The 72,089-nt window shown below is 32.1% G+C and overlaps 1 protein-coding gene and 1 long non-coding RNA gene across 2 annotated transcripts in view; both read left to right on the top strand.

The window, feature by feature from the left end:
* Positions 1 to 2,825, top strand: part of LOC146996797 (uncharacterized) — a 5,852-nt gene extending 3,027 nt beyond the window's left edge. The window contains exon 3 of the long non-coding RNA XR_015041471.1: positions 2,688 to 2,825. This is a non-coding gene — a long non-coding RNA (uncharacterized LOC146996797). The remainder of the gene's footprint in view (positions 1 to 2,687) is intronic.
* Positions 2,826 to 16,009: 13,184 nt separating this feature from the next.
* LOC118199877 (uncharacterized) lies at positions 16,010 to 67,796 on the top strand. The gene is made up of 7 exons (XM_085818655.1): positions 16,010 to 16,358; positions 50,744 to 50,873; positions 52,811 to 52,905; positions 57,988 to 58,080; positions 58,237 to 58,299; positions 59,729 to 59,809; positions 64,002 to 67,796. Exons 1-7 carry the CDS (start codon positions 16,227 to 16,229, stop codon positions 64,122 to 64,124), a joined length of 717 nt encoding a protein of 238 aa, XP_085674781.1. The 5' UTR covers positions 16,010 to 16,226; the 3' UTR covers positions 64,125 to 67,796.
* Positions 67,797 to 72,089: the final 4,293 nt, after the last annotated feature.

Raw genomic sequence — 72,089 nt, 5'->3', positions numbered from 1 at the left:
TAAACATTGGTATACATCATTTTTCAATAATCTGTATATTATTTTGTGCATTCCTTTTGCATCCAAGATCTGGCATATGACTTGCTTTTCAAACTGATAATGGTAATCTAATGGTTAAAGTTTACTATGGAACGGGCCAAATTTAATAAATTATTCTTTGATAGAAATTTATTCATGTGTTCAGTGTGTCTCATCTCTTTAAATTGCTAAAGTAAATTTTATGTACTTGCATTTAGGAATTTTGACTGTATCAGAGTAATTTTGTTTCAGTTATTATAACATGCAAGGGAAAAAAATTCATTCATAGCTCCGTATTTAAAATTAGTTAATTAAAGTCCTTAATAAAGAGGGACGTTTTGTTGTTTTTAATGTCGATAGAGTTTAATTAAAAAATATGCCACATTAAGGGTTACCTTTTAACCTAATTTAAAATTTTCATTACTTTAACATGTCCAATAATTGTTATTTTAACTCATATTGTAATAATATCAAAATTCCTTACTTTTTGATAGGTAATCCAAATGTAAAACAAGAAAAGAAAAAATTAAAATGTAGAAGTATATTTATTTCATACCTCTAACAAATAAAAACAACACAAGCACTTTTTACTGTCTATCTGCATAGTGTGGCATGTCCCGTAAGACTGAGATTTGTATGGTCAAATCCATGTTTCAGTTAAAGGAAAATGCATGCACGGTCTTCTGATTTTCCCTTCGATTAAGGATTCTGTATATACTAGCATAAGAAATATATTAGTTAATGCAGTGTTATACGTCAATATTTATAGACAATTATTGTGGCTATGTTTATTATAATTTTGTTCACTGTAATGGCTGGAGTGCCTAAACCATCATGCTGTGTAAACAAAACTCAAATCTTCATCTCTGCATACTGCTCCACTAGTGTTTAAATCACTGAAATGGTTATTATGGTAGAACATCTTTGGTAAAAATTTACTCTACTTTAACCCTTGGCGAATCGTTTCTTTTTTTTATATCAAGATCGTCACCTGAGAGGATCGGCACCAATTTAAAGGTGGCCGCTACACAAAACCAAAATAATAAGTCAAAGACATATACAAACTCTGTGTCCATGTACACATCGACCTATTAAAACAGAGAACTGCACAAACTGGGCATTGTGCACTGCCTTAACTTTGTCCATGTACACATTGATCTATTTTCACTTTAAGAAAATCAAAGTTAAAAATATTATAGTTACCAGAAAAAATTCGCCACTGTCTTAACACACAGACAACAAAAAATACACAAACAGAGAGGAATAAGTTACCAAAAATACATATTTCCTAACATAAAAACATTAAACAAAAAATATTCTAACAAAAATTAACACACAGAGACAAAAAAATAAATGAAACGTCATTTTTTTAACATACTTTTTTTTCACATGCATATGTTTAGGCTTCACACCACCATCCTCCAGGTAAGCAATTCAATTAAATTTTTCGTCTCTTAGTCACCTCAGACATACTCAAATGATGGTACCCACACCAAAATAATAAATAGCATGTTCAAAATACAAGACCATACCACTTCCGTGCAACCAAACACAGCAATTGAAAAGAATAATAAGAACCAAAAACCTGGGACCGTACAAAAGGTTTACTATTAAAAAAAGTAGCCCAAAACTAAATTTATCACAGCACGTTGGCAATATTTGCAGAAATAACTCCTTTTTATTGACAAAAAAAAGTTTCTCCCCCCCCCAAAGGCTACTTTTGCCAACATTATCAACATTAGGGTTACCGAAAAACTTATTTGACGCAATGGGCTTCCACATTTCACAAACAACCAATACCACTTTGCGATTTTTTTTTCAGACAGAAACCAAGGTGTACCATACAGTAAAGATTAGCCACATCTTCATTTACTACTGTTACAAGTACTTCTTTGGTAAATTTCTGCGGTTAAATTCAAAAGTTTAAAATTGCATTAACATGATCAGATTCAGAGTCATAGCTAGGGTTTTCAGCGCTCAGGGACAACTGAAGATTTCGCGCTCCCTACTGCTTGCCAAGGATGGAAAACATTTAATTCTAAAATGTTCTAACATCAGTTTAGCGCCCCTTGGATTCTGCACCCGGGGACAGATGCCCCCCCCCTCTAGCTACACCCCTGATCAGATTTTATTTTCTGCACGTAGCTAACAATTACTTATGTGTTGTCAGATAAATGTTACCAGATGCAGTTAATTATTTTTTACTTGCCAATCTCATGAGACAAGTTTTTTTTGCTCCTGCAAGACTTTACTTTGTGTTGCAAAATAAATTCATTCTCACTCTTTTTGGACTTGCCTACACATTAAATTTAAAATAGTTTTATGAATAGGTAAGATGTGATTATCATAATTTTGTTTCTCTCTTTATCTTGACAACTTTATATGTTGATTCAGTATCCAGGTTACCTACCAGTGGCTGATTGATAAAACTGCTCATATGTTCAACTGGTGGTTTGAGTTTATTTTCTGACATAAAAAAATTTTAAAAGGCATCCCCCATGTTTATTTTACTATAATCGAAAAATCAAATAATTGCTACTCTGTTTATAGGTACTAAATGTTAAAATATTTTAAATGCTTCCTTTAATTTGCATTCTAATAGTCATTTGTTTAAATTTAATTATGAATTATATTCACATATAGTAATTGTGAGTGTTTTTTTATTTTAGGTGCTGTGAAAGGCAATGACAGAGATCCAATTTATCAAGAGTTCTTATATACATAAGAATACATGGATATAAGATTGTTTTTCATGAATTTAAATAAAATGTGATAAATTGGATTAATAAAAACTATTTTGAAAACTGTTTTTCCTCTGTTAATCATAATATAGTGCCATAAATTTCTGAATGTGTTTATTTTTCATCCAAATAAATAGCTTTACAAAAATTTGTCATATTAATAGATATTGCATAATTTAGCATTATTATAAATATTTATTATAGCAGATTTAGCTGAACGACTTTTTTAGTCTCTTTGCAGATGAAGTCACAAAGGTAAGTGGTTAGATATTTTTCTGTATTCCCCATTAAGTAATTTTATCTGGTAAATTACCATTACTTATATACTAAAGGTGAAAGAATAAGCTTTCCTTGAAGATACAAAAACTTGCAGATATTTCAAAAAAATTGGTATACGTAAAAAAGTTCTTAAATTGCCACATATGCGAAATTGAAAATGTTATATATGAAATAGTTCAGAAATATAAATAATTTCACTATTTTTTAACTATAATTCACTGCATTTGTTATATATAATCACAGTTTAAGGTAGCAGTGCTTTTCTCACTGTGATTTCTCATGTATTTTGATTCATAAATCCACGTATTTTGATTTCTCTTTTGAGACCGAATAAAAAATGAACTAAATATTCTCGTTGACATTGAGAGTTGAATAAAAGCTCACCTCAAAATAAAATGAATTAATAAATTTATGGAAAATTTTACATTGCATATATTGAGCAGAAAGAGTAAACTGAATATACTTAATGGAATTAATAATTGGTAGAGTTGATAGCAGAATAAAATGCCTTAATTGCATGGTAAACAGTAGATCTTTTGAAGTTTTTCTATGTTGCGTAAAATGCAGATTTAAATTTTTGATATTGATTGTCATATAAATGGCAATTACTGTTTTATTTTGCTCTGAAATGAATGGTTAGTAATAAAATTCTGGATGAGACAACCTTTAACATGCGCTAGAATTTACAAAGTTTAATTTGGTGCTGATTTCAATGGGTAAATTTCATTTTACTGAATTTTGCGTAAAATAATACCAATGAACCATTGCAAATTATTTTCAGAGCTTTTTTTTTTTTTTAATCTAAAAGGGCTATTAGTTTTGAAATCTGACTTCATATCGTCAGTCGTAAACTTGTTTTGCTTTTCATTCAAGTCTTGCCATTTGGCAAAATTTAACATATTTACCTTTAAAATCTAATATATTATTGACTAACAAGCCAAGCTATTTAAAAGCATTACACACAGTTCTTAACAATGCTTTTTTTAATTTTTAATCTGATTGATTTAAAATGCATTTAATTCATGATATATCTAATTGAAAACATTTTAATATTTCTACATAATTACATGATATATTTCTTCATTTTTCAAATATATAGAAGATATATAACTTTCTGGTGTCAGTATCTTATAAAATGTTTTGCTGTTTCCACTGCCCCATCTGTATTGATAATCTAGGCATTCATAAACTTTTAGCCTCTTTGAGTGACTGCTAAAATCTGAGGCCTTTCAGATTTTTTTTTTAATTGTATGAGCAGAAAGATAGAATTTTAGAAGAGCTTCTTGAGTTACCTTTTGAATCATATAAAGAATTGTTAACATAATGTCAAATTTTTACAACTAAATATTAAATATATAAAAAAGCTTGCCGCATTCTCATGTTACGAAAACATATTTATTTATTCTGAGGCTAGGAATTGATTTATTTTTAAAAATACAATTTATTCCTTTTAACAATTTCCCAACAGTGTCATCAAAACACTATAAATTCCTTACATGTTTTAAAGAAAGATGATTCATTTATGTAAAGATTATTAAATGGGTAATTTTATTCAATTTTTAATACAAATTAACTGAAATTAGAAACTGATTTTGTAAAATAATTTAATTATGAATAATTCAATTTGGGGGCTATTGGATGTTTAAAAATGATCAAAAGATTTTTAATATCTTAAAAATAAAAGCAAAATTTTCAGTTTTAATATTTTGTATTAATAATTCATTTTAATTTCCTTGCTCAGTTTTAATATATTCACAAATTCAGATTTAAAAACAAAATAAGTTGTATACATATTTTCAACATTTCTGATTTTTCCATAGTAACCATAGGAGAACGATTTGAGACTATCTGTGTAAAAAAAAAAGTAGGTTTTAGATCATCACACCTTCACATACTTTCACTGGAATTTTCCTCTGTATATATACTGGGATGTGACCCTCAGCAGTTGAGAGTATGTATTTAAGAGGTTAAAGGGATATTGTAACTAGTGTTTCAAATCCTGATAACATCCCATACGCTGTCGGTGGGACGTAGATAGGATGTCCTAAGGATATGCTGAGATGTGACATTAAGCGCTCAGGAGGATGAGTTTAGGAGGAAATTGGATATTACGGGATGTCCTGAGGATGTAATAAGTAGGACTTTAAATCCTAATAACATCCCATATGCTGTCGATGGGACATAGATAGGATGTTTTTAGGATATAATGGGATGTGCTTAGGAGGTTTGTGGGATGTCCTGAGGATGTAGTAAGTAGGAGTTCATATCCTAATAACATCCCGCACGCTGTCGATGGGACTTGGTTAGGATGTCCTGAGGATATCCCGGGATGTGACATTAAGCACTCGGGAGGAGGTGTTTAGAAGGTTCGCGGGATGTCCTGAGGATGTGCGCATATCCCGCGAGCAACATCCTTGGGATATCCCAAGGATGCTTTTGTGCTATGTGGGGAAGTTCTTATTGGAGCTGATGTCGCAGGTGCTCTGTTAACCGCAAGAATTCAGAAATTAGAAAATGGGTTGACTGCCGTGGAATCACTACTTGGATGGACAATCATGGGAAAGATAAAATATAACATTTCAGAAAGAAACTCCTTGTCCATGTCTTCAACAACAATGTCAATGTTGACTCACAGCAGTGACATAGAAAACTTGTGGAAGCTAGAAGCACTGTGAATTACAGATGCAAAAGAAAATAAAACTAATTCAGAGTTAGAAGAAGCAGTGTGGGATCACTTTCACAAGACTCTGAAGAGAGTGGATGATCGCTATGAAGTCAGTTTACCTTGGATCAATGATAAAGAAGCTTTACCAAGTAACAGAGAAATTGCTGAAAAGCTCATGTCGAAAGATAAATTTGAAACATACAATACAGTGTTCGAAGAATGGCTCGAATCTGGAGTAATAGAAGAAAGTAACAGAAGAAGAGGAACAAGTTAACAATCATTATCTTCCCCACAGACCGGTCTTCAAAGATAACTGTACAACAGCAGTAAGGCCTGTATCTGACGCTTCGTGCAAGCAAAAGGATTTCCTGTTACTTAATGCTTAGCAAAAGGTCAAAATTTAATTGAATTAATACCTAGATTGCTTCTTGAATTTAGGCAAGGAAAAATAGGGATTATCTCAGATATTAAAAGAACTTTTCTTCAAATATCTGTTCAAAGATCTGATCGTGATTTCCTAAGATTCCTAGGGTGGAAAAACTCGGAACAAAAGGAAATACGAAAATTTCGCCATTGCAGAGTAGTCTTCGGACTAAAATGCAGTCCGTTTCTTTTAAAGCAGTGATCAACTCTCATTTAGACCAATGTGAACCTTCTTTGAAGGAAGTGACTACAAAATTGAAAAATTCCTTCTATATTGACAACTGTGTCACTTCAGTGAATTTGAATGAAGAAGCAGAATACTTTATTACAAAATCAACTCAGTTAATGGCAAGTGCTAACTTTGACTTAAGAGGGTAGGAGCAAACAGAACTGAACAGTGGAAAATCTACAATGAGCGAACCATTGAAAGTACTTGGTCTTCTGTGGAATAAATATGAAGATTCTTTGTTTTGTGACATCCCTAATATCAACTTGATCTTTCTCTCAGTGACAAGACGAAACGCACTATCAATTGTAGAAAGAGTTTTTGACCCAATAAGTTTCACATGCCCTTTTACACTCTTTCCAAAGTTATACTTGCAAAAGAGCTGGGAAACTAAATTAAGCTGGGATGCAGAGCTACCTGAAGATATCAAAAGAAAATTCTTGAAGTGGGTCAATTTGTTATCATGTTTGCCGATGCTTCACAGGGATCTTATGCAAAATCAGTACATTTGAGAAGTCAAAATAAAGAAGCCAAAGTGACTTTAGTGCAAGCCAAAGCACGAGTGGCTCCCTTGAAAAAAATAAGTATACCACGACTTGAATTGCTTGCTTGTCTTATTGGGGTGCGATTAGCCTCATTTGTCAAGAAGAACCTTAAGGTCGAAATTTCAAAGGACCAATTCGTCAACAGCACTGTTCTGGATAAATAACGTAGAAGTTTGGAGCACATTTGTGAATAACAGAGTTTCAGAAATTAGAATCCTATCGGACCATGAAAATTGGCATCATGTACCAGGTGCGGAAAACCCAGCCGATATGCCATCAAGAGGATGTTCTGTGAAAAACTCATTGAATCAAGATGATGAGAGGGCCCACCTTGGTTGGCACTGCCGGAAAAAGAATGGCCTCGTTCTATCCCAATCGATAATAAAGAAGAGGTTAATACTGAAAAACGTAAAGCAGTTATAGTTTCGTTAAGCAATGTTAGCGACATGTCTTCACAATTCTTTGGCTATTTTTCAAAGTATAAGAAAATACTTAGAATGATTGGGTGGATACACAGATTAATAGGAAATACCCGAAAGAAGAAAGAGAAGCAGGAGAATTAAAGGTTTATGAATTGACAAGGACTGAGAAATCTATCGTGAAGATTATTCAATATGATTCTTTTTACTCTGATGATATTAAGAAACTGAAGTCAATAAGTGTGTTTAAAGATGACGAATGCATTTTACGTGTCAGGTCTAGGTTGACTGAACGGAAAGAACATGAAAATTTTATTTATCCGATGTTGCTTCCAAAGAATCATAAGATTGTGGAGAAATTGATAATTGATAAACATATATCCATGTCTCATGCAGAAATTCACGTACTGATGTCAACACTTAGAGAGACTTTTTGGATCCTGAGAAGCAGAGCTACGATTCGAAAAGCTTTATATGCATGTGTCAGGTGCAGGAGCCATGGAAGTAAACTATGCGTGCTACTCTACCAGAAAACAGAGTTAGAGAATGCTCGTGTTTTCGAGATTGTCGGCGTTGATTTAGCTGGCCCATTAATTTTGAAGATTAAAAGAAAAGCTTGAATTTTACTTTTCACATGTGCTGTTTTCAGGGCGGTCCATCTGGAACTGATTTTGTCTCTTTCAACTCAAAGATTTTTACTTGGTCTTAGAAGATTTATTGCTCGTAGATGAAGGCCATCGATAATTTATAAGCGATAAGGGAAGCAATTTTGTCAGATCCAATAATCTCTTGAGATCGATTAATTGGAATACCATTGAGATAGAAGCCGCCACAAACAAGATCAATTGGAAGTTCAGTCCACCCGCAGCACCATGGTGGGGTGGCTTTTGGGAACGACTTGTTCAAATGATTAAGAAGCTTTTGCGTCGAGGCCTAGGCCAGTCATGTCTGAATTATGAAGACTTGATGAGTGTGCTGTGCGACTGCGAAGCAACTGTGAATGCCAGACGAGTCACTTATGTGTCAGAGGACTCTGATGATCTCATCTCTTTGACACTGTCCTTGTTTTTAGGTGAAATTCCAGTCTTTGGAGTTCCTGACTTGGATAATCTTGATAAAGTTGATTTCAACAAGAGACTGAGACATTTACAGAATTTACGAGAGCTCTTGAGAAAGGGATTTAGAAATGAATATCTTGGCCTTCTAGCGCAACGTCCATATACAGTGCCGATTTCTCAACAGATAAAAGTCGGGGATATAGTTCTTATAGAATGTGATGACAAACGCAAGGTGTTATGGCCTCTAGCAAAAGTGATTGAACTATACCCCGGAAAAGACGGCAACATTCGAGTAGTTCGTGTCAAAACCATGTCTGGAGAATTAGTTCGACCAATCCAGAGAATATTCCCTCTCGAAATACCTTCATCTGTGGAGTCAGATGAGGCAAATGAAGCTGAAACGAAGGGTGAAGACACTTTAGTCTCAAAATTACCAAAGAATAATTCAGTTGCAGATTTATCAAAGGACATTAAGACTGTTGTGACTAGAAGTGGACGACAAATTAAAATAAGAACTTAGTTTTTTCTTTTGTTTATTATTTAGCCTTAATATTTGTGTGGACAGTATTTTTTTATATTTTGTTTTGATTGATTAAGTATATGTCATCAACCAAAAGGTGGGAGTATTGTTAGAACCCAGCCTCAGTTGTTATTTTCTGTCATAGTTTGTCACTGTAAGAGTGGCAACCATCTGATTTTTGTTGTAGTTTGTTGTAGTTCTACGGATTTTGAAAAATAAATATGACACTTTGGAATTTTATATGTAAAGTTATTTTATTTTAAGTTTATTAGGAGAAAGGAGAACGGGTAGTTCTTGCAAATCTCGAACAAGTACTGTACTTAATGTTAAGTACTTAGTGTTAAGGTACAAATACTGTACTTAGTGTTAAGGTACAAATACTGTACTTAGTGTTAAAGTACAAATACTGTACTTAGTGTTAAGGTACAGTACAAAGTCCGAGATCTATAATCTAGATCCAATTTCCTAGAATCTAGATCCAATTTCATGAATGATCTAAAATCCTGAAAGCCACAAACGCAATTTTTTTTTGTATGCTTTACGCATGCACATTTTATTTTTTTTTCCCATAATAAAACATGCTGAGAATCCCGATTCTTAATTTCACTTAGGCACTAAATAAAATACCTCGTTATTAAAGAAACAATAATTTAAGCATAAGTTTGTGTGATCAATAAGTGGGCTCCGTAGCTCCGTATCTGCGTGGCATACATCTCAAACCGAAACCTCCTACATAGGAACATAGTTGATTTTACACTTACTAGTATTTTATATCCCTGACGCCGACCTGCGAATCATTATTTATTACGGTTTGTTTTTATCACCGCATGTTTATCAATACATGACAACTTGAGTAATGACTCATACATCGATGAACCTTAATATTCCGCTAATATCGCGCAGATCGCGACGTGTCCGGATCAATGACACATACTGGCATATACATAACATGAATGCAGTCATGATAAGTAGGACCTGGAAGGGAGTAACAGTGAGTGGGGAAAAAGGGGGCAAGAAGATCATAAAATCACCCGACATCGCAAATAAGGATGGACTGAAGTGTATGAAAAAGCAGTCAATAAGTGTAGTAAAATTAACTGTCAGTGATTGAAAGTAAGAAAATTTTCTCATAGTACAATGCAAAACAAGTACAATGAAAGACAAAATAGATGCAAAAACAATATGGAAGGAAACTGTGAAAAATGACTAGGTGATAGAAATATCAGACTTTTGATGGTGTGCGGCAAATGGCCTTAGATCATAGTCCTCTTCAAGTATTTTATAGTTGAAGGGATTAAATGAATTTAAGTACTGACATCCAAATGCTTTATCGAAGAATTTTGTGTTTGTCTTGTTAAGATAATTTTCAGTGGTGTTAAGTCTGAGATCTTCATGAAGTGTGAAATTTCTGACATAGTAATGTGCATTAGTGATAATGCGAAAGAAACGATTTTGAAATTTCTGTAATTTCAGGAGATCATTTTTTTGTAGCAGCGGTTCATGCAGGTGAAAGATTCATACTTGAAAGTTTTTAATCAATGGGATAAACTTATTTGCTTTGTTTCTAATCTTGTTAATATGATCATTCCATTTTAATTTAGAATTAAAAGTTTTACCCAAGTACTTGGCAGTCTTCACTAAAGGAAGAGTTTCTTTGAATAGGGTAAGCTGACAAGTAGGATTAGTCCGGGATTTTTTCCTTCTAATGATAAGTAATTGAGATTTCGTCTCATTAATAGCAATTCTCCATAAGGTACACCATCTCTCGATATGAGATAATTGATCTCTTAATTTTTTAATCACATATAGTTAACATTTGTAGATCTAGCCGCGAGAGCCGTATAATCAGCATAACTCCCAAGGAAGTAGTGATGGTCAAGATTTTCCGTGGGGAAATCGGCGCACAGAACAAATAAAGTATAGGGCCAAGGCTAGATCCTTGGGGGACACTGGCTGTAATGGGTCTGATGTCTGAACAGTCATTTTCTTGGGGTGCGATGAATTTCCTGTTGAAGATGAATATTGAATAAGTTTGATAAGTTTATATATGAGACCCTCATGCCAGACGCAGTTGAAAGCTTTCGCCACTTCCAGCATGAGTAAGATAACATTTTCTCTATTATGAAAGGCTGCACCCGAAAATTCAGATAGTCTAATTGTTTCGTGGTAGGCAAAGATTTTCGAAAAACAAACTGCTCGTTAGGTAAAATAGACGACTAAGGGTGCAATCTACGATAAATAATTCTTTCGAAAATTTTACTAAATCCGCTAAGTAAGCTTATGGGGCGATACCTATCAGGCTTAGTTTTATCTGAAAATACAAAAATTAAAATTTTTTTGCAGATTTCCACAAATGCAGCAATGTCTAAACATGGCGGTGATTACAGATTTAAGTTAAATGCGCTAAGAAATATTGACAAGGAAAAATTTAACAAAAATTTCATTTCATATGTTAAAAATAGATATTGTTAATGAAACTCATAAGCCAAACGATTACATTTAGTGCTATTTGAATTAAGAATAACTAATATGTTATTCGCGTAAAACCAGAACCTGTGTCAGAGCTCTTATGGCCGCACCGGGCAGCAGAACTTAGTTAAGACAAAATTTTTGGAATTTGGAGAAGCACCGAGCGGCAAAATTAGGGAAAGATAAAATGTTTATAATTTAGGGATAGCAATGGGCTCCAAAGTTTAGGGGCAGCAAAAATTTTTAACTTAAAGAGGCGCTTTGTAGCAGAATTTAGGACCCACAGACGCTGCATCAGGCGGTGTTCCATTTTATCCATTTTCCATGGGGACTAAACACCGGGGGAACCTGCGACAAGCTGACAACTTGTCTAGGCTAAGATGCACAAGCACCCCGGAGCCTACGATCTAGAAAGCAGAAATCAGGGCACTGCGGGCCATGGCTCTCTAAGGTTTTGCCGCCGAGTTTAGTTTATTTAGTTTAGCTTTTTTGGGGGGGGCTAAATTTTTATACACTTTAGATCATAAATGCTCTTTATTTCATAAATCACGATTTTACATTTTTAATTGTACAATGCTCTTTCTTTCATAAATAATGATTCCATATTTTTTATTGTATAATTTCTGCATTCCATGTTACTAGATTTAAACTGACGATTTAATATCCCGGATAAACCCAAATCCGGAATCTCGTACTGGATGGTCGGATCTCGGACTTTGTACTGTATTATGAGATGAAGGAGTTTTAAGGCACGAATTGCCTGCTTTAGTTATAATTTATTGTTAATTTAGTTATTATTCCTAGCATCAGCAATGACATCGGCATCTCTTGTATAATACTTTTCAGAAAGACGAAGAGGAAAAAAATGGCGAAAACAAAAAGGAAGGGCGAAGAGAAAAATATGTGTGTGGAATGGACATTTAGCTACAATTGGTGTTATTCCAAAAATATTAATTGCGCACTTTCTTACTTAGTAAACAGAAACACTCGAAAAAAATTTCAGTAATACATTTTATTTAAATGTTTTAGTTCTTCCGCCCCCCCGTCTCATTCTGAAGTACTAAAAAGTGGTTGAAGCCTTGACGCTTATTGATAATACAAAAAATAATAAATAAATAAATAAAATTACATTTAAAAATATGAAATGGAAATAAATTGTACTTCTATTTTAAGCCACTACAGACACATTCAGCTGATCAATGCTGTTTACCTTTACAGCTAATATGTTGAAAACTGACAGTAATCAAAAACAATTTGGTAGCAGTCAAAAAATTTGATACTTTCTTTTTATAGCGGCCTCCTAAATTTAATCGCTAATCAATCGAGATGTAACATTTAGCGACGCATTAGAACACTTGGTGAGATATCTCGATTGATTAGATATTCAATCTTGGAGGCAGCTATAATAAGGAAGTACCAAAAATTTTAGTTCTGTCTTTGCGCTCGATGAGTTAACATTAATAATGAGCATTCAAAATAGTTAGTTCTCTCTGTTTTGAATTGTTCAGCTCCGTGCTCTGGACGAGTGCAAACATCAATATTCACATATCAAGAAAATTATTCGAGGCAGATCATTAGGGATTGATACAAAGAGTGAACTTTCACAAGACACAGGTATGTTGGTTTGTCATTTTAATTTAAAGCCTTATTCGATTCATTAGAGAATCGGGGGCTTAATTACTATTGCAGTATAATATACTATTTCAGTGGACAATAGAAACAAAGACCATTCCTTTTCCAGCACATCAAAACAAAATGGTGAAACGGTTAGAGCGTCACTAAGGAGAACAGAGCGAATGCTTCGGCAAAGTATGGAAGAAACTGTAACGGAGTATGTGTAAGTAAGGAAAAAGACGGAAGAGCTAACACTTTCTGAACACTAGCTGTTGCCGGAGAAAAGTTTCCCTGAATCCGAGGAACAGTTGAAATCAAAGTAATAATTAAGTAATTTTGATCCCATGTATTTGATTACATCCTTCCAAAATGTCTGCAGGTACACTTTTCCACAGGAAAAGCCTCGGTCTTGGAACGAAACATTTATCCAATGTCATAAATTCTTTGCTCTTCTTGGAGATATAAGCCTTTGACATGCGGGTGGGGACTTTTCTTTCCATAAAAGTCTAAATTTCCGTCAAAGAGTTTGTTTCTTAAGGAATGAAAGGCATGCGCTCATAAATTAGTATTGATTTTTAATTTAATTTTATTACTAAAATACAATTTTCAAGGGGAAAAGAATTTTCTGCTGAAATTGTAGTTTCAGTTACAGAAGTTACCGAAGGTCTCTTATTTAGAACTGCGGTGCACTCCAAGTAGAATTACGATTTATCGCAAAAATTAAGTATCGCTAAAGCTGCGCAAGTTTTCGCCCCCCCCGATAAGTCTCTACAAGTTATGTGAATAAAGTTCTGAAGCTGAAGAATCTGGTTAAATTTTCTTGGAAGTATATTACCATATCAATAAATATCTGATGTGCACACCACATGACTTTCTTGTACGGCCTATTAAATTATGCACATTTTTTTTTTGCTACATTTCATTTAAACTTATGTGCCCGAATTTCATTAGAGATATATTTCGCATTCAATTAATTCAGTTCTCACTTCGCAGCAAGCAGAAATAGATATAAACTCAAAACATCTTCATTACAAACTGTAAAATACAGAAAAACATAAAACACCGAATACTAAAAATAGTTAAAAAAAAAAAAAAAGTTTTACAATTAAAATTACAGTTTCTACGCAAAAACAAGCAATGCGGGTAGGAAAATAGATTTTCCGGCGCACAAAATTGAAAGTTTCATTTTGGCCGCACTCGGCAAAAAGACAGTAAAATTGGCGCAGAAAGTGACGTAATTCAATATTATACTCAGGGTTTCAAATGTAAACAAATGGCGGCCGGCTTCGTTAGGCTTAGCACCACTTAAACTTTTAAATTGTTGATAATTCTACAACTGTTGCATGCAGATCAAGTTAAAGCATAAATACTTTAACCGAAACATAAGAGCAACATACTTCAATAACTTGTAAAGCAAAAAATCCATAATTTAACAAGCTACAAGAATAAAGAGACTGAGCTCACCAAGTCGGTTAACATGAATAATTAATCATTTATTTGTAATTCAATTTCATTTAAAATTTAATTAACTTTAAATTTGCTTTTTACGAATAGAGAATGTTTGTTAAATTCAAATGTGGATATATATCTATATATATAAGTTTTTAATATATATATATATATATATATATATATATATTTAAAACATATATATTTCAACGTTCTAAGGCTAGCTACTCTTTTTTCAGTTATACGAGATACATACATACATACATACATACGTACAAACATCACTAAAAAATATCTTCGGAATTCATTTTAAACCCATTTTACAATCGATTTTGGAAGAAAGAGTCCTTCTTTATGCCCGTACATACAGATGTCAGGCAAAAACATCGTGTCAAATGGATTCGAGAATGGTCTAAATGGATATTTTCAGTGAAATATGATATCCGAAATTTTTCGGGATTACAATACTGCTTTTACTTCGTACAAGGAAGTAAAAAATTTTACTGATAAATGGTGTTTCATTGATCAATAAATCCAGGAGCCTTCCTAATTAATAAGTTAACCGAAAAGAAAGTTATAATGATTTGAAGCAAAATAAAAGTAGAGATTTGAACTCTATACTGCATTCGAATTTTTAATTTGATTTCACAAGTTATTGTGAATTAAATTTCATTTTGAACATCAAGTACAACAATCATATCTTAAATTAGGAAGAGAAGGGGGAATGAATTCATTTAATTAAATTAGACTACATTACCTATTTGATAACAATTAGGCATAACAATTAATTAAAAATATGATTTGAAATTCAAGTAAAACCCTCTAACGTTAATAAACATCAGAACCTCCTTCCCCGTTATTAAGCTTTTCTCAAAATACATGACATTTACAAATCCTGACAATTAAGCGAATAATAAATCAATATATGATATGTTTAGATATGATTTGGGTAATTTTAGTAATTACGCTTCCTATTTTTATTCCAAATTTTTGCTATCATTTTTACAACCGCTTTTACAAAGTATTAAATTCTTCCTGTTCTCACGTATTCTTTTACTATTTATAGATTTTTATTTAAAAAATTAAGGAATTGCTCAAGATAAGATTAACATATTTCCCCTTTTTCTATCTTATTTTAATTTAACTATGTTCATTCTTTGAGCTCCTGTGAATTAGCTGTTTGAGTATAAATACGAATATACGGGTAAATATATGATTTATTCAGGAAAAAATATTGTTTCTTTTGGCAATACTTTTAATAATAAGAAAGTTTTTTAAAAAGATCTGTAGCAAATTATAACAAACATGTATTTCTGCTTTTAATTTATTTGACACATTTTTTTTTTTTTTTTTTTTCTTTCCTTTTACATTACATTTGAAACACAGCTGAAAAGTCACAGACAAAAACTACAGAAGGTCTAACGCCAGGTTTTTTAAAGTTTATTGCCAATAAAAGTACCGCGGTTGTTAAATGATTGTACGTTTTTGCTCCTTTTGTTTCAAATCTTTCTCTGGAAATGCTGTCGCCCTCTGGCGGCAAATGAGAACTTCATCAACTTTGGATCACGTGACAATTTTCAACTTCTGACGAATGAAACGATGCGTTAAGATGTCGACTGTATGCCCGTAGTGAACCTACGAATCACTCAGTGGGAGTTTAGTCCTAGACGTGACTCGAAACCACAGTTTTCTTGGAAATGATTATTGCATTGATTATACAACCCGGTTTCCGGTTCTGCGTACGTTTTACCTTCTGAGTATATTTCTGTTTTTATATTTGACGAAACATTTGTGTTCGCCATGTCTACTACATTATCCTCGACGCACGATTTACTTAGCAAACGAAGCTGGATGAAACGCCGGCCGTTGCTAAGAAACGCCCTGTTTACAGATCTCCAGAATGGCAGCTATATAGCTTCTATTTACACTCTAGTAAGTTATCATTCGGTGTTGAATTTACATTATAAATTTGGAACTTGTGTCTCTTATTCTTGATTTTAGCTTTCTTTTCGTTTAATGTGTGTTACAGGGGCAGTAATTTTATAATCATTGTTTTAAATTTATATTTCAGTTGAAAATCAAATCATGATGTGTATAATCATTTGTTGATGGTTATATTTCAAAGATCAGCCCAAATAACATCCCTTTCTAAAGTCATTTCCCAAATGGATAATATGCTTTGAATCTACATATTAGTTCTTATGTATAATGATATAATTAAATGTGAAAGTTAAATAATGCCTACCAATACTACTAGGTGAAATAAATCAGTCATAAACAATCAAAGCAGTTTATGTGATTGCATATGATATTGGTGCTAGTCTTCGGGGAAATTTTGAAACGATAATGTGATGATGGTCTATTAGTACTCATTCAGCAACCGGAGTAAGTAACAAGTAAATTTTTGTTAATATGTTTATAATGTGTATAGAAATACATTTCCTGAATGAAATGTAACTTCATTTTACAGAGCAGTACAATTACTTTTCCTTTAGTTAGTTTGATAACACTTATATTTTCATTTTTCTCAGCAAATTGTAGTTCCAAAATTATCCTTTTGACTGTGTTGTTCTTAAAATACTTCACACTGCCAGAAAAAAATAGAATGACAATTATTGTTGAACAAGTATAGGATAATACACTTCGGTACTTTTCCGTTTCGCCGGCGCAAATCTCGCCAAGCAGACTTTATTGGCGACAACATACAGTATACACATAAAAAATATTAAAAAAATATTAGTTCTAAGAATTCTTTTAAAAAAAGAAGGCATAAACATTTTAATATCGCTTAAAGTTTTATAAAAAGCCAATAAATAAAGACAATAAATTTGTAAAAAGACATTAATTTAAGAATTTACTATGCTTTCATGGTTCAACATCCTGATTCGCCGGTTCATATCACGTGACCCCAAGCGATCTCATCTCACGTAAACTACTACAAAAATCTAATGCTCTCAGTAATTATCTACATTCATTTCAAGTTAAATCTTAATTTGGAACACAAGTTTAAATGCAAGAAATATTTCAATTCGTACGAATAGCTTACTCAGAAATTATGTAAAACTGCAGTGCTTTACTTCGCTAATGCATTCTCATTAGAATGGATGAATTTAACCCTTGACTTTACCTTTTCTATATTTTCGGCTTCGGATAAGCGCTGTCATTGCATCCCAATTGACTTAATTACCGAAAATGGCCTTAGACATAAACTGAACTATCTGATAAAAATTCTATGTATTCTATATGCCAGTATTGTAAGAAACAACCAGTCTGATAAGAAAAAGCTGCGACTTGTTTTGTAAATGATGCGTAAAAGGTTACCAGCGAGAATATTCTGTTTGGCATCAGTTGTACCATTATTGGCGACTTTATCGCTTGTGCCGGCAAAACGGAAAAGTACCTATACTTCTTTAAATTTTTTACAGTTACTTATATAAGGAAGGAAGCTCTGTTTTTATTGTGAAGTAACTATTGTAGTTAATAGGATACATCATTTTAATATATTTATTTCAATAAAACTGTAAACTTTTGTCCCAATTTTTGTTCTAAGCAATTAAAAAAACTGGCTACAAAAGTTTCAGAACTCTCTGACTATCCACACTCAAATGAAAAGGTGACAAGTCACTGGCAAGTTTGCGAATTGACAAAAATGTATGTTTGGTTATCTTTGCAGCTGTTCTTTCATAATTGAATAATAACAATAAGCATTTCATAAACTCTACAGTCCATTATGTCTCCCAAAAAATGCACTTTAGGTTATATTGATAAGCAAAATAATGGTTTAATATGAAGCATGTAATTTTATGTATGGTACAAACATGAGTTGGCTATTGCTACATGCATACTCAAAAATATGATTTTACCCTTTGCTGAATGGGGGGGGGGAAGAGCAGATAATCTGAAAATACAAAAAGTTTAATGAATTTTTTCAAACATAATGAAAGTATTTTTCCTTGTTTGCTGATAGTCACAATATGTTGCATGTTTTAGTTGAGCACATTATGGCTATCTGTATCGGAATAACCCAAAATATTATATTTGAACTAATTTATGGCAGTACCAAAGCAAATTGTCTGAAAATGAAAAAAATTTAAATAATTTTATTCTGTAGAAGCTTTAGTTTCTGAATTTTGATTCTGGTATTTTAATCACTGTACAGAATACTATTTCTGTACAGTGTTTAAAGTTGAAGTTTAAATTATTATCTTTATTTTAAATAACCTATTTTCTGGAGTTAGTACATTTATGGGAAACTTCCTGTAAGTTTGGCCAAAACAAGGAGACTTATATCATTTACTTTAATAAGAAAACATTTTTAGTGTTCTCATGCTCAGACAGTAAACTGTAGAATTATATTAAGTTAACGAATAAAACCTAAAATAGCCTTAAGGTATAGTAAAAACAGTAATGATATGATGAATATCAAGCCCGTATGAAATATATTGTTTTTGTACTCTAGTTTCACTTTGCAGAATAGGAAGCATCTTGATGTTCGCTTACTATGCTATTATTCGAGTTTGATGTGGTAAGAAATATAGAAGCATGGAAGATAGAAAATTGATGAAAAGCAACATATATTAAATTGTTTGCTTCCATCAGGATAGACAGATTAGTAACGTGTACAAATTCTTTTTATATGTGATCTGCCTTGATCAAAATATTCATCTAATATGGTTCATGTTAAAGTCTTGAAACAATATACTTCATTGCAGAGACCCAATATTTTTCCACTGTATAGTCTCTTATGTCATTCAGAATGTAAAGTGAACATTTCTTAAATCTGTAGAACCTTTCAAAGTTAGCATTGAGGCAATCATTGCACTGCTAGTTACTTGAAAAATCGGTTAATCTTTGAATTATGGTAACTTGGCGACCAACCCTGCTACAGCAACCTGCTAGTTTTTGTTTGGACGCCATTTTGTTTTCACGAAGTAAAGGCATTTTTTTTTTTTTTTAACTCAAAATTTTTTTCCAACAATCTGCTAGCTGAATTACGCTTATGCTAGAACTTTTATGGAACAAAAATGCTTAATCACGACAAAGATTAGGTGCGAAATTGGGAGAAAGTGCAGAATCGCAAACTGCTTGCTGCGTTTTTAAAAATTGCACATACACGGTATCCATGTACACGTCGACCTATTTTCACTTAAAAAAAATCCCAGAATTGCACAAAAATGGCATTTCGCACACTCTTGACTTTATCCATGTACACTGCTAAAGTCCTAGCTAGTAACCTTTATCGCCTTACCAAAATGTCGCCAAACTACCTGTTACCATATTCCAAAGATTAGCCGAAAAATCTTTTCAGACTTATAGGTTGACATAAAATAAACTCAGTGCTATTTTTTATTTTGGTTAAATCTTAAAAGCAAAAATGATATCTCAGTTTCTTTTATTGAGTGAGTATAAGTGTTGAACCAGGAAAGCAAACTTTCTGAAAGCACAGGATACTTATATTTATCCTTTGTTGTATGTGACTGTTAATTTTTTATATAATATTCATGCATAAAGCATCTAAATGTCAAAAATTAATACATATTTTATTCTGGAATCATTTGATTTGCAATTTATTTCTAATTCCACCCCTAAGTGAAATGAAATTTAATTTAAATCAAAATAATTAAGAATAAATAAGTTCTTTCTAACACTATATCATTTGAACATAAGTTAAACCAGAATGTTAAATTTTCTGAGCATATTGTTTGATTCTATTTTGTATTGATGTGTATCAGAAATGAGAGTTATTTTCTTGTATAGCAGTGTTTCTCAACCTTTTTTTGTCTCGTGCATCCCTTTCACATTGCAAGATAATTGTTTCCCCCTTTCTTTCAAAAAGTAAAAAATACATACACATTTATTTAAATTTAGATTATTTTTTAATATTTTTTATAAAATAAAGAAGAAAAAGTATGAAGAAAATTGATAAATATCAAACTTTGAATAAAACTAGTTTTTTATATTTGTAAACTAAAACTAAATATTTAATAGGTAAATAAAAGGCTGATCTCATTTTCTTCTGAAACTATGAAACTCTTCCCTGGTTGAGAACCCCTGCTGTATAGTATGCTTCCAAAAACCATCAGATTCAAGATAGGTAGTTTTCAAAATTTGTTTTGATTGCTAAATTTAAAATACATGTTTAAAATGAGAAATTTTGCTGCTCTTGTAACCAGTCTGCTTTTCTTTAAAAAAAAAAAAAAAAAAAAAAAAAAAAAAAAATCAGTAATCAGTTAATAAAAAAAAATCGGTTCTTTATGAGCCAAAACTTCTTTTGTGTAAAATTCACAAATTAAAATTTTTCCTTCCCTCCTATGTATAACTTAATTCTGCATGTAAGCATAACTGTGGATAATTTACAGTATTCTTAAATGCAGAATAAACTTTGTAAAAAGAAAGGGAAAGAAATGGTTGATTGTGCTGATTTTTCTAGCAAGAGAATCATATTTTCATTTCCAGGGACTCAATTTGTTTGTATACAACAAAGTTGCTTATAACAAAGAATATAAGAGCTGTCTACTATGAGAAGGGAGTTATTATATGAGTCAGTTTCCTTCAGAATATTTTCAGCCATGTCAAATGGAAATATTTGGTGCTTTTAATGTCTTTTATTTTCATTTAGCAAGCAAATAAAAAATTTAAATTTAGAAACATGATTTAGGAAATATTTGTAAGTTTATTTTTCTAGGCCAATAAATGCTTTAATAACTACCCACTTGTTATAACATGATATTTTTAAATCACGTAAACTGAAAAAAGTGATGTTACATTGCCAAATTTTGTTTCATTTCTTCTTAATTAGTTTTGAGAGCTTGGAATTATATTTTCATGAGCTATTATTAATTATAAGCAGTTATTAAACTGATAGTGCAAAGACCTCTTCTGAGCAATTTGTTTTGGGATATCAGAACTATCATTATCAGAGTGTCCAAAATTTTTGGCTCATAGTTATGGTACATTATGCTATGCTACCATACATTTACATCTCTTGTGTCCCATGGCCAGTATTGCCATTGTACAAAACATGACAGATTTAATTTGTCTCCCATGCAGTTGCACTAATAGCTAATCCTCAGAGTTTTGCCATTCAATAAAGCAAAATATATTTATCTTCAAATTCTATTAGTCTGTACTTGCTTATATTTTTTTTAATTTTATTTATTTATTTATTTTTTGTCATTTGATACATGTTATATTTAAAATATTATCTTTAACAATCTAAATATTATCTTAACCCTCTGAGTAGCACACTTTTTTGGGTCTGCATATAAAGAACTGTATTTAAACAGCATTTATTAATACAGTCAAAAGTCGTTAATTCGGACACCCATAATCCGGAATGATCTATAATCCGGACCTCAAAGCTAAAAACTTTCTGCGCATGCGCCGCGTTGACACATGCGCATAGGCGTTTACGCGTGCGCATAAGACCTATACGACTGCGCATATGTGTGTGCGCAAGTGCAGAATACGTTTTCGCATGCACGTTTTATGTATAACAGACAGTATAAGCTAAAATTATCTAATTATCTATTTCAGTTAATGTTGATGATTGCGTTGTTCCTTAATCTTCGAATTGGATCCAGTTTATTATTTTTTGCAGACTGTAAGAGCAATTTTATAAAAGTAAACTTGAACTTTCGATTATGTCAAATTGAATTTCCGATGCTGGAGCTCCCAAAGGATCTACAAAATGAAAGTATGTTTCGATGTCCATCAAACAAAAAGTGGAATTGCTGCAAAAAATGGATAAAGACATGAAGAAGGTGACAGAGAGGTTAGTGAAAACGAAAAAATTTCGATTGACAAGTTAGTCGGTATTCTCGGCATAGCAATTACGGGACTTGAACAGCAGAACTTTGTAACTGAACAAGAAATTATGTCTGTTTATAGAATTAAAGAGAAAGTATTATCACATAAAACGAAGCAACTTAAACGACTTACATTGAAAGAAATGTTTAATAAAGTAAACAAATAAATATTAAGCCTTTTTTTTTTTTTTTTTTTTTTTTTTTTTTTTTTTTTTTTTTTGTAAATTTTGATACCCTTTAGATCATAATTGTTCTTTATTTCATAAATTATGGTTTCATATTTTTAATTTTAGAATTTCTGCATGCCATCTTACAAGATTTAAACTGATGATCTATAATCCGGAAAAATCGATAATCCGGAATCGCCGAAGTCCTGACGAGTCCGGATTAACGACTTTTGACTGTATTGAGTTTGTATAACTAATTACTTTACTCTGTATTTTCATAAATTTCCATTCATTAAGATAATATTAGAGCATTAAAATAAATAAGAAAATAAAATATTTTAAACAATAAGGTAATTAATATGTATCAGATGATAAAAAAAAATCTCATGGGCAGATAAAGGTGGTCATGACACTCAGAGGGTTAATGAATGATAGTTTATGAAAGCAGAGACTGTGAAATAATTAGTTGTAAATTTAGGTAGCAGAAGCTGTTTAAATGCAGTTTTTCATAAACATATCCAGAAAGGCATTGTCACTCAGAAGGTTAATTGAGTGATTTAGAATCAATAAATGTATTTTTTAATAATTATACTCTGTATTCAATTTTTAACATTATGTAATTTATTTAATTTAAAATGCATGCATTTTTTATAATTTATCCAATAAGTATTTTTATGAACATTTAGTACTATTGTAATTAGTAAAAGGTGTTTCTAATGTCATATGTTATATACCTTGGACAGAAATCTTTTCCTACTTGACTGTCAGGCTTTTTTTTTTTTTTTTTCTGTTTATTCCTACTATTTGTAGACTTAAGATCTTCATTCTAGAAAAATTTATTTTGTAAGAACTTTAGTGGCACAGTGGCTAGCACGTCGCGCAGCAGCACCACAGGTCCGGGGTTCGATCTCTGTGCTGGGCAAGGTTGATTCAGCCTTTCATCCTATGTGGGGGTCAATAAAATGAGTACCAAGTTCGCTTGTGGACTAAACACCAGTGTCCTGCGACAAGCTGACCACTTGTCCAGGGCAAGGTGCACAAGCACCCCGGAGCCCACGGTCTAAAAAAACAGATATCAGGGCACTGCCGGTCGTGCCTCTCTAAGGGCTGTTTGTGCCGCCGAATTTAGTTTAGCTTTTTAAGATTTGAGATTTCTTTTTATTTTTGAAGTGCAGTCTCAGAATTGTGAATCATCCTTTTGGGCTGGAAAGTATTTTAGCACCAAATTCCATGAATGCTGAATGGTTAAAACCATTGAAGAGGTAGTTTGACCTGGGTTCAAATATCAGCAACTGGTAGGCTTATGTGAACATTTTTATGGTTTTCTTGTATGTAATATGAATACAAAAAGAGTCCTCCAGGATGCTATACATGACTTTTATGTTCATCAAAAGAACTGAATTTTTTGTATCTTTTGAATTGTATTATTTTTTAATAACTACATCAACTGGCCTAATCTATATTGGGCTGTTCACAGGAAGCTTTCATGGTCTTTATGTCATTCCCTTACTGTAGAATGATATATGCTATGTTCATTAGATTATAGCAGATATTTTTTATAATGTGGATTTTTATCTTTTTATTTTGTAACTGAAGAAGTCTGGAATATTTTAGAGATTTCTAAAACTCTAGAAGTTTGTGATCGATGCTTACATATTAAACGATAATTATGTCATCTCCATTATTAACTTACCAGTAAATACTGTATATCTAAATATAAACTGAGAGGTAAGATTTTGCTGCAAAAATTCTGCCAAAACTGACAGAGAATCTGTGAATTAGTCAAATTTTTGCCCTTTAAATCTAACTATATTTATCATCAAAAATTGCACATAATTTAACTACAGCTGAGAGATTTATCAAACAAAAGTAAGTGCCAATTCACTTTCAGCTTCCATAAAAAAAATTTATATGTATATATATATATTTGTACAAACTATAGAAGGAAAAGGTATTCTGATATCAGTATCTTCTGTTTTTCAGTTCTACCAACTTTTGAGTAGTGCATCATTTACCATTTTGCCAACAGTATAGCAAATTTTATTTTGTAATTCTACATATATAATATGTAATTTTGTAATTCTACATGATAATTTATATAGCGCAGTTTTGCTCTAACACTTGTCTCATGCAATTTAAAAATTGTTCATTATAAGAATAATTAATGAATATAATAAAATTATAAGATTCAGAATGTTAAGCAGCTTCAGGGATTAGTAGAGTCAAAGATAGATTTTCAAATCATTTAGAAAGCAGAGCGCAAAAAGTATATTAAATATCATGCACTGCGCTGCTAATTGCTCTCTTTTTTTCAGCAGTAAAGCTGATGGCTTCAGTTGTTCAATTCAGAAGTCGCCTTATTGTTATATTTCTTGAAATAATGTATAGGCAAAGGAAAGAAGACTGTTCATGAGAATGCTATTCAAATTTATTCACTGGTGTGGAAATTCAAGCATTATGGATATATAAACATATCCGAGTTTTCTCATTTAGGATCCTTTTACAGGATCCATCAGTGATTTTGTTCACTAATGTACCTGCGTTTTGGCCCTATATTCAATCCTGTATGAGCACTTAATACTAGAACAGTCATTTAAAGCCCATCTGTGCTGGTGGAGAGGATAGGAGAAGAGATTGTTTAGTTAGTAGAATGTTGAGTACTTAAAGAAATTGCATGAGGTTTCAGGCATTCCAAGTTCATGCAAGATTACTTAATGTTCAATAGTCATGTTCAGGAGATTGTTTGATTAAACTTGTGCTACTTTATTGATCTCCCATTACCCTATTCCTTTGCATAATAAAAGTAACCATGAAATAATAAACACGTTAAATTAAAGTAAATAAATTTTCTTTCTTCTAAATATGTAGACTTGTGAAGACATCTGCATGCATTTTCAGTTGCATGCAGATGTAGTCTTTGAGAGCCATGGAATATTTATATGTAAATAAATATAAATGCACTTATGCCTGATTGAGTAATGGTAATTGTTTGTAAAATAATATAGCTTATATACCTAAGTAAAAAAAAAAAAAAAAAAACATATCCGAGTAATTAATACGAAATATATTAATACATATCCGAGTAATATTAATACGAAGCTGTTTAATACAAACTCGATGCACTCGATAATCAGCTAGCACTGTTGAGTAAAATGGTACTACAGGTACAACTCCAATTATCCGAATAGCTCTCAGAATTTAAGAAAAAAATTAAGACGGAAACGTAGGGTTGGACAATCAACGATTTCAGATATCAAAAGGAGCAAACCTACACTTTTAAACTTCGTGTCACTGCTTGAAAACGAAGATGGAAGTTCTTCAAGAAAATCAATGAAGGCAGCAACAAATAAAACTTTAGAAGATGTTTTCAAGTGGTTTTTGCAGCAGCGTTCTATGAGAATCCTAATTTCTGGTCAAGTCCGATTTTGTGTCAAAATTTCTATATTAGAACAGTGCTATATATAAATCTAATACATATCCTAAGTCGCGCTTTCGAGACATGAAAAACGCAAGTTGAATTTAATCAATCGCCCCCGTAGACCGGGAGATAAGAACTGTCACCCCCTTTTTTGCCGCAGTGTACGTAAAAGTGTCTCCTTTTGATTTTAATTAATTAAAACCCCCTTTTCTTTAAAAATAATTTTTTCTCCCATTTTCAACATGCAGTACATACAGTAATTAATTAAATTGTACGTAGACCCTTTCCTCGGGAAATTTCAGTTATCCAACTTTTTGATTATCCAAACGGGGTCCGGTCCAAATTGATTTTTATAATTGGAGTTTTACTGTACTTCCTGCTTTAATTGGCAATTAATAAATAATAGCGTTTATATATATATATATATATAAACTTTTTCATCGCCTCAGCATCCACTGCTTTAGTATTCTTCAGTTAAAAAAAAAAATAGCTTGCTTAAGAAGAGAAAAGAATATATGAGAATAAGACTTAGCTAAACGCAGCCGACTTTTTTTGGGACTGAATTTTCAACTGCAATAAGAAGATTTAGTTCGATGTAAATCCTGTTCTTCAGTTAAAAAAAAAAAAAGCTTGCTTAAGAAGAGAAAAGAATATATGAGAATAAGACTTAGTTAAACGCAGCCGACTTTTTTTGGGACTGAATTTTCAACTGCAATAAGAAGATTTAGTTCGATGTAAATCCTGTTACGCAAAACTTCGAAAATCCCCTAAATTTTGATTAAACGGTTACCAGGTATACTTCAAATTGCATAACAAAGGAAAAAAAGGGGAGTTGGGGGAATCGAGCAGTGTTGAAACATCAGCATGAAAGGCTTCAGAAAGGAAGCATCACCGGAAAAATAGGGTAGTGTAATGAAACGGTGGCAGTTGTGCCTAAAAACTGAGGGGGGCATATTGAATTGTATGAGTTTAGTGTTCTATTCTGCTGCGTTTTCATGTAAATAACTTTTATTTCAGAATAAAGCCTGATTAAGCAAAAATATATAGAGGCTTTACAAACACCCTGTATATTGTCTAGGGAATAAGTTTGATAATTCATTATACTAACGCATCACAACATAGGCTCTAATCACTATCACCCCGTATGATGGAATATTTCTGCGGTCGCTTATAAATTCTGTATGATCAGAGGATCATAGTATCTTGTGCGATTAACGAATCCTCAGTCATAACCGTTATAGTGTTACAAAATCTCAGCACATTACTGAGGGGCCATACGTGAATGTTATGTAAATATTAAACATCTTTTATTTTAAATCATTTGATGTTGATCATTTTATCACACTTGCTGAAGATTTAGATTTGGAACTGAGATCCTGATGAAATACTGTGCACTGGTTAGTTCGCTGGGGCTTATTTTTAAGGACCTGCTACCGATTCCTGCATTGTGGAATGTTTTAAACTGTTTTAAAAACGTTGCATCCGTTGTATCTCGTGTTTTACAATAGCCTTGATCTTCATAAATGGAAAGCAGATATTATACAAAATGCCTCTTAGTATTAAAAATGCAACCCAGTCTCTGCCCGGTTTTCTTCGACGGGTGTTTCAAACAATTTCAATCGATCTCTTTGTTTTCCTTTTAGCCTGCGACTTAAAATTTAGTTTTCTTAGCGCGTCTGTATTAAAAAACTTAACGGTAAGCAGAAACCATTCGCATAAAACTGTTCTTTATATCAGCTATCTGACTGTTTCTTATTTGACACGATATTGCATTGTGTAAAGATGGTGTTACCTAAATTCCTGTTATGTGACGTTGCTTAACTGAAAAAGAGATACGCGTTATTACTCTTTCATTCAAGATTCTACGATTCAGCGAGTCTCAGGTATTGAAGACAGTCTTAGAACCTCAGAAAAACCTTTTCACACGCTTTCTTTGGTTTCTGGATCCTGTTTCAGACAGAACTGGCCTTAAGCTGCTTTCCATATGCAATCACTGTGCTTCATTGATGTGAAATTTTGATACATATCATTTTGTTCTTTAGTAAATTTGGTATCCTCTTCAAGAGAATATGAAATTGCTTGACTGTCAATAGATATTTTTATTGGCTATTCCATAATAGTGAAAACAATAGTGTTACGCTTCACATGCTTGGAACAGTGAGAAGTCGTTTTGAGGAATTTTATTGTCAAAAGGATAAATTTCGTATTTTTCAGAAGTGCTCCATAGACTATTTTTCGACCTTGCGTTCCCCCCCCCCATGAAATCACCTCCCAAAATGTTTAGCAGATCGAAACTCCAAACTTGTAGTGCGTGATTTAACTGAAATACTAAGCTATTCCTATTATTGGCACTCAATTTGATGATATACAGCTATTTTATAGTTTATTAGCATATTTCCTTTGGGGGCCCACCAGCGGCCGAGCGGTAAAGTCGTTGAACAGTGGTAGTTCGGTCCGAGGTTCGAATCCCGCGAACGGGCTGGCTGCATGGGCGTTTTCATGGTTTTCCCCATGTGTAACGTGTATACGAGCCAGTTTCCCTTAGAAAGTCCTCCACGAAGGCATCCCTCCCCTTAGGCAGGTAGCCCTCGAGGCTTTGCCATAATCACACATATTTCCTTTGGACAGTAGTTTGAAATTCATTTGTATACAAAGCTAGAGCAAACAGAAGAATGGGAAAGTATAGTTAGGAAAACTTTCAGGTTTCTTAATTATAATATTTTTCTTACTGAAATTACGAATGCTTACGTGCCACTTAAATTGTTCTTTATTTTGAGAGGCGATTTTAGACGATTCAAATGAAAAATTATATATGCTGTCTACATCAAGCGTAGATGCATACAAATAAAATTACAATATTTTAATTACATTATATTTTTACGAATGTAATGTAAACAAAACATTTTGTATTACTTATTAAGCTTTATTTATTATAATAAAAACAATTATTCTTTTTGTGAAATATAGAATATTTCCTTGTGTGTCGCTATGTTTGGCGACTTTAAAACCAATCTATTTGCAAACATGTTCATTTGATGCTAATTTTTACATGCTTGTAGGAAGTAAAAGAAGTATTGTAATCACTAATGATTTCAAGTATCGTATTTCAACGAAAATATCCACTTCTGACCGCTATCGAATGCAATTTAACGATGTTTTTGCGTGACATCTGTACGTAAGGACAGAATAAAGGATTCTTTTTCCCAAAACGGATTATAAAATGGATTCAGAAGAGATTTTTTTCGTGACGTCTGTACGTACGTATGTATCTCCTTTAACTCAAAAACGAGTAGCCTCAGAACGTTGAAATTTTGTATATAGAACTGCTGTAACATGTGGTTGTGCACTTCCCTTTTTAGTTCAAATCTGCCACACCAAAAGTATATATATATACACACACCCACTCTGTCATTTAACAGAATAGTGAATTATGTGAGTTTCTGCACCTACAGTGTCTTTTTACCGAGTGGACCGAAAGTAAACGCTCAGTTTTGTGCACCAAAAAAATCTGCCTTCTTGCCCACTAGCCGAATTGCTTGTTTTTGTTTAAGATTTCGGATATCGATCGTTGTTTAAGGAAGTCCCAAATAATAAGGAAACAATTTTAAGGCCATAAATCACAAAAGTGATGGAAGATCCTGACTGTAACTAAATTTTTGAAACAGAAAGCGTGAAAGACTTTCAGGTGAGTTGCCAAAATTTCCTGGTTTATCAAAAAGCTGTTCGTGAATTGTGAGAAACTTTATAGAAGTTCATAATACCAGTAGAAAATAGATTATCGCTTGCTTTTCCCACCTCCAAACGCTTCTTGTATACTCTATAAATTCTTTTCCCGTTAACAAGGATGCAGTTAAAGATAAGCAGGACAGTTTCCATTGATACAAAATTAATGTAGAAACGCTCTGTAAAATTGTTAAAATGACCAAATCCATGATTTATACTAATATGAAATATAAAAATGACATGTAGTTGTCAAATTATGTATACAGTCCCTGGCTAAAATGTTTCAAGTCGAGCATTAACTGTCTTGTAATGGAATCGTATTTAAAACGGAGAAGTGTGATAAATTTTTGTTTTAAAAGTGGCAAAAATGCTCGCGAAACTTATCAAATGGTGCAGGACGCTTATGGTAAAGAATGTTTGTCGCGTTCTAACATGTTTTTATAGTTCCGTAGATTTCGAGATGGTAAGATCACGAAAGGACGGAACTCCCTCGTTCAAGCCAAACGGGCCCGAACATCCAAGCTTTCCGTCGTTCAAGCCAAACGGGCCCGAACATCGAAGCTTTCCGTGGTACGTTAAATCAAGACATTCGATTAACGACTAGAATGCTTGCAGAGCATTTAAACATTGATAAAGAAAGTGGCCGTACAGCAATTGGTGAAGATTTAGGAAAAAGGAAATTGTGTGCACGTTTTGTTTTGCATTCATTAACAAAAAAAAAAAAAAAAAAAAAACAGAAAGGTGACAGAGTAGCTGCTTGTCAGGATATTCTTGACTTCGCTATCCAGGCTTTTAAAAAAATCATTGCAGGTGATGAATCGTAGAGCATCGCTTACGATCCAGAAACGAAGAGAGAGAGTTCAGAGTGTAATGGAAAAATAAGTTGACCAAAACTCGTCGAAGCCAAAGCACTGGCATTTCCGAAAAATCTTTTTTTTTTCGGGGGGGGGGGATTGGATTAATTTACCAGGAATTCGTTCCGGAAGAAAAAAACAGTGAATGCGATGTTTTACATAGATATATAGCATCGGTTACTGAAACGGATAGCACGCGTGCGTGCGTTCTGTCTGTTTTTTTTTTTTTTTGTGCAAACAAAAATTGGTTCTTGCGGCATGTTAACGCGCCGTTACGAAGGAACTAAGAGGCATTCTGGCAGAGGAGTTCTAGCACGTAATGAAACGGCTTGCGGATCGCGCCAGCTGTGGTATATAACTTCACGAGAGTGTTGCTTGCGTACGGTGTGGTGTAGTGGCCGAAACCTTTACAGAAACCCCGGATTGTAATACAGGGTTGAAATGAACTTCAAACTCAGGTTCTAGTCATAAAAACATCAGTTTTAATGAAATAAAAACATTAACAGTTGCGAATCTTGACAGTATGGGACATGGATACATTTAGTCCCGTAATTTCAGAATTTTGTTACATGAAAAATGCTCTATCACATTTATACACGGGGAATAATCGTTCTTAGCAGCCCAACATGCCCATAGCTCTAAACAGGAAAGTTCTCTCTTCGCAAGAAACCACCTTATATATCTTCCTGTGTTTTCTTGCGCTGAACTCCTGAGCGGGAATGATTCTTTCACTCATACATAACAAATTGTCCATCTCCTGACCCTGCTGAAAAGAATTCTTTTACCTTTCTGTCAACGGGAGTGACCCTGGAGGCTGCAACTGGAATTAATAACAAAGGCACAGGATTTCACCACTGATGAAAATTATTGCATTCTGAAATCACTCATCCCAGACAAAGAACCTTAATGCCACCTTATCACAACGGATTCGTAATAGATTGAATGCACACAGAAGTGATGGTAGCTTGATAAATTTGTTTCACCAAAAGAAACACGACACAGTTCTGAAACTTTCGATAAGACTACTCGTACAGTATCACAGGGTACAATCAGTAGTTACACTTTAGACTATCAAGAACGAAGAACGTTAAACACAAGGCATTGTAAAGCGCATCTAAAAGGCGAAGCTCTCACGACCATCTCACTACTTCGAATACAGCTCTGAGCTATCAACTACTATTCCGAAACTGATGCTCTCCCCGGTCTTGTATAGTTTTGAGAAATTTCTAGTACCTTCCACGTCTTGAAATTAGTGGAAGGCGTCTGAGGGCCGGATACGGTTACAACTACATATAGCATACTGTTGCAGATACTACACTTATATAGGAATCGAGCCAAAGGGACTTTTGGCAGTTTATAGCCAAATTTGGCTGCAAAAATTAGTCGCCACTGTGGCGATATCTTGCCGATTTAGCGACATAGCCATTTACTCAATGTGAAATAGACTTGCCCCAGTATTTTAACTTTTCCGCCAAACCTTCACTTGTTTAGATTTTCATGTTACATTATAAAAAAAACCCTACAGTTTCACATACACTGCTCGACACTAAAAATGCAACTCCAAGAAGGAGTGGTCAGAAATTTATGCACATTTTAGAGTAGACGCAACGTCACTGAGTTATGCGAATGATGTGAAATGCGCAGCTCTCCGACGCACGTGAAGTAAGATATAAGGGAAGGGACGTGCAGAATGGGCAATATTCGTGTCGTTATTTCTGCCAGACGAATTATCGAAGAAAGTTGGTTTTTCTCCCAGAGGATACGTGTAATAGGAGAGAATACCAGGCGGCTGTCAACGAAGGCATTTCCAGCAGATAGACGATTTTACGACGGGTATGGTGATCGGACTGAAAAGGGCGGGTTAATCCTTACGTCAAATCGCAGCTGACACCCACATGGATGCGAGCACGGTGCATCGGCTATGGGGAACATGGTTGGAACAAGGAAATGTGGGAAGAAGGAGGGGTGCAGGTGCAGCCAGTTACGTCAGCACGCGTGGATCGACGCATCCGCTGACAAGCTGAGGCAGTCCCGCAAGTCACTTGTACCGCTATTCTGCAGCATGTGCAAGATACCCTGGATGTTCCCGTGTTGACCAGAACCAATTCCCGTCGATTGCTTGAACGTGGCCTGCACTCACGGCGTCCGTTAAGAAGACTGTCATTGACCCCACAGCATAGACGCCAACGTTTAGAATGGTGCCGAACTGGAGCGATGTGGATGACAGAATGGCGAAACGTCGTTTTCTCAGATGAGTCACGCTTCTGTTTATCCAGCGACAGTCGCTGCATACGAATCCGGCAGTAACTGTGGACGCTGCACGGCGTGACAACGTGGCATAATGGTTTGGGGCGCTATTGCCTGCGATTCCAGGTCACCTCTAGTTCGTATTCAGGGCACTATGAACGGCCCAACGATACTTGGATATTGTACTGCGGCCTGTGGCAATCCCCTACCTTCAGGGGCTACCTTATGCAATTTTTCAGCAGGATAACGCCCGACCACACAGTGCTCGCATCTGCCAATATGCTCTGCAAGGTATACAGATGCTTCCCTGGCCATCGTACTCTCCTGGCCTGTCACCAATCGAACATGTGTGGGATGTGATTAGACGCTGTTTGCAGACTGCCTCTGCCTCGTTCAGCAGACGAACTGTGGCAAATGGTTGAAAGGAATGGAGAGCCATCCCTCAGGACACCATCCGCGCTCTTATTGACTCTATGCTTAGACTTCGTGTTTCTTCGTGCATCGCTGTCTGCGGTGGTCCTGCATCCTACTGAGCCGACGCCGTTCTCGCTCTGTATTCTATCATTTTGAATCATAATTTTAATGCAGAAGCTGGGTGGTTCGAGTGTTTGTCCTATAGTCTGTTACTTTAAAGTAGGAACTTCAAGTTTATTTTCCGCCTTCCGATTTGCCTCATAACCATGGGAACGACAATTGCAGCAAACGATTTGAGCGGACTAGCATTTTTCTTCCACTTTTTTTCTATTAAGCGTATCTGGCTTTATGAAAAGCGTGAATGAAGAATTCCCTAATTTGAATTACAGTTTAAAATGTGGAGGTGGAGAAAATAAATACTGTGATGATGATACGAGTTACGATCATAAATGGATAGGGTGGCAATAGCTTTAGAGTCCTATGTTAAAGAACAGACTATAGCATACTGAACGGCATTATGGTAAACATACCCGCTTTGGTTGTTGGAGAAGATCGTCAAACAACAGTTGGCGGACTAGCGGAGTTGTTTATACATGTCTGATGGCAACGCATTTTGCGTGATCGTCTGCACATCAGACGTGTCGTGCCAAATGGATGTTGAGAGGTTTTTAACTCCTGAACACAAGCAATTGCGGTTAAATATGTAGAATGTTTGGAAGCAGAGCGATGGACTTTGAGGCATACTTAAAGTTTACTAATGATGGACTATAAATATGCCGCGAAGTCCACTAGTGCTGATGAACGTAGAGTACATCGCTACAACCCTGAAAGTAAACAGCCTGAAATCACTTCGAAGAACACGAAAGATGTAAAGTCAGTGAAAGTTAAAGGGCAGATATCGAGACAAGGCATATCCTCATATTTCCTACATTATTGCCTAATGTTTTGCTCGAAGAAAAAGACTGAATGTGTGCTGCAGTCTTCATGTAGCCGGACCTAGGTCCAGGCGATTATTTTTATTTGCTTGTCAAAATTTAGCCTCCATTTCGATTTATCAGTGGTTATTTTGGAAAGTGCGGAGGCAGTTTTAAAATTGATATCAAAAGGTACTTTCCAACACATGTTCTGGAAGTGGCAGATGCATTGGGCCAAAGACTTGGCAGTCAATAGTGCCTGTTTTGAAGAAGAATGTATCGAGATAGATTGTGCCTAATAAACTTGAAGAGGAACATTCTCATAATGTATTTTTATTTAGTTTATTAGTTTTACTAATTCTCATTTTTTATTATTTCATTTAATAAATATATTCGTCTTTTCGTACATTATGTACTAAACATATTGCGGTACGTTACCTGTACCGCAAAGATAAATAGGATTTAGAGTTCAACTAGTAGAAAAATATAGATAGCATATTTTGATTCAGAAGAGAAATTTAAAGCAAAAAGTTAAATTTATCTTCCCCGGCCAAAAGCAAGTGTTATTTATAAGTATAATTTTTAATCGAATATCACTTCGAAGTCAATTGGGCGAAGGCGTGGTCGTTAGGTGGTTTGATATTTAAACTACGCAGAGTAGAGTGAACAAATTTAATTAATTTTTGTTTGAAAGCGTAATAAATTATATTTTTTCTCCTTTTTATAACATAATGCTATATACATCTCTTTGCATCTTTTCTGTGCTTCATTACAGTAGTGATTAGCTATATCCCGTCATCTGAAAAGAGAAAGATATGGAAAGGTATTCAAAATATTAAGACTTTTTATGCAAACAAATGTTATCAAATGGAACCCTACTTTTTGACTCATGAACATCTTGAAAACGTGTCCGACTATAACCATTCTTCCTGCATTCAAAAGTGAACTAAAATTGCGACATATCTCGATTGTCAACGGAATCACCCAAGCGCAAAGCGGTTGCCTTGTTCTGTTTCTAGTGTTTTTATTGTTTTATTATGTAGAGGATTATACCACTGAAATAATTGATGTAACTAAGTTCACCTTTTAGCTTATAGAATTTTCTTTTTCACTGACCTCGAGACGGTTGGTTAACTATTTTTTTCCATTCTGTTGGACATGTTGCATACATGGTCTTGGTTTGTTTTGATTTTATACTTTTCAAAGGACGTTAGTTCGTTCAAAGTCAGCACCAAGTGTTTGATTGTTTTACCTTGATAAAAATAATGCAAATATGTCTCTAAATACACTCTCACGCAAAATTAAAAAAATTTGCACATTACGTCGAATTTCTGAAATACTAATGGACAGATTTTAATTAAACTTGGTATGAATATACATTTATAACTGAGAAAGAAATGTGCCATTCAAAAGTAGTTTTATGTGCGCATGATTTATCAGTAAAGCTCATAGTGCAGGAATGTCCAAAATCCACGTTGTGCTATCGAACTGAAAATGAGTCTAATATGGAATATAGCCCCCTCTCAAGGCCAAACAGGTAGCACAGCATGACGGTATACTGGAAAAGAGGCAGTCAATTCCAGTCCTCCAGCAAAGCAGTTTTCAGCTCGGGAATGGTTCTCATAGGGGGGATGGGAGTGAGATGATATTGCCCTCCCAGGAGCAGCCCATACATGCTGTATAGACTTAAGGTCATGAAAGCTGTTTGAGCAATCCATACGACGAATATCTTCACTTTCCAGGTAATCACCTCTCAGCTGAGCCGTATGTAGATGGGCATTGTCGTCCATTAATAGGAAATCAGGACCAACTGCCTCCCTGAAAAGTCGAACATAGGGTTCCAAGTTTTACTTTCTTTACCTCATAGCAGTCAGGGAGCCTTTGTCAAACACATGCAAGGATGGGCGGCCATCCAACATAATACCTTGACAAACCATTACACATTCATTACCATAATGATCATTTTTTCTTGTTGAGGGAGAGGGGGTACCGTGTTCCAGGTTCTCACCAGACACAGGTACGCTGAGAATGAGTGTCCAGGATGAATCTCGACTCATCTGTAAAAAGCACGTTGCCTCACTGAAGTATGGTCCATGGCTCACGTTGTTTGCACCATGCTAAGCGCGCTCCCTTGTGTTCTGCAGTAAGTGGGACTCAAACAGTGGGTCCTTCTGGTATACAGCCCTCTTTCATGAAGCCTTCAGGCCACTATAGACCGTGGTTTCAATAGCAGCATAAAGCTCACGTTAGAGCTGTGAAACTGTAGCAGTCCTATGTCGCCTTGCTGAAAGTGCGAAATAACGGTCTTCCTTCGTCCTGATGTATCTTGGTCACCTTATCCAGGTCTTCTCGATATGGATCCTGAAACTGTTTCCCCAAAGTGAAGACGACACTGGGCGTTACATTGAGCTCTGTAGCCACCTGCGCTTGTGATTGGCTTGCCTCCAATATACCGACAATTCTTCATCTCACTCCGTCATCCATATGTTTTTGGTTACTCATTTTATCTGATACCTTTTAAAATATACCCAACTCTTGAGAGAAATTGGCGAATGTCGTGAAGGAGTAGGAGCAGACAAATCGCCGACAACCCTTCGTACGCTTAAATATCCCGTCCACAATCATAGCTCCGCAGACACACACACGTGTACATTTACGTATACGATTCTGAATGTTTGGCATAGATTTTCGGCGACATAATTATTACCTTTGATTCAAACGTTTTCATAAAAATAGATATATTTTGCTCACGAGTGTAGTTAGTGACTTTTTCTTGTTGCCAGATCGATAAAAACTTCATTAACTCTAAATGCTGTTACTTATTTTCCATAATTCGTATTATGCCAAACATATATGTTGAAGATATTTCAAAGTAGGTGATGTCAGATCAGCGTTGAATATGTCGATAAATGTTGATGGGTTAAAAAGACTGAAAGAAGTTCAGTGTTGTATTTCTGTTTTCGGGTCGATGAAAGCTTGTGTTGGCTGTAACTTCGTTGCAATCTCGTCCCATGGTTCTTTTGCTTGGGAATGTAGTATATCGAGCATGTTTTCTTTGATTGAGGATATATATCGAGTATCAGATTTTCCCAGTGAAGACAGAATTAAAGAATGAAACAACAGTTCTGAATGTAAGTTTCATCGCAGCAGATTAGGGATGATTAAAAATGGAAAATTATCAGTCTTAGCGTTTATCATTGCTTCTAATCTAAATAGCTAAAGCCATGAGATGTTGATTAAAATTAATTTCGTTTCTGCTGACCAGGAACTAAATGGTTAAACGCGTCATAGATTCTGTTCACATGGGGCATTTAAAGATTGCATGATGTTTTAGTGGATTTTTTTCATGTGATATAAATGCGGCAAATCTTCATAAAAGCTTCCCTTCATATAGGTAAGTAGTCTACGTGTGCTTTGCCCTTGATCAAGTAAGTTAATTATTGTTATTTATAGAAATGGGAAAACTTTTATTTAAAGATTGTTTTCATGTGATTTTTTCCCCCTACAAACATGAAGCAATTGGGATTAAGGATCTAATTATTCCCAGTGTTTTCTCTGGGTTCGCATATTATGAAATGTACTAATGTAGGTATAGCATATAATAGTTGATTTTATTATATTCATATAATGTCATTCCTTTTATTTCTTACGGGTACAATATCTTGATCATTATGGATAAATTTTGTAACGGAAGATCGTTTGGCGAAAAATTATTTGCTTATTAAAACTTTGGAAGAATTGAGGTGTCATTTATCTCCCGCTGCCGCGCGATGGGTCATGGGTGAATATAATCAGTTTTCAGTTAAGCCTAAATAAAATAATTTAAACCTATATGCACTTTTAAGCTATGTTTATAAAAAGTTGTGAACAGTGCTCATGAAAATAAAAGATTTAAAATGGATTTCTCAAGTGTGGTTTAGCTTTCCTGCACAATATTACAGAGCGGGGGGGGGAGTTCTAAATTGTCTAGTGAAATTATTTTCATGTTTTACTACGAATATAATGGTAGTAGAGCTTGAAATTAAGGTTAACTCATATGCTTAGAATAAAAAAATTTTCTCCACAGAAACATTTTTACTACCAATTTAGCAACTGAATGAAGGGGGCTTCTTCTGCTATAACTCGAGTCTTGGTTAATTTTAAGAATATTAAAATGCCTTCTAAAAACATTTAATCATTTATTCGCGATCTTTATGTGCAGGATTCTGCATATGAAGGCTGTATTCCATTTCCGATGGCATTTCTTAAGGTCAACATCTTTAAAGGAGATTTTTACAAAAAATCGAACTATTATTATTTCTTTCTTTTTGTTACTTTATGATGTTCGTCTATCAATGGAAGAAACATTTTAGAAATCTTTAAATATTTCGCTTTCACAACTAAAATTTTTTTTCGTTACAAAATCAATTCGAGTGTTATCATTTAGGAACGAAAGTCCGTTGTGAACTGTGTGAATAAATGTAACCTTAAAATATGTTATGTCCTTAACCTTAAAATATTATCAAATTTTTTTGCATTTTAAGACTATTTTATTCATAATACATGGTTTTGTTATTTAAACCTAGCATGGTGCCCTAACCATTATTAGCGATCACGCTGCACCTAATACTCAGATCTTTATTGGCATCTTCGTAACTTCCCAGATCAACTCACGACACGCATTGCATTGGCTTAATTAATTTTGGCAAAGAACTTAAGACGTACCGCACGAATTTGTCATTAGATAACCTTGAGTGAGCACTCAACAATACCTTAACATAATCTGGTAGGCCCTTAATATCCGTGTTCCAGTTTAACGGGACATCAATGAAATGCACGCAACAGGTCATCCTGGTTACTGACCATGCATATGTTCAGTCTTCAGTGCATTAGCGAAAAGAGGTCTTGTAGCTAATGGTATACGTATTTGTCGTGAAATCTAGTGCTTGTGTTCAAATATCTACCTTCATTTACCAATACTGCATGTTAACTCTGTCTGGAAAACTGTTTCCACTCCCCTTTTTCTTGGTGCGTACATGCGTGTGTGTGGCTGTCCCGTCCGTCCAAATATTTACCTTCATTTGCCAACACTGCATATTAACAATCCATACTCAGTGTCCGCAAAACTATTCGTTTTTTTTTTTTTTTTTAATCTTAATAATATGAAGCTATTTGTAAGCTTCAGGATTCGAAGATTATATTAGGCTTCGATTGTCTTAATGCCCTTTCGATAATCTACTATATTTTGCATCATTCAACTATTCTGAATTTTTATTGTAAAAATTGAAATATACAATAACATTAATTTCACCTTCCTGGTCTCTGTTCGACTTATTTTGTCCTATTTAACAAAAATGTCTACATATAAATATCTCTGTAATATTATGTGCCGCGAGTGCAGCAGTTACATATACGTAGCTGTACTTCTATGAATATAAAAAGCGCTGATATGATATCGGCTTCCTTGTACAGTAAGCACATGCCGAACGTGGACTTAAGAACATGATTTCGCTTATACGCGTTATCTTCCATTTATTACGTTATTGTTTCCATTTAATTTGCCCAACGCTAGAATCTCATTTATACGCGGTTCAATATTCATTTGACAACATTAAGTGCTTGCTGGTATAAGCTTTGGGCAGAAGTTATCTACAAGTTTTAAGAAATTCTATCGATTGAAAATAAAGTCAAAGAAATTGTACAAATTACAAAAGCTATTCTCAGCAACAAATTTTCAGGTATGGAAGAAGGATAAATCAAAGAATTTAACGAGAAATAACGAACGAAGAACCGCTTGATCTTGTAACACCAACGGACAGTGAAATCAGTTATAATAAAGAAAGAGGGAAAAAAATAACAAAAAATTCTGAAATGTTTCAGATTTTAAATTACGTCCAAAGGGGCGTTTTTTAAACATTTTGTGTGTTACATTTATTTATTAAATATCACGTTCTTCGCACTTAAAACCATAAATTTCAGTTCAATAGCAATATCGCAAAATAGTTTTAAAATGAGCCTATCTTTAGAATTTCCGATACACGCGCTGGAGATAAAAATGTTTTTTCTGTACGACGTTGCCATTGCTCGCTTTGAAATCATTGAGTTTGTTAATCAAAAATTCGTTAAAGTTTTGCAAAACAGGAAATCGATAATAAAACAAATTCCAAATTTCAAAATTTGTTTTTCCACATGCCCATATTCGTAGGAGGATTACGTTATTCAAAATTCGATGGCTCTATGCACTGTTGTTTCATCACAATGCGAGAAATATACATACATTTATGCAGATTTTTAAGTATTTAATTTCTTTAAATATAGCACAGGCCGATAATACTTTGTGGCCACAGTTTGAAAAGTGATTCGCCGTTTGTAGTGAATCGACGCAAAATCGCAAAACGAAAACAATATTCCTTCAGGGACAAAGCGACCTTGGACTAAAAAGATAAAGCGCCTTTAATTTACAAGAAGTTAAACGATTTATTAAAAAAGGCAAAGAAACTGTCTGATTTTGCAATAGAAACTGACCCAGATAAAAAAAAAAAAAAAAAAAAAAACAGAGCAGATTTTATTTGAAGCATAAAATAATCTCTGCGCTCCTTACCACGAAACTTTTAAGCTTTAATGCCTATTCGAAACAAAGATCCCTAGCTTTTTTTTAATGAATTATTTTAATCGAACTTATAAAAGCAATAATACATAAAATAACACTTATTAAGCTATAATAAAAGCCCTTTCACTTACCATTTGTTTCGTTTTTTCCCTTTTAATTTCAACTATATTTAGGTCTTTAAATTATACACGCTTTCTTAATCTGATTTATTCCTAATATATTTTCCCATTGCAAGCTTTTATTGCGGAACACGGTTTCGCCTTGCGCGGAATGTATTAGTTACATAATTCCCGAGACTTTACTCTATATCGTGTAATGGTCGTATTATCTTTAATATTTTAGCATTTATGCATTTGTTTTCTTTGCAGATGTCCTATTCTTATTGCAGAATGACTTTTCTCAAAGTTGTTTTGTTCTCTTCTGAGATGGCAAGCCTGAAAGTATTTTAATATTTGGTGTTTTATGTATTTCATTTATGCAGTAAATATATTAACACATATTGAGATATCAAATCAAGCTAATGCATAGAAAACAGTGAAGATGACTTGAAGCTGATATAGTTATTCCGACATCAATCTGTTACTTAAGGTATCCGACCTCGTACAAAAGACGATTTTCGGTCAAAATTTCGATTTTTACTTTATTACATTATCTTAAAGAATACATCTTTAGCTATCAAATACAAGTTTTTGCTTGTTGATAGGTTAATTAGAACTGAAGTTATAAGCATTTTTCTGTAACTGAATAAACCGGAAGTTCCAATATTCTGGACCGGAAGTGAGCGTTTAAATAGATATACCTATTTAAAAACTTTATTTATCATCAAGATTTTGTAAATTATAAACCTGTGCACTAAGTTTAGATATTTTGTAATACATTTTAAGAATCTGGTGTTATTTTTTTCCTTTAATTTCGTATTTAATTTGGCGCAGAGGGTATTCGACGTTTAATGTATGTGTTGCTGCTTTGTCGATTAGCGTTGACAAAGTGCTTGATTTGAAAGCTATGTCACATTTTTGCATCATTTGCAACAAAATAAACAGAATGGCATGCAATCTTCAGCACGACATATGTAAAGCGTAACATAATTGTTCTGCAAATTATAAAGAAGCAGCTTCGGGTATGGAAGCAGTTGGTGCTTATCCCCTGTTTGAATGATCTATTACATTACGAAAGCTGAAGTACACGTAGTATTACGAGAATGGGGATTCTAAGGGGTTTTTAATTGTGAAAGATATATATGGTAAAGATTCGGTCAAGAAAGTGGAATGCATTGAACATGTACAGAAAAGGGTTAGTAGTAGACTACGAAAAGTAAAAAAACTCCGCTCCTGAATTGAAAGGAAAAAGTAAACTAACTGATTCTTTTATTGATAAACTGCAGAATTAGGGATTGCAATTAGAAGTCATGTTTGAAACTTAATTGAGATGCAGCAGGTTGTACTAACTGCTTGTTCCATTGTAGCACTTCTTCGAAGCCAATGCCCTGCTCAATAATCAATGAATTGGTGCAACTATGAGTGTGTGATTGCAGAAATCAGGAAAAAAATCAGAAAGAAAAAAATTAGCCAAAAGCTCTGGTATATCAATATATATTTTGAATTTAATTAAACCTACATATATGAAGTTGACTACATAAACAAGAGTTATTAAAAAGTGTCTACATGGCAAAACTCAAAATATCAAGGAACGTTTTAATGGCGTTTTATTGCAAATTGTTCCGAAAAAAACATTCATAAACTTGCGAATATTAATGTTTGGATCAAATGTAAGTGTTGTGTTATTTAATGTTATTTAATGATGGATTTATAGGTTTGCTTGAAGCATTTTCAAGGTTAGATATGTGCCCTGAATTTTACACTAAGGGAATTCGAAAACTTGATAAAGTGCAAAATCATGACTTTTGGTGGCCTTCCACGAGTTTTACAAAAACCGAAAGAAAAAATTACGCTTTGTTAGAAAGAAAAGGTGCAAAGTGTGGGAATAAAAAAACAAGGTGTCAAGTTGCAGAGCTGGGGAATTTTAATTATCAGGGATGCTTCTTTCACTAAGAAATTGTTTTATGAAAACTTTAAACTTGTTTTCTGAAAAATGTTTTTTATGTAAATATTGCCAATGGTAACAGCCATAACTCAAAATTTTATGGATAAAATTTAATGATACTTTCTATATATGTTTCATGTAATCTGATGCATGCTCTGAAGCAAAAGAGTTTAGAAATATTAATTAGAAGTTGAATTGTTACTTTTTATTTTTAGATTTTGGATGCAATAATAGGAAAATATACAGTAAATACTATACATTTTGCCATATCTCAAGAATATATGAATAGTTCTTAATTATTTTGCTTCATTGCATACAAAACAAGTGTAAACATAAATACAAATTAAAAAAACTGCATATTTATATATACATTGTTCACCGTAGTTGTTGCCGTAAAGGCAAAATTTAAGCAAAAATTATCCTTTTTTTCATTATTTTTCAAAATTAAAATTACTTAGCATTACGTTTTAAATTGTTTTCACTCATTAATATGCTTATCTTCAAATTAATATGTTTATAGTTAAAATAAAAACCATTTTAAAAAAAAATGTTACCCGAACGAGGTCGGATACCTTAAGTTTGTAATCTCTACATAGTGTAGATTTCCAGTATACTTAAGTGCAGGACATCAGTGCCAACGTTTTCAAATGAAAATTGAGGGCTTTCTGTGAAGCGTTATGTTTCTTTACCAGTTGTTTTCAGTATCCAGTGAACTTTCCGAATATTTTTTATACGTTAATATTGGTGTTTATTCGTCAAGCGCATGGAGAGAACTAAAATTTTTTGGCTGCTCCATGATCTCTCAGACTGTTTTTGATTACTCTTATTTTCAAAAACATTACTTACGAAATATTGATCAGCTGATTGCACACAACTTTTTCTCTTCACTCTTCCTTTTTCTTCCCCCCCCCCCCCTTTTTTTTTTTTTTTTTTTTTTTTTCGATTTTCTGAATTGTATTAACCAAGATGCTGATGGCACTGCTAGCAATAATAAGTAATCAATTCCTAAAATAGGAAACTAATGACTTAAAACACATTCATCTCATAGCATTTTAAAACTATTAAAGACTTTTATTTTAAACTCTTAGAGATATTAAATCAAATCGCACAATGTAAATGATAAAATCACATCATAATAATAAAGCTTATTGACTGCATTACTGAAATCTTAAAATTCAGAATTTTAAATATGTAAAAGTGACCTGTTTTCCAAACTAAAAGTTTAAAATTTTAGGATTTCATTTTAAATTCTGTTACAAATTGTTGCCAACCACGTGCCAAAGCAAATTAAATCAGTCATTTTTATATTTTCTAGTGTTTTCAAAAACTTTTTTTTTTATACAGTTTGTATAAACTTCGTGAATAAAGATGCCGGAACAGCAAAAAAAAATTACCAAAAATATGGAACCTTTTTTACAACTCCAATCAGTAACAGTTTTCACAGGTGAAGACATCCGGAGCAAATCCAGATATGTTCTTCATTCGTATTTTTATCAATTTACAGTCCAAATACAAATAGTATATCGGATACTTAACCGTAAACGTGAACGTTGATCAACTGTTGCCTTCAGAGGACACACATTTTTTTCTCATCGCCTTTTCTAGTATAAATATGGTAGGCATAACATTGAACGTTGCTTCTTTTGCCGCAGCTTTTAGTTCATTTTAGTTATTGAAGCTTCGCATGAATAATCTTGTCTTTTGTGAAGTCACTGAGATGTGACATTTTCCACGAATGCTACGCATCAGGTGTTCTATGTGCAATGCAGCACTGATGTATCATAACTAGTACAGTAGGCCGTATTCTTCGGTATTTTACATAGAGCTAGTAACAAACAGTAGCGTAGTTAAGCCTGTCAGTATATACCAAAAAAAAAAAAAGTCTATAAAATATCAAAACGAAGTGAACTAAGTAAAATTTCTGTGTTTCGCTTTGAAATAAATCTTTTTACTTTTATTTATTTATTTATTTTCCAAAACTGTCGATAACATTCTAGAAGTTTGCTTTTGTAAAAAGTGCAGCGAGTTTCTTTAACGCAATGAATTCTTTTTTAGACCTTATATGCTTCTTAATCGATTTGTATTTAGAAAACTTCTTCTCATAGTAATTAACATATACAGATATCGTAAGGAAAATTCGCTGTTGTATTCTAATATTTGAAACTACATGCTGTAGATTTTGTTCTAGAATAAACTGCAAAAGTTGAACGTGATCTTCCTTTTACATTTCTATTTCATCGTCCCAAGCAGTAATAAAACTCCTCTTACTGAAAAATTCTTCCTTATTTATGTCATTGCGATCACAATTTATTTGTCGTTTGTATTTTTATTCGAACTTTGCAATGAAGTAAAGATGGCATAGCAAGAATATGAAGCTGTTGAAAATTCGTTTTGATTGAGTACTCAGATCAATGTAGAAAGAATTCTTTCGCAATTTAGTTTCGTATGTAGTTCAACATTTTGTTGCTGTTTGGTAATATTAAGAGCAGAGACCAAATTATTAAGATGGCCGAATACTGATGGTTCGACCTGGAGTCAGATCCCAAAGAACGGGTTGGTTGCATGAATTTTTCGTAGCTTAGCTTATGTGTAACACAAGGCATTTTGCATTCAAGCTTGCTTAAAGTGACTACCAGCTAATGTAACTATCTTAATATAAAGATGAGCGAGTTCCCTGTTTCCCTTGGTGGAGAGCCTTATTCCTCCACGAAGTTTAAGCTTTAGTATAATCCAATAAATCACAATCCTTCTTTCTGCTCCGAGCAATCTATCTGGCTGACCCCTATAAAATTATGTTTTATGGGAATATGCTCCGCCCGGGGGGGCGGATCGCCCTATCCGTCAGCTACGCGACTAGTAAGAATTTCGAAGTGAAGTTCATTATTTGCTCTACGTAAAATATGTAATTAATAAAAAAATGTTTCCCTTATAATTAATAAGAAATGCTTTTGATAAATTTTCATACGCAATAGAAAATGCTAAGAGCTTATGATGAAGATATTGTATTCGCGAATGTTAGCAAATAGCAAGCTTTGCTTTAATGCTGGTGTGTCCAAACTGCAGGCCGGATGTGGTTTTCAGAACCCGCTTATGTGATGGACTCATTATGGAAAATTAAAGTCTGAGTACATGTGATAATGCATTTGAAAATTAGAACTGGATGGGCGATTTTTAGCGATATTGATTGCTTATTTAAATAAACTGAGCATGTGACTTTAAGGCCTGATGCAACTAATAATTGATGTTTTAAAAGAACAACAGCATTCCAAATTAAACTGAAATTTACAGTTGTTGCACTTTTTTTTTTTTTTTTTTTTTTTTTTGTGTGTGTGTGTGTGTGTGTGTTTAAGAAAGAGAGCGATTTTTCACCATTTAACTGCCCATTAACCATAATTTGGTTCTAAAATCATTTAAAATTTTGTCTGCAAGTTTAAAAAAAAATTGTTATGAACGCCCAGGCAGAGAAAGGTGGGTTGGCCCAAATAGTGGTCCAAACCCTATAATCATTTCATATAATATTGGCGTTTAAGAACAGAAGAAACGTATATTGAATAGGGGAAATTTTAGTATTTGAAGAGAAGAATTTGTAGCTATAAATAATAGCTAATTTTGATATAACTATAGTGTATCAAGCTTCAGGTCGATATACGATGTTGCGAATCTAAACATTTGTATCTTGTGAAAACAGATTAACCTTGAACGTTTCCTACGTGTAGGGAAGTAAGTTTTAGCGGTCTAGGATTATTTCTTTGGGAATATAATGGTACACGTCATAGGGAGAATTATTGTAAATGCATCATTTTGGGGTAATTTTATGGTTTCGAATAAAAGGATAAAAGTGATGTGTTGCGTAAATCTCCACCTTTTTCCCCCCGCATTTTCATTTGTTTTTCTTTTCTCAGATGACATTTTGTTCTCTATTTACTGCGAGTTAGCCACATTAATTTGCCAGAATAGGACTCCATTTTTGTTTAGTTCGGAATAATATTTAATCCATTCTTATGTTAACAATTTAATGAGATGAGAACATTGTTGCGAAATGCTAGCGGCAACTCTAAAACCCGCTTTGCGGGGAAGCTATCTTACCGCAGCTGGGCTCTTCGCAACACCATATTTTTTAAAATACGAGAATATAATATTATATTTTATGATCATGCTTGGTAAATTGCGTTCAAGATTCGGAATAAATTTAATATGAAAGCTTATTTTTCAGTTTACCTGTGGTGCAAAATTAATGTTGTGGATTGTTGGGATGTTTTAGAAGTGCCAGCACCTTGACGCAAGTCACACAGTGTTTGCCAAGACAGAAACCTTCACATGAATGCTCCGGAATATAAGTGATTGCAACTTTATGGAGATTATTTTTTAACTTGGAGATCATAAAAATACTGATCCTTTATGCTGTGGCACCGCGATGAGAGTAGGATTTTTGTTTGGACTAGTGATCAGAGTAACAAAAACGATCATTTTAAAGATGAGGCCACGTTTAAACTGGGTATTAAAAACTTTATGAAAGTTTCTGTCTTGGCAAAGAATGGTCAACTTGCCTAAAGATGCTGGACATCATTATGCAACGATCTGTAATGATCAGTTTGAGCGAAAATCATTTTGAAAAAATCGCTGCGCTTAGACCCTTTGTAAACAAGCTCTGTACCTCGAACTCCATAGTTTTGTGATACGATGCACGTGTTGTAAACTAACTAAAAACTTCGACTTCTTGCAGTCTTTTGCAATGTGCCCAACGAATTAGAAAGTTACTTAGTACTTCCAATGAGCTCGATATTTTTGGGCTTATTATAATGATTCCATATAGCTTTAGGCTGACTAGAGAATGTCAGTTGTTCGCTCAAAGAGCCTGGTTTCATCGAGACTTATTAAAAAATAAAAAGAGAGAATTCTTTCAGTTGTTTACCGAGGGAACTTTTGAATTAGATATTCTTTGAATCATTTAATTAATCAAGAAAGAGGTAACTTAAAAGCTGCACAATAATCATCTTTGTTTAAGAGATTGTTATTATTAAGCAGTAATTATTTAATAATTTTATTTGTTAATTCATCTTTTTACATATAAACACATGGTTAAAAAAGTAATTAGGTAATAGTACACTAACAGTAAACCAAATTAGTTTGACTTTTAGACTTTGCATACAGTTCCAGTATCAGTAATCTGTAGCTAGCAATGAACACAGCTGATTTAATAGAACTCACCACATTTTCGAGGTTAGCATCTTGATTTTCTTCTCCATGCTTTATGATTTCTCTTTCTCTGCTACTCTCTGTAAACCTTTCCAGATCTTCACTAAAGATGAAGTTTATTGCCTGATCATTATATTTCATTAACTAAACTGCTCAAAACAATTAAAGGATATTGTAAGTTTTATATAAAATAAAAATATAAGCGAAATTTTTTTTGCCGAAAATGCTAATTTTGAGTTCGACGTCAAAAACGTCGCTTCAGTGGCAGCAAATGAAATTTGACTTTCAACTAAATAAAAGACAATGAAGACAAAGATGATTGGCATTCAGTGACTGCTTTGTTTCGATGATGTCTCAGCGAAGTCATTTAACTGATTCAGAAGCTTGGAGAGTTGTTGGTAGGTTAGAAGGGGGCCAAACTCAAACCAAAGTAGCGCAAGCCATTGGAGTGTCACAAAGTGTGATTTCCAGGATCTGGAACCGTTTTTTGGAAACTGGAAGTGCAGGCCGAAGACCAGGGCAAGGTCGTAGACGGGCAACAACGCCCAATGAAGATCGTTATTTAGTGTTAACGGCTCAGAGACACCGAAATATGAATGCTACTCTTCTCCAACAACACATTCGCTTGGCTACTACTGGCACAACGGTTTCAACTCAGACTGTCCGAAACCGGCTCCATGGTGTAGGTCTGTATGCTCGCTGACCGATGGTATGTGTTAGACTAACATCAAGGCATCATCGCGACCGCAGGAGTGGACAACAGAGCATGTGAACTGGAGGAGAAATGAATGGAGCAATGTTCTTTTTTCTGACGAGTCCCGTTTTTCTGTTCATCCTGATAATATGCGTATTTTCATCTGGAGGGACCGTGGCAGTAGGAATAATCCTGCGTTCGTGCACGAAAGTGTCAGATTTGGCGATGGGGGAGTGTTGGTGTATGGTTCCATCTCCATCGACGGGCGCACAGACCTCTACATCATTCAAGATGGACCTCTGACTGGTCGCTGATATAGGGATGAGATCCTCAGAGCTATTGTAGTCCCTTACGCTGCAGCAATCAGAGATGACTTCATTTTAATGGACGATAACTGCAGGCCACATCGTGCAAACCTAGTGGAGGATTTCCTTTTCGAGGAAGGAATCATACGAATGGAATGGCAAGCGTGTTCTCCAGACATGAATCCAATAGAGCACGTTTGGGATGCTCTAGGAAGACGAGTCTGGCCGCAAACCACCCCCACAAACTCTTCAAGAACTGGAAAGAGCTCTTCTGGAAGAGTGGGACAGAATACCCCAACTCGTGATTAATAGCCTCATTGACTCCATGCCTCAAAGGTGTTCAACGTTGCTGGCCGTCCGTGGAAACCATACCCCCTACTGAAAATGATTTCCTTTGAAGAAAACACCTTTTCTTATTCTTTTTTTATCATATGCACAAATTGTGTTTTTTTTTTTTTTCCTTTTGTACAAAAATGCGCAATAAAATGCATTTTTTTTTTTCTGCCAAACATGTGTAATTTATTCTCATATAACTTTCTACGTCTGTCGACCATGTATCAATCAGCTAAAAAGTTTCCCAGCCACAAGATCCACCTAAAACTGCAATATACTTTGTTTTGAGCAGTGATATTTTATATTTAATGTATATTGCTTATTGGGCTCTTTTTTTTTTTTTTTTTTTTTTTTGAATTATTTGAATAAAAATTGTCATGGATGATTTCTACAATTACATGACATCTTAATCATATCATCACTTTTATTAGCATATTCGTTCTGTTTTTTCATTAAAGTTTACCTTCATGTGCTGCCCAAACAGTACAGTGGTTAAGGGAGCCGACTGTGATACCAAAGGGCCCGGTTACAAATCCCGGAGAACGCATGGCTGTAATTGTCCATCCGTTCATTGGAGGTGAAGGTGGCCCACCTATTATGTGCCTGAATGATAAAGTGACCACCAATTCTGGCCTTAGTAGTGGCCAAGCCGAAGTCAGCTTAGGGCTTACCATTGGGTAAAAGAAGTTTACTTTCATGTTAAGTTCATCTTGACGATCACTTCTATTATTACTGCTCTGTGTACTCTCCTCCATACCATATGTGCTTTAAAAAAAAGTAAAAAAGTTAAGAATTTGTTGTATCTTAATGATGATATGCAACAAAATGAAATAGTGCCATGTTGTTAAGCAGAACATTCTACAGTAGGAAAATGCACACACATTGAGCCAATTCAGTTGCTACTGAAAAGTGTTGAAAGAAGAGGCACACTGTTACTGCTGTCTGTCACTATGCACGTCTTGATGACTCACCCGTGCCGTTGTTTTCAATACACAGGTACGAAATAAGGTTTATTACAGTGAGACTGGATGAAATCAAATTATTTGAGCTAAGAATTGCACATTCTATAGTTAGTCTAAAGACGTGCGAGATCATTACAAAAAGATAAAAACATACCAGGTTCATTAGAATGTGCTAGATAATTATCCAGTAAGCCGGGTACATTGCATAATGATGATCTGTTTATACTTAACCTGATTTTTTTTGTAATTAATTCTTCATCATATACAGCCCTCAGTCAAACTGCTATTATTATAGATGTGTTTTATAGCACGGTCCCCCCCCCCCCCAGTTAACTTAGCTTAGGTAATGCTCACTTGATAAATACTGTATCCAGTTCACACTTTTTAGCAAAAAAGAGTGAACTGGAATAGTGAATAGTCCTTTCATTTAAATAATAATAATAATAATAATTGGGGGGGATAATGTGGACACTTTTATATTATTTGTTGTAAGATGATATTTATCAAAAATAATAATATCAGATGTGCCTGAAAATCTGTTTTATACCAATATATACTTCTATATCCAGAATTTTCATTTGCAATATAATGCTTATTTTTGGAATAATTCTCTTGTAATTTTTTAATTTAATGTTTCCTTTTTTTAATAGGTTCAAAGTATTATAACTCAGATTCTATCTGTGTTTGACCTTTACGTTCTCATTGAAGCCAGTCCTGGCTCGACACATTATAGATATTTTGGAATCAACTTTATGTTTGTGTATAGTGGGAATAAACATGGTAAGCATTCTGCTTGATATATATTTTTATGTGCATCTTATAAAGGTTATTAACAATAATTTGGACATTTTTTATTCGTTAAACTCTGTATTCTGATTAAATATTAATAATGCATTGAAATGCTAGACTTGTTCTGATCATATTTTTATTTTGTCAATAATATAATACTAATTAAAAATTAATAATGTATTCAAATGTTCTTATTTTATTGTTATTTTATCAATAATACTTCATAAAATTAAATATTTTTTAACATAAAACTGCATTATCAGGTTAGAATGATAGTATGAAAGAAAGTAAACTGAAATTTAATTGAAAGGCAGAAAGTCTAGCAGCTGCCTAGCAGGAAGGGGAGGGGGAAAAATGCTGGTAATTCGATCAGGTTTTTAATTCCACCAAATGAGTTGGTTTCTTTAGAGTTTTCATGGCTTTTCCCATAGATATTTTTCCCCATTTTATTGCATGCCTTCATGAAGTAACTGGAAAGCATTTCCAGCTAGCAGTCGTCAGGTCTGGAGTTCGAATCCTGGCCATAGCATAGCTAATTCTTCATGTTTATGGTTTCCAGAAAGTACCTAATGATCTCTACTGGATAATGTAATCTGTACTGGATAATGTAGTTCTTAAAAGTCTTCCACTAAAACGTTGCTTTCCTTAGACGGATAACATTTGAAGTTCTTTGCCATATTCTAAATAATCCTAATCCTGAAAGGGTGAAATATTTACTATAGTGTATTAGATATGACAAAGCAATTGAATAGTAAAACAGGAATTTGAAGATATCATTATTGGAAAATTTAATAGTAGTATCATATAAAAATTATTTATCTGATTTAAGAAAAAGAAAGGCTTTATTTCATTTTCAATAGGTTTTATTAGATTTACCTTCCATGATATGCCTTTATTTCTGCCATACAAATAATGAATTTTTTTTCAACTCTTGTAGAATCTTATGCAATTGGACATAGATGTTATTTATTGTTTATGATTGTTATGATTCTGATTGTTGTTTATGACTATTTTATGTGGGGTATTTTTATTTAGTTTTATTGATTATTTATGTAGCTAATTATTTTATTAATCTTACCTATTTTCTATATTAATAAACTATAAAATGTGTTCCCCCTATGAAAAGAACAGAAAATCCCTTTCAGTATAAATATATATGTATAAAATATGTTACTATTCAAATGTGTATATTAGATGTGAATATTAATGTATTTCACTACTTTGGCTGTCTTAAAAACCAATAATTTTTAAACAAAGGCTTTATTATGTTCAAAAATGCTCGTTGCACTTAGTTTAAATCCTGGTAATTGCCCTTTTTGCCATTTTTGAATATGTTGCAATGATTTTGTTTAGCAGATATCTTCATTATCATCACAATTAAAGTTAACTCTAGTATAATTCAACTTTATATTTTTATTGATATGATTTTATTGATAGATGTTGTAGAAAATTCAAGTCTTTCATTCTGTTAAACATCATAAAAGTTAAGAGTTTTAATAAAACAGAACAACATGAAGAAAGAAGCATAAGTATCTGTTTGTATGTAGTATAAGTACATCCTAGTAGATAATCATAATTTTACGCCAGTTAAAACTAATTAAATAGATCAAAATGCTGATTTTTCTGTTATATTATGAGGAAGTTTTGAACGAATAGTTGTAGTTGTTGATACAATCTGTGATTTAAAATTGAAGTTAAACTATTATCAAAAAGTATTGCCTTGTACTTAACAGGAATGCATATTGCAAAAGGTTAAAAATGTTAATTTTGAAATATGTTTGGGTTAGTTCAGTTTAACAAAATAATATGTTTTCTGAATTTTGTTAGTTTTATATATTTAAATATTGTTTTATTTAGAGAATTTTATATAAACAAATATTATATAATTATTCATAGTTAATGCATTTATTCCTTGTTTTTTTCTTTAGTGAGAAATTCCTTAATATTATGCTCAATTATTTCATTTGCATTGGCAGTATATATGCTCGTGGTGTCTGTGATACTGATGAGAGCTCTTCGAAAGGTAATTCATGTCTGAACTAAATGTCAGTTTTATACGGAGTTTGTAGTTTTAAATTTTTACTCTCTTTGATTTTAAGATTATATTTATGTTTCTCTGTGATCTGTAAATTTTATTAAAGGCTTAGCATGTAGAATGATTATCATGGTATAACTTTTGATCAAGTTTTTAACTTAAACATGCAATTTCATTAAAAGGCAACAAAAAACATTTTGACAAAAACATCTAATTTAATAACTCATCATAATCAAGCTATAGAGCTTGTTATCATAATGACATTGCATTAATTTTACAAACATACCACAGTTATATGATTGCAGATTATGTGTGCTAAAACTTCTGTAATCAGTACTGGTTTGATTACTCTAAAATTTTAACCATAATTTTTCTGTAATCCTCGCTGACTCAAATTTTTTTTAATCCCTGATGTCACACAGACATCAGGGTTAAGTTATTTAAATAAAGTTAAGTTATTTAAATATAACTTTATGTATCATGAACATTGAATTTTACTTTGGGTTTATTAGTGTCATCACCTTTTTCAGAATTTTTGCTTTATTTATAGTGAGAATGTATTTTTTTTATTAGAAAGTAAACATATAACATGGTATGTTATTAAATAATAAAATAATCATGTGACATATCATGAAGTAATTAGTAGCAGTCCAATATCAATATTAATTGTATGAATAATACTTAAAATTAAGAATAGTAATACATCCTAACATTTATAATATAAATAGCGGAAGTACCCGATACCAGTTAAGTTAGATTGAGAGTAATGTATGTAACATCAGAGAGAACGATACTGCTGTAATCCTTCTCTAATAACGATACAAAAAATATGATTCATAGTCATACATTTTTTAGTCTGATGAGATATGACACCGACATAAAAAGTGCCGATAGAAAAATAAACTGATTCTCTCTCATTATATCACCAACAATACCATGCAGTTTTTAATGATTTTCGTCTTTCTAATCAAATGGTCGTAAAAGCTCAAGTTCCATCCAGTATTTCACCTATATTCAATTTTAGTTGATTTAATGTGGCACAAAAAATTTATCAGAAATCAATAACGGAAACAAACAAACACGCACACAAACAGATATTCTTCTTCATATATATAGATTTTGTAAAATTTACAACTTTTTTATTAACAAACTCTACAATTTGAAGCTGAGGAGTAGCAACACTTTTCGAAATAAAGCATTTTTATATCCAAATGTGCAAGACTGTTGCTGCTCAGAAAAATGAGGGCAAAAATTAGTGTTTTCAGAATTTTTAATTAATATCTCGGCTGATGAAAGTCATATGAAGACTGGAATAGCCAAAATAGCTTCCCACGAATTTTTGGAACTGGGAATAATGTATTTAATATTTGGTAATGCTATTTTTATTTCATTGTAAAACTTAGAAAATTTTTATTAACAAACTCTACAATTTGAAAGCAAGCAATGGCAACATTTCTCGAAATAAAGTAGATTTTTATCTCCAGCATGAGAGACTGTTGCTACTTGGAAAAATGAGGGCGAAAATTAGCGATTTCAGAGTTTTTAGTTATTACCTCTGATTTTTAGCTATTTTTTTGGGGGGGGGTAGTAGACATCGACCTTTCCCAGCACCCAGAAAATAATTGTAGAAAGTTTGATGATAGCTATAGTAATGATCGAGTTAATTGCGAACAAACACACAAACAGACATTCTTCTTTATTCTTAAACAGACATTCTTCTTCACCAAAAGTGCAATACATAATACTAAATAATTTAATGTTGTATAATATTAAATAATATAATTAATTAATTATTAATAATTCATGAATTTAAAAACTAACATGAGTACATATGAATATTAATAAACTATTTGAAGATAATTAAGAAAAATTATATCAAAATAAATGTCACATTATTTTTAATTGCCAGTTTAATAATGTATTTTTGATTGTTCCTAGCTGAATTTACAACTTTTTTATTTTCAATTATTTCTTCAAAAATTTATATTCAATTTTTATGTTACTGCAATTTAGTATTTAGCTTTTAATTTTTTTGGAGTTAATCTATTTCTTTTATTCCAGCGTAAGTTATCCATTGAAGAAAAATGCCATTCAACATAGTATGCACTAAAAGTTGAAATCTTAAATAAAAATTCAGTTACTATCTGAATGTTTGAAAAATTATCTTTTTTAATAAAAATGCTCATTACTGTGAATAATTTTTTTCTTACTTCCCACTACTACTTCTTCTAATTTAACTTCCAAATTTCTTACTAGTACCTTTATTGGGCAAAGTTCATTAAAAATATAGTCAATTTATAGTAACAAAGTCAATCTAGTTTAAATATTTTTCAGTTTCACAGCATATTATATAGTTTAAACATTATTTTATAAATGAAATTTTGGGAACTAATTTAAAAAACACATTTTAAAAACCATACTATATTTTATCTTATAAAACAGTAAAAAAAATATTTAATTAGTTAATTAATTTTAAAATTAATAAAGCTACTTTGTCTGCTTTTGCTTTATAATAAAAGCCTGTGGTAAAAAACTGTAATTGTGCAAGTTAAACAAAAATTTAAAGAATAGCAAGCCAAAAATTACAAATTTTACCTCTTAAATTATTTAATTTATATATTTTACATAATATTTTACATAAAATATATATATATACATGTTCGAAACTTATTTATGTACCAGGAATAGTTACAGTTTAAAATTTTTAACTGAAACTGTCATGTGTAGGCTAGAAATTCAAAATTATATTTTTTGTCACTTCTAACCTTGGGATATATTTGGGTGGGGTTGGAATTAACATTTATTATCTGTTAAAATAAAATACTTAAAAATATGCTTGTAAATTTATTTTTATTTCATCATAAATCCACACTTTCTACGAAAATCAAACAAGTTTATAGTTTACTAATTCAGAATTCAAACAACAAACATTCTTTGGTTATTGTGTCTTAAGTTTATAGTTTATTCGGACCTTCAATCTAAAAGCTGGCTTTTTCGGATGAAAACCAGCCTAGCTTCAACAGTGATTTTCATGTCATGAATTCTCAGTCAGTATATGATTAAAGCTTGTAAAGCTTTTATCTGCCTTTTTAATGATAACATAAAAAAGGCACTTGAGTATTTTCACAAGCTACACGTATGTGTCAATAGTATGCATGCAGTTCATAAGCGAATATCCTTAGTATTTGTAATGAATCTTAATTTTAATGTTGCTATCTATACTGCTGTTTTGGATATTTTGTAGTTATAGCCTGAAAGCACATTAAAATAAACATTAATGTCAAATTACATGCTTTGAAACAAAATGGTAATTCCCTAAACTCCAAAACATCTTATGAAGAATGCAATCTCAAAATAAATTAAAGGAATGTTGTTCTATGTAAATTTCAAAGCTGTCCATGATCAGAAATTTTTGGAAAATATATGAAAAAATAAATTAACAAATAAAAAAATAAAAATTAACAGCTTAAAATTCACAAATTTTTTTTAATGTAGTATATAAAACAAGCAAATATATAATATGTATATATATATGAAGAGAAATCAGGAATTGAAAATATTTAGTTAAATACAGTTAATATTGCACAGAATGCTGTAAAATTAATTAATTTAGACAAAAATTAAATGGACTATAAATCTATTAAATGTTGTGGGCTACTGACATGAGAAAAGCATAAAGCAAAATACAACATAGAGCATAAACTTGGAAGTCCATACTGAACTGGAAGTAAATTAATAGAACAATAAAACAATGAAAGCTGACTATTCTTTGGTCCAGGGCCAGCACTAGGCCTTTTGCAACTTGGTGAAACCTTTGATGCTCTAAATTCTGCCACCCATTGTCTTCCTAAATTAAAATCTTTACTGTTGAATCCGTAATGACTAGGAAATTTAGCAGCCATGTAAGATTAAATATTCATTTTTATTACAATTGACATTTGTGGTCACAATTCACTTGGCGCTCTAATCGTGGCTATTTATAGAATATTTAAATTTTTGGTACTGTTGTGATAGCAGAATAAAATGGCATCCAAGCGGAACAGATGTAGAAAAAAAAAACGTGTGCAATTTTCCGTTATGGAAGCTCACCAAGAGAATGTTTTGATTTAGGTTAGAAAGGTTTTGATTCTCAAAAATTTGAGTTCAAGTTCCAAATTAGTTACATCATCAGCATTATGCAAGCTATGTGATGTAGATTAATCTAGAAATTATTAAAATTAGAATTGGGGCAATCCAGAAAAGTTTATTACTGCTTTTAGAAAAGAGAGGAAATATCCAATTTTAAAATGAAGAATTAGAGGCTATTGCTGAATTAAATTATAAAGTCATCTACTTCTACATATTGCTAAGTTAAATTATAAAGCTGATTTGTATATAAATATATTATTTATATATACATATATATTCAAAACATCTTTCAAAATATAACTTACTAGTATGGATTCACTCTTTTAAGATAATCCTACTATAATTAAACTTAGGAGATAATATAATCAATTCATCAATATTATTTAGTAAATAAATTATACTATATCTATATATATGTGTGTGTGTGTGTGCATTGTACTTTGTGTGTTTGACTGTTCATTTTTTCTTGCATAATTTGTTGACATAAATTCATAAAAAATTATGTTTTTAAGTCAATTTTAATTACATGATGTAACTAATTTTTATTATGATATGTATGTACTTGTTTCTATTTATTTTTTATATATATATTTAAGATCACTTTTAGGATGTGTAATATTTAGTTCTGACCCCTCACCTTTGAGTAATAGTAAGATAATAGTTTGTATTATATTGAGTTATTTAAGAATTTGGCATAATTTCTGTAGTAATTAAAAGGTATTTTCAAGCTTGCTTTCCAGAAATTTCAATTTTAATTTTTTTTTTTTTTAAATTTAGAAAACATTTAATTGAATCATTATTCAAATCAAGTATATTTTTCATACATAACTTTTTTTCATATTTTCCTTGTTGAACAACTGCAGGTATAGGTGATTATGAATTCTTCTACGAGAGTAATTGTAATTTTTATTTTGATGTAAGAAAAATCTTTTTTTTTTTTAGGAAATAGAGCAGAGGTTCAAGCCATGGTTGATAGCTGCTACAGTTTTTACATCTTGGAGTTTCTTTTCTATAATTTTCAGGTCTATAGCAAACGTAAGTTTCAATTATTGAATTAACAAAAATATAATTAAGGGTACCTCATATTAAAAATTCTGAGAATTAAAAATTTTTTTTTAATTTTATTGCTTTCTGATACATCCCTTAATTTTTTTTTTTTTTTTTTTTTTTTTTTTTTTTTTTTTTTTTTAGGATTTGTATTATGAGTACCATCAAGCAATGCTGATTATATGGACTGTAATGCTAATTTGCAATGTAAGTTATCAGTTTGGAATTTTTAAAGTATCCTAAATGCTTATACATATATATACATGCTTGTAAATATGTATGAAGATAAAATTAGTTACCAAAATGAAATGTAATAATTTTTCTTAAAGAAATACTCATTTGCAGAAGGTTTGTTTTGCTTATTCCATAATCCAACTTATAACAACTGTTAGTCTGATTATTAAAAGAATTACATTCTGTAACTCATCTCAGAAAATAAATTTGGCCTCTGAAAGTAAGCATACAGATTTTGTACTGTTTCTAAGTTACAGTGCTCTTAGAGATTCCATATGTCTAAGTAAAATTTAAAAGAAAAAAAAAAGACTTGTTAAAAATGAAGAGGTTTAAAAGTAGTTAACTGAATGCACTGTGAATTTAATTTTGTTTTTTACATTAAAGCTTTGTAGATGCATAAAAATTTTTCTTATAAATCTAGTTTCTTCTTAGATGATTATTTTAAATATTCTAAGACAGCATTTTTACCGAATTTGGATTTCAGTAGCATCCAAAACATAAATTAAGATGCTTAGCAACCAGTTTTAGAGGTCATCAGTATGTACATTTAACAAAATTATTTATACTGAACTACAATCAATGTGCTGTTTGTGTTGGGTTTCTTTCTATTGTTAAATATTTATTTTGGCATGCAGTTTAAATTTGTCTATCAAAAGCCAACATCTTTTTAAATAACTGGTGTAGTTTTTAATTTGTATGTGATCTATGCGATACATAATTAGGTACATATTAGGTATATCAAAAATCTGTTGAATCCTACTGATACATCTTGATTTAATCTCACAAAACTTTTTATTAAGTTTAATATATTAATATTTCTGGTTTCAGTATTATATGAAAGGGGAAATGTAAATATTTTTGTACGTTTATTAATTAAGAAAAGCAGTTTATAGATTATCCTGCCTATCTGGGGAAGAATGCCTTCTTGGAGGACAGTGTAAGGAAAACTGCCTCGTAACTACATTCTACAAAACTATGGAATTTTCCATCCCATCAATCAATTTGCCCAGATTCAAATACTGGTTGAAGTACCAATGTTTAGTAACTTTTACAGCTCGTTTGCTGGTTTGCAAGAAATGTGAAGAAAATGGCATGCTCATGTTTTCCATTTAGATCATTTGTTTGAACAAATCTTTTTTTATGCAAATTTCAAATATTAGAAAAGTATTTTATTACTATTATATTTATAAATTTGCATGTAAAGATAAATCCTGAAGGTAATTAAGATTGCTGAGCCATTTGCATCTCTGTTTTAAGTGGGTGACTAATAAAACTTGAATTTATACATTATGGTTTTATTGTTTTGTTTGTTTAATGTTTTTATTTTTTGTTTTATTTAAATTTTACAAGTATTAATTAATTATAATTCTCTAGTGTTTCATATTTTGCTTACATTTTGCAGGTATTTTTTATCCTTGTTGTTTACTCAAATTTCCAGGAGTTAACAGATATAACTAGGCTTGAAGATATGGCCAGACTAAAGGTAAAACAGAATTTTTTTAAAAATTTATTATTTATTTATTTATTTATTTTTATTAGTAGTGTGAGTGTTGAGTTTTATACATTGCAATGAAATTTGAGAGGTGCTCGTTCCTGGTGATCCAAAAGAAAATTTTAAAAGATTAGCCTAAATTGTGATATAAAAAAAGGGGGAAAAGGATGATTAGAAAAGAAATTAATATTGAATAAAATCACTTTTTCTTAATGGAACCTTGTGTTAAATTATTGATAAGCTATCAATCTGCCCCTCATACATTCTAATATTAGATACGTGTTGAAATATACTGTTAAAAAAGGTTTTATTTGATAATAAAGTTTGCATTAATTTTGAAAATGCTTATGCATTATAGTCATTACTGTCTTCATTCTTTGAAATCTTTCTGTTTCTGATCCGTGACATCCAAATGTTTTCAAAATTCTATAATTCCAATTAATATTGTGCGTTTTCTCATAATACAGTTGAAGTCCAGAAATCCGCAAAACTTGGGACCAGAGGTTGTGTGGATTTCAGTACAGAAAAGATAAAGCATAATATTTGGACTAAAAATGCAAAATAAATAAGGTGTATTAGATACATTTAATTAAATTATTATATACATTATTACAATAATGTATTATATGCATTAAATTATTATTACATATATAAACTGATTACATTATTCATAGTATTATATGTACACAGCATCAAGGTTTGCCAATTTCGCCTCATGCAAAAATTTCTGGTTTCGAATTCCGGTGTTAGAATCACTGTTGCTGTAAAATTTCAACAGCCTTTCTTTATTTTTCCATATATCATATACAATTGTGTCGCAATTCCATACCGTTCTGCTATAAATCGAGGAGTAGCACCTGCCTCCATCTTTTGCAGAATTTGAACTTTTTGCGTTACCATCAATGCAACGTGTTTACGTTTTTCAATGTTGCAAGCAGTAAAATCATGAGTGCATTTCTTATCTGTCATTGTATTAAAAAAGGCTGAAATTTAAAATATTCTTAATTTATCCACAAAATCTCCAGATTTAAAAAAAAAAAAAAAAAAAAAAGGCAGCACTAAACAATCTCATAAAATAACAAAGCTCAGAAAATAAAACGTGAATAGGGAACTTGAACGAAGAGTTGAGTGAATCGTCTGCTTTTTTACCTCGATGCAGATTAGAGGGGAAAAAAAAAACTTTTATCTTAATTTTTTTAAAGCTTTTTTTATGTCAATAATTTGGTATTTCCGTTATGACTCATTATTATTCGGTAATTATGATATCATTATTTGGTAAGTATTTTTTCTTCGATATTTCATACTCAATGTTGCGGTTTCTGGAACTTATAAACTAAATGTTTATATTTTGAGAGGCAACACGGATTTCAGGTCGGCGGATTTTCGGTATTTGACTGAACTACATTTTTTGGCTGTCTGATGTATTGGATACTAATCAGTTCATTCTTTCAAAGATAAAAAGTCTATGTTCTTTCACATGAAATGAAATCAGGCTGTGGTTTAATTGTACAATATAGAATGACACTTGAATTTTTCCCACGTCAAGTCTCAGTCTTGATTTATGATCATTGAGCATCTCTCATTTTTGTACCTGATTCTGCTATATTGGCCATTCTGAAAACTTTTTGATGCTAAATAGTAATCACAAGGAGATTTCTAAAACAATTGTCAATTCTTCTAGCCTTGTGATGCAATTGAGTTATAAAAAGTGTTGTGACTGTTTCATACAATATACGATTTTTTGTAGTAAACTTGAAATGGCCCTTCTTTAAAGGATAAGTGTACTTATGTGAAGATAAGTTAAGGTTATTGAATATAAAGATTAATTATCCTGTCCGGAAACAAGAAAATTGTGAAGTTTGTAGTTTTGCTAATACTGGTATTTTATGGCAGATGGTTGAGAAATAATATTATTACAAATTTTGTACATAGCTAAATGATTTTAGTGCAGTTATATGTGAAATTGTTGTATTTTTCTATGTAACATAGTGTGAAACAAATATTTAAGGGAAAACTATGTAAGAATCCAAGGGCAAGTGTATTTAACATTGAGTAAATGGTGTCGGTAATTTGGAGCAATATCACCAACCTGACAAAGGTTTTGCCATGCGTACATGTAACATTGGTGCATGCATACGAGTTCATAATACATCTAATGTGAACAGGTCCGGTGATAGTTTAATGAAAAAAAGGCATATTATATCAAAATAACCTCTTCTAAGTTCTGGAATTTTCCACAAAAATAGTCGTATAGGTGTCACAGTATCACACAGTATAATCACTAGTTATACTTCAAACTACTAAAAACATTAAACACAACACAGTGCAAAGCGCATCTAAATAGAAAGCTAACTCAGATTTATCTCAATTGATGCAAAACTAGCGACTCGCACAACAGTAAGTAAGTAACAAAGAGCAGATGCTCTCTCTTCGGCCTTAATTTTCAACCTGCTACCGAGATATTTCTTTCTAGTTCTCAAAATTACTGGAAAAGCAATACAAGAGTGGAATTATGGTTGCAATTAACATAGTGATCAATTACATTTATTCAATTTCAGCACATATCTGTGTACGTAATTCGAAACATTGCTGCCTTCTAAGGGAATTATGAAATGAAGATGAAAGCCTTTCAGCATCTGTTATGAGCTCCTAGAGTGCATCTGTGGTCTTCTGTTGATGGCATTTTAATTGAAGCCTGCTGTAGTCTTTTAAACTTTTCTCCCCAGAGTGCCGGTTAGAGCTTCAAAGTCTAGCCTTTGGTTTTCAGGAAAGGTGGAAAGGGTGTGTCTGCTGTCAAAGAAGCGCAAGATGATAGTGTATAGCTTGGGAAGCCCATCTGTTTGCTTCTGCACTATAAAATATTGTGTCTTAGATACTTACCAGGTCTTTCCATCATATGTGGATAGTTTCAGAGATAGACGAGCAGGCATGGTTAAAAATTTAAAGTCTTCAGAATCGCATCATGCTGTCGCTAAGCACTTCTTTAAGGTGTTAGCTTCTTTGGTGATGGCAGAAACTCTCTCTTTGATGCTTCTTTGCCAGAAGAAACTCTTTCTTCAATTTCTCCAACCCTATTTTCAGCCATGTGTATGCTGGCTTCCATAGCCTCGAATTTGTTTTCTGTTATGCAGGTAATTCCTCTTCATTTTTTCTTGAGCTGCTTCAATCTTTTCTTGAACACCCTTCATCTCTTTTTAACAGATTCTTAAACAACATTCATCTCTCCTTTAACAGATTCTTGACCAGGTTTGATGTCTTTGACTGCCCCTTCCATCTTTTCTTGGAATGCAGTAAAGGCTGTCACTAGCTTAGTTGTTTCTCCATCACTCTTGTCACTGGCATTCAATCCCATTTCTGACACCAAAATTGTTGCATGCTTATGGGTTCATAATAGATTGAATGCACACCTGTCCAAAGGTTAATAAAAATTTATTTTCTCAAAATAAACACTTCAAAGTTCTGGAATTTTCAGCAGAAATAATCATACAGATGTCACCGTATCACACAGTACAATCAGTAGTTATGCTTCAAACTACGAAAAACACTAAACACAATGTAATAGAAAGCATATCTAAAGGGAAAGCTAACTCGGATATATCTCAATTTACATGGAAATAACGATTCAAACAACAATAACTAAACAACCGAGAGGAGGTACTGTCTCTTCTTCTTTAAATAGTTTCCAACCAACCGCTGAGATATTTCTAGTACTTTTAGCTTCCCGAAATTACTAGAAAACAATGCAAGGGTGGAATTACGGTTATAGTTAACATAGCGGTCAAATACATTTATTCAATTTTTATACATATTACGGTGATACAGGGACCATACGAAAATGTTGCCAAATTAGGTGACATTGGGGAAAAATGAATCACCAAAACCGTTGTCAGCTTGGGGATATCTTGCCAAATTACCGAGATAACCCTTTACTCAATGTTAAATACATTTGCCCCTGTATTCTTACTTTTCCGATATAGCTTTCTCTTAAAATTTGTTTCACATTGCATGGCACAGAAAAATACAACAATTTCATATATAACTGCACTAAAATCATCTATGTACAAAGTTTGTAACAATATGTTGTAAAAATTGTGACATTTTTGAAAGTTTACATTTTTATTGTAATTTTTTTTAATTATGTTTAAATGACTGTACATTCTGGTATTTTTATTATTGAATATAGATGGGAACTATGAGCAGTCTGAATACAACATCTCACAGTTTATCCCATTATTCTGTGAATATGCTAGGAGGTGTTCAGTCACGAGCTTCTACGCCTCATGGCTCAACGTTTGCTGCAGTGTAAAACTATTATACATTATAAGTGTCTTTGTTGAGGCCAATAACCAAAGACAAATTTCATTTACTGCAGCTGTCCATCTCTAGTTTTTATATATTTTTTACATATTTTTTGGCCTTATTTTTATTACTTTTTATGTCTTGTTTTTATGTCAAAAATCTGTCTTTGTATTTGAATGTGAGCTGAATTTTAGTTATTGTCATATGTATTGCATTATACCTATTTCATATCCGTCCAGTTTATGTATTCTGTTATATGTGTATGTGATAGAATTCAAATATGGTGTGTATGTGTGTTGTGTCTGTACATGTCTGTTGTACATGATATGCATAAATACTATGGAAAGAAATAAAAAAGTGTATGCTAAATTTTTCTAATTTTTATTGCAAGATTTTGTTTCACCATCCTTCCAGTATATCTCAAAGATTTTTCTGATGAAGTATACATTTCACATTTTTGACAAACAACATTTAGAAACATTCAAAATGAAAATCTAAGTATTTTATGTAAGATATTTTTTAAATGCTAAATTATATTCCATTTGTCAATGCATCATCGTGTGGGAAGGTTTTATGATCAATTGTTAAGATATCAGAATTAAAGCATTTTATATCTGATAGAGAGAATGTCAGATAAAATGTGTCCTTTTGTTATGAAGCATTTCTGCTAATCCTTCTAATTGCTAATCAATTGATAAACTAATTATCAATACAAATACCAATGTATTAAGTTGTCACGTCACTACTCTTGTAAGCAGATTCACAGAAAGTCTTCTACACAGTTACTTTACATAAATAAATAGCAGCCAATTAGTATGGAACATAATTTTTTACAATCATGAATGCTTGTCTTATTTATGTAATAGTATGTAAAAGTTATTTTAGAAATGGTAAATAAAGGAAATTTTTCATCATGAAGCTGCCTTGTGATTTTCAGTTAAGTATATTTGTTAATATGAAAAAAGCATATATAATATTCTCCCACACACACACACACACACACCTTTGTGGAATGCATTCTGTATACTTATTTTTTCCCTTATTAATGTTAAGGACTATGTATTGCAATAAAACCTGTAGTCAGTAGCTTTGACTACAGTTTCCCCCTCCCCCTGATGACTACATTTTTTCTTTCTTTCTTTCTTTCTTTCTTTCTGAAATTTGTATTTAAAGTTAAATCATTGGAATTCAGTGCAATATTTTCAAAATAGCGAATGCTTTAAACAGTCATGATAAATTTCTGAGAAGTGGCATTTGTTTTATTTTCTTTTGGCTGCTGGTATTTTTTCTTTTCTAAAAATGTTTTATTGCTTGGGCTTTCTTCATGAATATTCATATTTAAACAAGAGATTAAAACTTCTTCAAAACAAGAGATGTATTATTATTAACCACAGATTAAAATACATGTAGGGAAAACTGGAACATTGTATTGGCACTCAATTCGAAATTAAATTGAATCTTAATTGGTCTTTGAGATTTTAACTGCTTATTTTATGAATGCAATAATGTGTGACAGATTTCTAGATTCTTTTAATCTTTTATTTGTTTTGTTTCAAATGTTTTTGAGTCAATTAATGTGAGCCTAAGTCTGAAGTAAAATTAAGTAGTAAGTTATCAAATTCTTAAATTCTTGAGAGCATTCTGCTTTCCCTCTTTCATTCAAAAAAGAGATATTTTTCATCAGCATTAAAAATATATTTCAGACAATGGTTAATTTTTTCCAGGAATTTTGATTAATAATCCCACAAATTTTTCAAAATTCAAGTTTAGTTTAATCTTGCAATTTTTTTATATTTCATTTAGTTTGAATATTTTGTATTTACTTTGAATACTAATATTAAGCAAAATATTTTTATTAATGTAATTAAAATATATTTGGATCAATACAACAATTTGAAGGAAAACAAATTATCTTTGTGTTCCTTAAGTATTTAAAAGATGGGTTATCCTCAAATGATTATTGCTGGTTTTTAAGAAGCATATAATTAATTTATATATGTTACTTTCTGAAAACAGTCAAAATGTTTTTTTGACCTTTAAGAATCTCACATATTATTTCTTTATCACTGTTGAATTCAGTAGTATTTGTTAGGCCTGCCTGAAGTTCCAGTTTTTCATATTGACAATCATTGTTTCAAAATAATGTTTTAGGGGCCATCGGTTTGTACTAGTTTTCTTTTCTCGAAGAAAATTTGTGAAATTCTTAGTTCTTGATGTTTTGTTAGAAAAATTGTTTTCACTCTAATTTTTATTCTTCACCACCCTTGATTGGAACTACTTTCTCCATGATTTTTGTCAGCCCATCTGCAAGAATGTTAACTTTCTTTTTCACAGTATTGTTTGTCTATTTCTCAGACGTTCATCTGATGACAGTTTTGTCATTTGCTTCCCATTTTGTCAATATAATTTTTTACAGATAGGAATTCAGATGGATTCTTTTGTTGCTAAAAATTTTCTTTAGGCTGGTATACAAGAAACCATCACAAACCACTCTTTTTCAATACCTTCCATGCTTTTTAAGATTATAAGACATTTTGCATTACAGAAGAATATATCCATGAATTTAAGCATGGAATGTTTCAGGAATATTCCAGGTAGATGAGAAGAATGTTCTAAATTGTAATATGGTTGGAACACTCTACAAATATACCCTGAAACTTGTAAAATATTTCTTGCCATAAAATATATCTGAAGTATTTTAAATAATTTGTAAATATTCCAAGAATGTTCAGGGATGATACTGAAGAAAGTTGGAATATTCCGAATTGTGTACCGCAAAAGTATAAAAATCACAAATAAGTAAATCATTGTGTTTATTAATACTATAAAATATTGCTGTGCTTAAATTTTCTTACATTTTTTATTAATTTTGGGGAAAAAATTAATTTTTTTCGCTAGTATACTTAATAACAGAGCAAATAACTAATAAAGCAGATGTCAAATATTTCCCTTCACTTTTTACCTGTGAGACTACTGATGCTAACAGGTAAAAATATAAATCTTTGTATAAATTCATTAACCTTGTGTTTTGAATTGAGTTTATCTAATGTAATGCCGTAGCCATTTTACTGTTATAATTTTTCTTTGCTTCTCTTTTATATGTTTATTTTTATAATAATTACTTCCTTTTTTCTTGTGTATTCATATCTATTAAAGATTTGAATTGCAATGCAATATGAAATTCTTAATATTAATATGCATAAGCAAAATGGAGAGTATTAGAAAGGGAAATTATGATCCAACAAAGATACAACATAACTGCATAATATTGTCAAACTTTATCAAGATTTGAAAAAAAAAAAAAAAAAGGAAAAAGGAAAAATGCCTGTAATGAGAATTTTGAATGGAAGATCCAATTTCAGATTAGAAATTCTGATAAATCATGATTATATTGTTTAAAAATATCATTTATTCACCTTAAATAGATTTTATCTTGTAATCCTATGTTCTTTACTTCAATCAGTTTTAAAGACAGAAACAGGCCAGAAATAACAAAAAATTGTATTTTTATTGGACTCTTATGAAATTGCCTTCCCATTGGCAGTCTTATTTAATCATGAATTAGAATAATTATATGTTAATCGAGCTTGTAATGTCAACATTAATTCTCACTTGTATGTGCAGATGGTTAAATACAAATAAATTAAAAATAGGAACAAAAAACATTGTTAAAAGAAGAGACTAAAGAACAGTAAGAGGTTAAAAGAAGAGACTGTATTATGACAGGAAAGAAACTAATATATTCACATATTGGAAAATATTCTTTGAAATAGACAGTTTTTCTGAACAAAATTTGAATAAATTAGTTTTTCTCTTATGGCATCAATAGTTATATAATTCAAGCAAGATCGCTATTGGAAATTAATGTTCCTAGTCAATGTTAAATGAAGATCTACTTTTTATTTTTATATGTATGTAGTTTTTAATTACTTATACAAGTAAAATGTGATTCTTATTATTATCAGTTCGAGCAGTTTTTGATTTAATTATATTGAAAGTTTCTATTGTAAAAATTTCAAGTGCTGTGTTTGCTGAGTTTATATTCATGTAATATGGCAGTAATTGATAGATTATTCTTGCTATATTTTATATGCATTTTTTGATTTCATTTTCCCATTAGTGTGGAATGTTTGCTTTCATATTTTTAAGCATATATACTTTACACTGCTATTTCTTCCATTTAATGTCTTGCTAAGTCTGATTAAGATTCTTATTTTTTAAACACTAAAAAACTCTTAGATTATTAATACTGTTTTTTGGAATAAAAATATTATTTATTGGATACCTATCAGTTGTTTGTAAGGTATTTAACACATATAGTGATGTAATTTTTGCAATTATTAGCCAATATATATTATTACAAAAATATTTTTGAATCCTTGCACACATATTGATTATATTTCTTATATTATACATGTTTATGTGAAATACTTGTTTTTATATTTTAAGCATATGTCTTTTACATTCCATATCAGTTTTTCTTACGTTATGAAATTTTTACAAATTTTTTTATTTTTCGAAAGGCAAAATTCATATATTATTAATGTGTATATTCTGTAGAAATTCAAGTTATTATTCATTGGTTAATTGTTAATTGCTTTTATACTATGTTAATAAATATTTAAGTATACTTTCTCCAGTCTCATGTTCCTTAGTTGTTGCACATAATCAATTTTGTTTCAAATTTTAAACTTAATATCTGTTTAACACTTTATCTGGTATCAAAATTGTCAATCTTTAATGATGCTTTTCCACCCCCCCCCCCATTTTAATAAATGACACTATTTATCTTTAAATTGTAGAAAATTAGAATATATTAGTTTTTAAAAAGCAATATTTTTTAAAAAATTTCCATTTTGTATTTGTAATACTCACAACATTGTATTGATTTGGAGTTGGAGGACATTAAGTAGTTTTATAACATTGTAAAACTCCTGATAAAGTTGTCATCTTCACTTATTTTCTTGTCAAAATTTAATAGACACATCAACAATTTTAACCAATTTAAAAAATGTATTTAGTAATTTATTTGTTAAAATTCCTACGTTTTCAGAATTTAATTCGTTAGTTAAGAAACATTTAATAATGTCCCTATTTTAACAAAGAAATGCGGAAATGTGTATGGTAATGTAATGTCATGTGCAGTCATTAAATTTAGTTTTTGCTAATAAACTTTCAAAGGTAGCGCATTAGGCGAATGAGATCAGATCAGCTGTACTGGGCAATATGTTGTATTATACAGAAATTGCGGATCAGCCGAGTTTATTTATTTAGATAGTAGTGTATACCTCAAATGCAAGTTATCCATGACTACCAGAAAGAGTCGATAAATACTTAAATACAAGATATAGATTTTTAACAAACTGAATAATTGTTTGTTTTTTAAAAAGTGCAAAAGACTATTAATTTTATTACTATCTTAAAACTCGCTTGTAGTTTTTCTTTAAAACCTGCTTAAAATATTTTAATGTTTATAATCATATTTCATTGATAATAATTACAGCTATTTATTATCACTTTATTTATAAATGATGTAAATTAAAATTAGTAACCTTCTATCCAGTAATAAAGTGATAGCATAAAATATTATTTCTCTGCTCATATTGTTTCTTATGTTATCAAAGGGAGGATACTGTTAAATATAAAAGAGTGTTACTTCATGAAACTCAAAAATCACATTTTACTGAAGCACCTTTTTCTTTCACTCGTTGAGTTATATGTTACTGTTATTTTGTACCATTAGAAAAGCCCTTACATTTTAATTAGAACTTTTCTCCAGCCATGGTGTTATAATATACATGCACATTGCTAATATTTTTTAACCAAATTATGAATATCAAGTGTTTAGAAAGTTGGGCAAAGCTGTTAATGTATCAAAAGAATGCAAAATTAAGAAAAATTTTCGTGTTGTATTTTTTAATTGTTTGTTATCTGAAATAAGGTTACAAAACTTATGTTATACTGCAATGGATGTATCTGTTTCCATAATTTTTTTTTTAATTTATATACTTTTACAGCTTTATTAAATGATGCTGAAAAAGTCAACCACATATATTTAAAAATTAATTGGCACACACATTTCAAATAAAGTGAGAAAAGTACTGTAGGATGACATGCTGCAACCACTCTTAAACATAAGAGCAGAGACACTTTTCCGGACAGCGCATGTGCTTTATCAGCTGGAGTTGGAAAAAAGAATTTTTTTATGACTTTAGTATGCTTTATTATGCTGAGCAATTCATTTCCATGAAACATTTTCCTCCAGCAAGCAATGTGGCAACAGTTGCTTTATTAGGAAGAAAGTTATGGTAAATATTTAATAAGGGCTTGAAATTATTGTTTATTCATAGGATCTAGAGCAAATGGATGGATATGAACATAGATGGATGAATATCATTTGCATCAATTCTTTAGCCATGATACTGTTTTAGTTACCCTAAACTGGGCTTTTATTTTGCTTACACACAAACCTATTTCTACAAGGCACATCAGGACTCACCATTTGCTATCGAAAGGTTCTAAAGGCATAGCCTTTTTAAGAATACCATAAACATTAATTTAATAAAATTTTGAGATTGCAAATTCTGCTAAATGGAAAAATTTGATTACTTAATCATTTAATGACTTTTATGATAAATCATTATTCTCTTTTCAATAAATATTTCTTGACTAAACAGAGCTATGCTATGTCATTTATTGCTGGTTTCATTCGCAGATTGTAAAATTTTATTTATCTATTTTTTATAACTTTGATATAGTTCTTATATTTATTATTTGGCACAATTATGTTAAATAATCCAATACCCTATAAACAAACATAAAATATAACAAAAGAGCATTTCACCTAACTGCATTACTTTCAAAGAATATTTTGAGATGCCATCAATAAATATCACCAAGTTAAATGGTTAAAAATATATTTTGCTGCCACATATTAATTTACTTTTGGGGACTTTCTTCAGTGGCACATTACACTCCCCCTCCTCCGAACGAATGAGGCTTTTGTCAGTGCTTCAAACCTTTAATATATATGAAGCGTATTTAATAAGCAAAATCCAATTAAATATGCACAAGATGTGGTGCTTCTACTAATAGCTAATTTTAAAGTTACAGATACATGCTTGCTAAAGGAAGTGAAGAGTTTGTAGAAAAATATTTCAGGAGAGTTAGATTAATTAAAGTGTTCTAATTCATTTAAAGTCCATGAAAAATAAAACTGATCTTCTTTATGTTTTCATTATTACTGTTTATTAATAAACAATAATTATATGAAATTTCGTAGAGAAATAAAGTAACTTTGCTGCTTCTATGCACTTAACATAAATTTTCTCTTGTACTCCTCAAACTGCTTAGAAAAAGTAGATTTCATATCATAAATAGTTTTTCAGAAAATAAAGATATTTAAGTTCTCTGGAATCAATTGATAATTCTCTCTCTCTCTCTCTCTTTTTTTTTTTTTTCTTTCTCTATCGATCTATGTTGATAAATAGATATTATTATATAATAAAAGTTATAAAAAATTTTCCAAATACCTCAAATCCTATTAAAAAATCCATAGTAATCTCATCACCCAAAATATCAAAATAAATAATCCATAAGTAGAACACAAAGAAACAATAAAAGCAAAGAACTTGAAACGAGTAAATTGTATTAACAACTTAATCTTAATCTAAGAAAACATCTGTATATATATTATATGATAAAGTATAAGTTATAGTTTATGTATTTAATGTCTTATTTACTGGAGCTCATTGGTTGTCCTCAGAAATTATAATGAAAATTCAGGAATGTTGTAAATGGAAGTGGACATTGTAGGGATTTACATTTATTTTTCACAAACAAGTAAAGTTTAATTTTAAATTTTCCTATTTCCTTCATTCCCGTAATTTTCAATGCCAGAATCTTTAAATTTGGTAGCGCAATTGAAGTAATGCAAATTCTACCTTGAGGAGAAAAAGTTTAAATATCGAGT

Source organism: Stegodyphus dumicola, chromosome 6 (assembly GCF_044657685.1).
Source record: "Stegodyphus dumicola isolate Sdum_Otavi_A_Nest chromosome 6, ASM4465768v1".
NCBI classification, from domain to species: domain Eukaryota; kingdom Metazoa; phylum Arthropoda; class Arachnida; order Araneae; family Eresidae; genus Stegodyphus; species Stegodyphus dumicola.
The sequence above is the reverse complement of the archived record's forward strand: the minus strand, read 5'-3'. Positions and strand labels throughout refer to the sequence as shown.

Coding starts and splice junctions, on each gene's coding strand:
- LOC118199877 (XM_085818655.1), top strand. CDS start 16,227: ATGTCTACTACATTATCCTCGACGCACGATTTACTTAGCAAACGAAGC. Junction 50,874..52,810: donor GTATAGTGGGAATAAACATG/GTAAGCATTCTG, acceptor TTTTTTCTTTAG/TGAGAAATTCCTTAATATTA. Junction 59,810..64,001: donor AAGATATGGCCAGACTAAAG/GTAAAACAGAAT, acceptor TATTGAATATAG/ATGGGAACTATGAGCAGTCT.